The sequence below is a fragment of the Pan paniscus genome, chromosome 17 (genome assembly GCF_029289425.2).
Source record: "Pan paniscus chromosome 17, NHGRI_mPanPan1-v2.0_pri, whole genome shotgun sequence".
Taxonomy (NCBI): Eukaryota; Metazoa; Chordata; class Mammalia; order Primates; family Hominidae; genus Pan; species Pan paniscus.
This window is the reverse complement of record NC_073266.2, coordinates 92,841,387-92,913,475: the sequence shown is the minus strand read 5'-3', so window position 1 is coordinate 92,913,475 and position 72,089 is coordinate 92,841,387.

The following is a 72,089-nucleotide window of genomic DNA, read 5'->3' as shown; positions in this document are numbered from 1 at the left end:
CAGAGAGCCTCGCCTGATGGCTGCTGAGGCTCTCCAGGCATGGTGCAGTGAGTGGGAGTGAGACTCGCAGGGGCAGGGGCCCAGAGGAGAAAATGCACCATGGAGGCAACCGGGAAGAGCACTCAGGACGGCTGCCAGCTCCCTGCGGCTTACAGATGCCGCGTTCCAGGGCCTCCACAGGAGTTAAGCCACTGATGCCACAAGAAGACATTGGTCGAAGACATCATTTTATCAATTTTAAGACTACCCATGGCCAGGTGCCATGGCTCGCGCCTATAATCCCAGCACTTTGGGAGGCCCAGGTGGGTGGATCGCTCTCTACAAAAAAAATGCAAAATGTCGCCAGGCGTGGTGGTGTGCATCCGTGCTCCCAGCTATCAGCAGGCTGAGGTGGGAGGATTGCTTGAGCCTGGGAGGTTGAGGCTACAGTGAGCCATGACCTTGCCACTGCACTCCAGCCTGAGCGACAGAGCCAGACCCTGTCTCAAAAAAAAAAAAAAAAGACTATCCATGACCTCATATAGGAGAATTGTTTTCGTCATACAAAAGTTTGGTCTGGAGCACTGCTTTTGGCTATGTCTGCCCAGACAGACATTTGCAGTTGTAAATGTGTAGTAGTTCTAATTCTACCAATTATTTCGCCTATGGCTACAAGCACCATTCCCAGTGATATTTCCCCCAGTGGTGTGTGTGTGTCTGAGCTTCTCATGGGATGGACCATAAGGAATGAGAGTCCTGTTTCATGAGTGGTCAGAAGACAGGACATGTGATGTCACTGGCTGTCCAGAGAAATTCTTATCTACAAAACTGATGTCTGGAACCCATAGCCAAGAGTGGACAAAAAACGTACCAGGACTTCATGAAAGACAGCCACACACACGCAGGGCAAAGCATCACAAAACAGTCTCATCCACAACTTCAGTGAAACTAGGTGCCATTAGCTTATTGGCAGGGACTCGGAGATGCTGGTCCCCATGGAAGTGGGCTGGTTCTGTCTGAGTCTTTCAACAAGACCTTTCTATCAAAGGATTGGGGTCTGGAGAAGTTTGAGGGGGATAGGGACAGAGAGCAGGGGGAGAGAAGGGAGTGACAAGACCAAATGCCCCGCTTTTCAGGACATGTGAGTTTCCAGAACAGCTCCCCAGCTGCAGACACTCAATAAATCCTTCTCAGGCCATGTAGTTTATTTTCTATGAAGCCAAATTAACCTTCAGTGTGATTCAGCACGGGGACAAAGCCTTAGCAATATCGGCAAATAGCAAGAGAAAGATGCTCTGATCCTGAGTGGCGACTAACTGTATTTACACGCTTGAATGAAGAGCAGCATTGCATCGGCTTTTTGGTCTGAAGGTGTCCAGGACAAACAGTGCTCATGGCCATCTCTGTGTAAGCAGGTTCCCCTAGGAACAGGAGAGGACAGCTCCCTACCACTCCCAGTGTTTAGCCCAGTGAAGCTAAAACCACGCTCCCCACATGGAAAGTCTGTTATCTGAGAGGAAGCTTCCTTCCGGGACTCCAACATCTCTCTAAGACCTCTTCCAGATCTGCCTCGGTGAAGACCAAGGCCGTGGTGTGCACTGTAGATCCACCAACCAAGGCTAGCACCACCCGCCTGACAAGCCTTAGAAGAGCAGCCAGTGCCTGGGCTCTGGGAGCCGCCCTTGGATGTCATGACCGCGGGTCTCAACAACAGCGATGGGAACGCAGGGCGGTGGAGGTGACTGCACGGCACCACATGGCCAACAACCAGTGTCCGGTGGATTTCCCTGCATGGTATTGATTTCTGGAACTCTGGGTGCTCGGTCAGATGAAGATGGGAGGGGACCGATTGCTATTTCCCAGGTCCGAAGGGTGGCCAAGGGGAAGAGGAAGTGATCCTACTGGGCTTTTCGGGGACAGGACCGTGACATCAGGAAGCAGATTCTGGTAAAGGAAGAAAGAACTTCCCAATCATTAGACTGCCTGAGAAAGGAATGGGCTGACTTGTGAGGCAGCGTTCCCTGTTGTAAGAGGTATTTAAGCAAAGGTTCAGTGAATCGTCTGTACAGAAGGTCTGCCTCAGGCACACAGGCTTGAGCTGATGTTGGAGCCCCTCCCACACAGGGCATTGGCATGTCCTCTTTGAAGCCCCCACAGAACTGTTGTGAGTCTCCTGGAACTGCCATAACAGTGTTCCACCCACTGGGTGGCTTCAGCAGCAGAAATGGATTGGTTCGCAGTCCTGGAGACGGGGCTAAGTCTAAGATCAAGGTGGCTGCAGTGGTGCTGGTGATTGCTGGTAGTCGCTGGCACTCCTTGGCTCATACAAGCATCACTCAGATCTCTGCCTTCATTTTCCCCTGGCATTCTCTCCTCTATGTCTGTCTGCAAATTTCCCCTTTTTATAAGGACACCAGTCACATTAAATTAGGGCCCACCCTGATGACCTCATTTTAACTTGATTACCTCTGTAAAGATCATGTCTCCAAATAAAGCCACATTCTGAGGTAGTGGGGGTTAGGACATCAACATATATAAACTTGGGGGAGACGCAATTCAACTCACGACAGAAACCTTTCTGATCAGGGCTAAGTCACCGCATATTGTTGACCTGAGGTGTGTGGCTGTTTCAACAACCCAGGAAGACAAAACTGTTAAAACCTGAGGCGGCAGCAACATGAGGTAAACTTTTTCACAGGACTGCTGCCACCCATGAAATGAGAAAGGCCTTTGTTTCTAAGCACCTCACCCGAGTTCCAAGAATTAAAGATTCCCCTGCAGCTCACTGCATATGACACGTGTGGCAGCTGAGAAATACGCAGTCACTGTCAGCGCTTCCCAAACTCCCCAGGAGCCCCTGGGAGGTAGCGTTCCCCTCCATCCCCAGAGAACCTCCCTGTGCAGCTCACTGCCCATGTGCGTGGCCCACAGAGCCACACCCTGCATTCCCCATTCCCATGACGGCTTCACTGTCTGTCCTCCCACGCTGGGTCCTCCATCACACTCCTTCATGCTTCATGTGACAGCCACCACGAGACGACTCCTTGACATAGTGGGGCGTTTCTGCAAGTTTCCATTTAAGTTAAACAAGGCCAGCTTATCCGGGGTCTTGTTTTGACACTTGGTGGTGTGGGTCATACTGGATCCAAAAAAAAAGATACGCCCACGTCATAAGCACCTACACCTGAAAATGGGACCTTACCTGGAAATGGGGTCTTTGCAATCAAATTTAGATGAGGCCATACTGGACTGAGGTGGGCCCTATTGCAAGAAGACTTTGTGTCCTTCTAAGAAGAGGAGAGACACAGAAGCACACAGGAGAAGGCCACGTGATGACAGAGGCAAAGACTGGAACGATGCGTCCACAGGCCAAGGAACACCAAGGATGGCCAGCAGCCCCAGAGCTGGGAGGGAGGCCTGGGGTGGCTTCCCTAGAACCTTCAGAGAGAGGACGGCCCTGTCGACACCTAGCATTTGGACTTCTAGACTCCAGACCGTAAGAGAATGGACTTCTGTTGTTTTAAGCCATCTAGTGTGCGGGATTTTGTTATAGCAGCCCTGGGAAACTAACATATTTAGGATGAGGATATAGCAAGATGTTATTATAATAAGAATAGTTGAGGCCGGACACGGTGGTTCATGCCTGTCATCCCAGGACTTTGGGAAGCCAAGGCAGGTAGATCACTTGAGGTCAGGAGTTCAAGACCAGCCTGGCCAATGTAGTGAAACCCTGTCTCTACCAAAAATATAAAAAATTAGCTGGGTGTGGTGGCAGGCGCCTGTAACCCCAGATATTTGGGAGTCTGAGACAGGAGAATTGCTTGCATGCCACTGCACTCCAGCCTAGGTGACAGAGCTAGACTCTGTCTAAAAAAAAAAAAAAAAAAAAAAAAAAGAATAGTTACACTATTAATAATGAGAAAATGGCAATGTAAGGCTTCCTCTGTGTCCCGCATTTCCACCAACCCTTAGAACAGCCCCATAAAGGAAGTACCTCCGTTATTAACCCCATTTTACATACCGGAAAACAAAGAGACAGGCAGGTTAAAATGACTTGGTGAAGTTCATACCAGTAGACAGGGAGAGAACGGTGAATCAATTAAAGGCCTTTTGGATCCAAAAGCCCGGGCTGTGTTCCAGAGCATTTACCTCAGCACAAGATATGCATATATTTTGCAAATAACGAAGATTTATACCAAATTTATAGACAGAGATAGCATAGACTCTTTGCCAAAATTCATAGTGCTCCCCATTTTGGAATGATTTGCAAAATTATGATTTGGAGTTTGTCTTTGATTTCACCCAGAAATATTGACACACATGCTGTTATGGCAAGGCAAAACAGTCCTCATGCTTCGTTCTCCATGAATCCAGAAATTACATTAACTGCATTTGCTGTAATTCATCCAAAATTTAAAATAAATATGAAAAGCATTGCTTTTTTCTGAAGCTAGTCATCTCAATATAAATGCAATTTAGATATTTAAATATGTCATACTATATCTATACTCATACCTTGAGCCTTTATAGAAACCGTGTTTCTAGTGTACGTACTTCAGTATAAAAAAATCAGGTTTAAAAATATCATTTTAATAAACACATCAATTCTTATCCAGCAGAAAAGGAAAACATATTGTCTCCTCTTATCTTACACTGGCTAGAATATATAAATTCATATTACAAACAGCTTCATTTTTCTTGCTTCCTTCTTCCTTTTCTTCCATGCAAATATGCACTTTGGGGGGATTTGCTGTATTAATCAGAGTTTCTCGACTTAGCACTGTTGACGTTTGGGGCCAGATCATTCTGCATTGTGGAGGACTGTCCTGTGCATTGTAGCATGTTTAACAGAGTCCCCTCTACCCACCAGATGTCAGTGGTGAGCCCCACCCCAGCCTGCCCCCCAAAAAACATCTCCAGACATTGCCAAGGACTCTTTGGGAGGAAGGGACAAAAGTGCCCCTGGCTGGGAAATAGGTACATTTACTATAGTGGAAATAGGTATGTTTCCAAATTCTTTCTGGTGTTAAGTTGTAAGACTGAATATTGAGCTTGGAATGAAGCCATATTCAAATAAATAATAACTTGGTAAAGAAATTAAAAGAGTAAACAAGTAGTAAATTTTCAAGCAAATTCAACATTTCTCTCCCCAGGATTCAGCCATCTCAGGGCCTTTTTCTAGGGAGTGGGGCCCTCCCCCAGAGGTGGGGGCTTCAAATCCCCCAGCTTCTAAGCCCAGGAGGCAGCCTCAGAACCCATGTTAGGCCTTCTCTTCCCTCCACTCCCTCAAAGGCCATGGCCCCAGGCTAACCTGCAGGGAATGACTGAGGAATCGTGTCCTATCTGAACTGCTCTTGAGACCACCAAAATAACCAAACCTATGGTGGCAAAACAATTGCAGTCCTAAAACAACCCGATGAGGTCCCCACAGAAGTCTTTGTTAAGAACTTTCCCTGGCCCTGACTCTGTGCTGGCTGTGTTTTCCAAGAAGAATGGGCAAACGGGCCCTCCCACTGAGAAGTACTGGCCACATGAAAAATACCACAATGCATGGAACAGAGGTGCAGCTATTAGGGGTACGGCGACAGCCAAGACGACTGTGGCCTCCAGACTGCACACTGCACCTAACACACAGTAGGCGCTCTCTCTGTACTTGTGGAGTAAATGATAACTTAATCTTGCAATGCGGAAATAAAAGCAGCATTTAGAATGTCAGTGTGAAAATGCCATGCTGTTGTGACCTGATCCAACTGCACATGGTGGCTGTGGTCAGTGCTGGTGGCTCCCAGGGTGAGGACAATGCCAACAGTGTACCGAGGCGAGAGAAGGAAAAACAATGATGAGAAGAAGCAAGACCAAAATGATTGAGCAACACCTGAGAGATACGTAGAAGAGAGGACTCAGGGGGGCTAGACCACCATTTTCAAATATTCCAAGACCTACCAAATGTCTGGGGGGTAGGCTCAGTCCAGATGGTCCCAAGGGACAGAAGGAGGACAAATGCCACACCTGCAAGGCCACTCTCAGGCATCAGCAGCCCAGCCTTGCTTAATTATTTCACACGACCATTCCAAAGACGTATGACATCAGTCTTCTTTGAAACTGCAGAGATGGCAGGGACTTCCCGTTCACTCAGCGAGCCTCCCCGTGTTCAGATAAATAAATGTTGAAGTTATCACATGCTGCTTACTGAACACACGAGTTGCCAAATGAGGCTGGCTACTCACTGATTTTGTTAAGCTGTGAGTACTTGACTTCAATACAGAACATATTGCCTCTTGAAACACAGTACAGAAAGCCATTTTCATCATACTGGTACTATTCTGAATCAGCTACTCGAAGTTGCCTTTTGAAACTGCCTTTCGGAGGACACCCTGATGTATGAGCCCACGTGAGTTTTCTCATCCTCATTTTTGACCGTTGTTAATCCCTCAACAACACTGTTGTTTACTTTGGTATTCGACTTCCTATTTCAAATGCTGGGAGACATCTTTACAATTGCAACGTTTCCTGAACATACAAGTTTGTTATAGCAGCAGTCTTCTGGGTTCTTGATTTCTGCTGCGAATCCCAGAGAACTAATTAAGCCAGAGCCCTTTCCACTGAAAACCTTGCCCTGTCACTGTCTGCTGCCAGGGGAGCTAACTGGCAGCCATTACACTGCCTGGAATGGGGTAGGGGGGCAGGGGCAGGAGGCCAATTAGTTTACAGCAAGGTCCATGAAGAAGCAAGCTAATCATAATGAAAAAACTTTGGAGGCTGCTCCTCACGTGTTTTAATCTTTTGAGGAAGCTGGTGAATTACCTGTGTGTTTCTGGACTCTGCCAGTTCCACACCTGTGCTGTGTTCCACTCTGAGCTTGCGTATACTCCCTTGCTTCATTTTAAAGGTACTGTGTGAGTTCCCACAGCCTTGGGTACCCGCATGTATTGAAATCTGCTGGGCACTAATGTCTTGTTTGAATGATTTCTGCAATGACTGCTGTTCAACTAGGCAAATGCCCTTTGAAAGGGCAAAACCAATTCTCTCTTAGATCAACTGGGGGTGAGACATAACATGGAAAATTCCAGTATAGGTTAAAAAAAAAAAAAAGCTATTCCTGAATAAGTTCCATGCTGCCGTTTGAATTTATGCCCCTGGGGAAAAGTCGAAGAAATCAGAACACACAGCTCATTATTATTTGTGTAGATTATGCAAACTTTACCTTTTAGAAAAAAAATGACTAAGTTACAGAGGATCAGGGAAAGAATCTGGACTGTATTTAAGTGAGAGGGATTAGCTAGCAGGATGTTGATTTATAAACGGCAACAACCAATTCCTTATATTCTCCACTGCGGTCATGTCTCCCGCACGGTAATTCCCAGCGTTCCTTTTGAAAGCCCTTGGTACTCAGTTAGCCCCGAGGTATAATGTTTGATAATATAACCACTGCTTCTGTCACTGCGTTTTGTACAAACGCATTATATGTGGCCCAGAATGGTAAAGATTTATGTATGGGTATGGAAAATAGAAATAAGCATTGATTAAAAGCCCCAGATAGACCATCCAATACCGCCCAAAGAACATCAGTTATTTTGCATTTTGACGTGGCGATTGATAACTCATAAATGCAAGCAGGAATGACAAATGCGGATGGAAACTGGCTTTGACAAAAACGATAACAGTATCAGTCTCGAGGGGCGATGGAGGTATAAGCAGGAGCTGTTTAAAATATTTAATCATTTTATGAAGGCTGCAAGATGTTGTTTGACCCTGAAGGAGTGTGAATGTCACATGGATCAGAAATTGCCAAGTCTTTGAAGTGAAATTAAAAAATGGTGTTATTATAGATCTTTCTTGACATCCTATCACTTTTGTATAGGATTAAATATATGTATACAAAGCACCAGATAAAGGACTCCAGCAAAGGATGTCTTGGTTGAAGGGACAGGAAGTAAAGGCATCCTGGTCATGAATTTTTACTTCAAAACCCCAAAGCATTTCTTTCCTTTGCTTTTCTTTTCTTTTAAAGAGTTCTTAGTAAAAAGATGCCATTGGTTTTTAAATAGAGGGTAAACCATCCCTTACTTTTGTTACCTGGGGTCCAGCTGTTGGAATTTCTTATCTCCTTTTTCCCCAAGCATTCTACCTCTCTTGGGTATTGTGTTTATAGCATATGTTTCTATGTGGACAGTCATACCGAGCACTTATGGCTGTAAATAAACCTGGGTATATTTACATGCTGGGGTTTGCAGGGCCTCACGTGGCCCGTGGTGCATTGGTCATGGAGGCTCCCAGCTGCCGTGCTGCTCGGCACCCAGCAGCTCCTCCAGCAGCCCACGCCACGGTGTTCTCACAGGTGGCAAAGCGGCTCGTGAATTCCCAGGACTATTCCTCACGGTTCACTCCGGAGCAGCAGCAAGTGGACTGTCACGCTGCTCTTTGTCTTCCCTCTCTGGTGTTGCTTTTCCGGGCTTTCCCCCATCTTGAATTTTCCCCTGTTCCTATTTTGTTGTGTCTGTGGGATGTGGGTGTTGGAAGTGGGTTTTTTCAGAAGGACTGTTTTTTCTCCTTTCTAGGAATGTGTGGCTCCTTACAGGAGCTGGTGTTCTGTGATTCCGAGATATTCTTGTTTTACCCATTTTGAATCACTCTATAGAGTTCCTGGTGGCTGGAACTTACTTCATCCTGGCTGATGGATTCTGTTTTCTGGGATGGGAGCTGCACACGCAGACACACAGAGCAGAGGGAGGGCTTGGGCAGTTTCCTCTTTGGTGCAAGTGTCCATTTCCTCTGTATTCATGGGTTCCACCAACCCGTGTGCAGGGTGCAGGGGAAGTGAGCGTTTGCTGACTTCGTGGAGGGATCACTACCTGAGTGAGGCTTTCTGACCCCCCACTTCCCTGCAACACACACACACACTCACATGCAGACACACTCAGACACTCATCACCTCACACACACACCCTCACATACATGCACACTCACACTCACCAGACACACTTAGCCACTCATACACACACCACCTTGCCCATACACACACACATATAACCAAACACTCACACTCATGCAAACACAGCCACTCACACGCACTCATTACTTCACATATGCAAATTCACACACTCACATTCACACTCAAGCCATTCACACTCACCCACACTCAGCCATTCACACTCACTCACACTCCCTCACACTCAGCCATTCACACACTCACACAGCCACTCATGCACCCTCACACTCGCTCGTGAGAGTCTGAGTGACTCTCACACACACACTCACACATATGCACACACACTCATGCAGACATAGACACACACACATCACCTCACACACAAACACACACGTCCTCACACACACACAAAATCATGCAAACTCACACACACTTAACCACTCACACACACTCATCACCTCACACACAACCACTCACGCACCCTCACACTCACTCGGAGAGTCCCTTATGAGTGAGTGACTCGTGCACGCGCACCCACGCTTACTGGTGGTCACTGCTCTCCCACACTCAGGACACCATCAGGAAGAGGGTTGTCACCAGTGCTTTGGTCCCAGTCTCTCTGTGTTCATCTGTTTATTCTGCTTATGCCTGGAGGACATGAAGACAGAGCGTGGCCGTGGAATGCCCCTCCGACATGGCCTCCCATGAAGACACCACAGCCCCACGTTCCCTCTGCACCACCTGGACGGGGACCCACTGCGGCAAGACCACACAGGCAGTCCCCTCACGGCCAGCTGGTCCTGCGGCCATGGACACGTGTTTGTCTCCATGCCCAGTATCTCCTGGAAGACAGCATTCCAGACACCCGAGAACCTGGCCAGGACACCCTCTAGTCTCAGACAAACGCAAGAAATCACTCAGCTAATGCTACCCCCACCTTGGAGAACAGAAGGAGTCCTGCCGGGAGATGGGGCCCTCCAATGTAGACTAATTGTCCTCATCACCCAAGTTCTGGGCTGGTGCTGCTAGACTCCCTCTCTGTCCCCCACCTCTCCCACCTCTCAGCTCCTCCATCTGCTCACCTCCTCCACCCCAGCCACCGCCTGAAGCCAGCAGAAAGGTCTGAGCAGCTTCTCCCTCCAATCCTCCAGAAGGAGCCCACCCTACCAACACCATGATCTGGGACATCTGATCCCCAGAGCTGTCAGACAATGAATTCCTGTGCTACGACGCCAGGTGTGTGGCGCTTTGTGAACAGAGCCCTCACCTGTAGAACTCAGCGTAGCACAGGGAGGTGGTCCTGGACCATGCTGGTGGGCCTGATGCAATTGCATGTGTCATCACAAGAAGGAGGCAGAAGGGGCTTTGCCCGCAGGAGACAGAGCCAAGCAATGGAAGCAGAGAGAAGCCGACTCACAGAGAGGCTGTGCTGCTGGCTTGGACAACGGGGGCAGTGACCATGACCCACAGAACACAAGGAATGCAGCTCTTGGTGTTGGAAAGGAAAGGAATTGAATTCTTTCCTGGACCACCCAGAGGGAATCAGGTCCTGTCAGCCCTCGATTTCAACTCACTGATGCTGAGTTCAAACTAGTGGCTTCTAGAAATAGGAAAGAATACATTTCCATTGTTTTCAACCTTCAAGTTTGTGATCATTTGTTACAACAGCCACAAGAAACTAATGCGGCCACCATAGACTGGGTGTTTTTCCACGTATTTGGAACCAAACTAAGCATTTCGTAGATGTTATTACGTGTAGCCCTTGGGAGTAAATTATATTATCCCCATTTTACAGAAGAGTAAACTGAGGACAGGTGAAAAAATATTCCCCGCCCAAGGTCATGCCAGCAAGTGTGGAGCTTGGATTTGGCCTCAGAGCTATCTAAGGAGGACCTCCAAGCTCTCAGCCTTCCTCACTGTGACGAATCCCCTCTGTGTAGCTCCCAATGCACTCTTCACATCCTCCTCTGCTTCCTCTCCACCTGCCTCCAGATGCTGCCTCCAGCTCGTGTCACCTGCTGTTCCCCAGCTCAAAAGCTCCCAGAAGCTCCTCAGTTGCCACAGACCCCTCAGCCTGGCTTCCATGGCACCTAACAGCCTGAGCCACCCTAACCTTCCAACCTTGTCTCCCACAGTTTCCTTGGGGAGGTCTCTGTTTCCAGCGTGTTGTCTCACTTCCACTCCCCTCCCAGTGTTCAAGCCTTCAGAGGTGCACTCCCTCACTAGGACATCTTCTTACTTCCCTTCCACTTCTTAAGACAAATCTGATTCTAAGTTTTTCCAATTATTTGAGTGCGTACAAATATCTCCTTCCTCTGAATCCCCATTCTACTCAACACTTGGTTTAGTATACAATGATTCTTTATTGATTTTGTATGTGTTCGTTTTCTCTTCCCTAGCTGTACTGTAAATTTCTTCAGGATGCTAAAGAACACTAAAAAAGTCCCTATCCTCATAAAGCTTATAGTTCAGCTGCAGAGACAAAACTTCTTAACCTCAGAACAATCAACATCAAAGGATTTGATTTAATGAGGAAGCAGCAAGCTTCCACATGCCATATTGAGAACACAGGACAGGATGTCAAAAAAATTTGGTTCCAGCCCTGGTTTTGTGCCCTCAGGGAAGCCCCTCCAGCTCGCCAGCTCTCTTCCTCTTTATCTATAAAATCAGACACTTGAGCTACATACCCCCTAATGTCTCTCTCCACTCTAGCGTCCTATGAGCCAGAGCTGGCATTGGAATGTGCTCCTGATCCCAAGACACCTTTCCCCCTAGCCCAAGAATTCCGCCAGCAACTGAGTCACATTTCCCATGAGGGCCATGCTGTAGCTATTCATCATCCTAAAAGCCTGGGTCCTGTGCGATTCACATCCAGCGAAGGCCACCTTGCCACTGAAGTCTTCATTGGCATTGAAACCTTGAAAGCTGCCCCTGACTTCTGCTACCTTGGCAGGACAGAGTCAAACAGTGCCCTCTTATCCAAGGAGCTGGAAAATGGGAAACAAAGCCAGTGGACATGAGGCCAGACTCAGAGTCTGGCACAGGCATAAGAGGAAGTTCAAAGCCAAGAGAAAAGCCCATGACACTGTGGCTCTCCCACCAACCATCCACTCATGAACTCTAGATGTCACAGTTCGCTTCTGGAAAACTGTATGTGCAGAAGCTTAATACCAAATGAAGGTCATGAATCATGCGTTCCTGGAATGGTCCTTCAACTCGGCATCATCATGACAACAGAGACATGCTGGTAGAAATGGGCTGCAGCCCTTGGAGATGGGGGTGGCTCACTTGAAAAAGAAACGTTGTATTGCTTCTAAGCAAAAGGTACCCATCAGTGGTGCCATGCACCACAAACTGTGCTCAAATACCTCCCCCAAAGGCCATTGAATACCCATTCTCGCTGGGCCTACACACAGGAGCGGAGAAAAACAGGCATGAAAATTGCTCCCATTCTCACGTCAGGTCAAGTTAATGAGTGCTCATCAGCTCACGATGGTCTCCGAGTTACAGAGCTCTCTTCCTGCCCCCGTACACCCTGTCCAGAAGGATAATCCTGCTTGGGTTGAAAAAAAGTGGTGAGTAGGCTGTCCCAAGACCCTCCCTCCCTCACGCATGATAGTATCTTACACATGCTCTGCCAACAGGGTTCTGGAGCAGCTTGCTGACTATCCAAGTTTTAATGTGCTATTAATATTAGTGTTGTTATTATTTTCCATAGCAAAAGCATTTGCATGCAAGCCTTTTACTGTGGAATGAGAGATAGGAAATCAACATCACTAGCTAGAAAATGCAAGGTTGCAGCACCATCCAGTAGCACTTTCTGCAACGAGGGCAAGGCTCTATCATCTGTGCTGCCCAGTGTGGAAGCCACAAGCCAATGTGGCTTAAAATGTAGCTAGTGCAACCAAGAAGCTGCTTTTTAATTTGATTTAATTTACGTGTACTTAAATTTAAATTTTAAAAACTACACGTGGCTATTGGCTACCATGTTGAATAGTGCAGGCTGTGTTTCACTCCTTACTTCTGATTTCATTTTGTTATTCATTTAACATGCATTTATTGGGGGCTTGCAGTATTCTACTTTCATGCTAGATATTAGAGAATTAAACAAAGGAAAGGCTCTGGTGTCAAGAAAATCATCACAATGGAATGTAAGCACCCATTGGCAGCATATTATTAAAGAAACTAAGAGGATAGGACAACAAGAGAGATATGATTATTAGTGGAGCTCCTGGTCTTTTCCAGGAGCTGTATCAGGCGCTTCACAAGTGTTTATCTCACTTAATCCCCACAATAAGCAATGAAATAGGGCCTTTCATAGATGAAGAGATTGAAACTACAAAAGGGTAAGTAATATGGCCAAGATCTGAAGATATGAAATGGCAAAACCAAGGTTTGAACCCAAAATTACATAAGACAGATCTTCCAAGAGTAGAAGAAACTTGGTCTGATACTTAAAGGTTTGGGGTCAACCCAGGTAGGGAATTGGAGAGTAGCTTTGGAGGAGTAAAAGGCCAAGATAGAGGACAGGTGGAGAGTGAGGCAGAGCATTCCTAAAAGAGGAAACAGCGTGTGCAAAAGCAGAGTTCCACACAGGGGCATGAGGGGCCAGTGAGGCAGTGGCCAGATCCCAGGAATGAGTGCTCCACTAAGGAGCTGGAATTCTTCCCTGAAGGTCATGGGAACACCAAAGGCTTCTAAAGGCAAAATGAAGGTCCAGCGTTAGAAAGGAAACTTGCAGTCGTGGCAGAAGGACGAAGGGGAAGCAAGCATGTCTTCACATGGCAGCAGGAGAGAGAGACAGCAAAGAGGGAGGTGCCACACACTTTCAAACAACCATATCTTGGAATAACTCACTCACTATCATAAGAAGAGCAAGAAGGAAGTCCACCCCATGATTCAGTCACCTCCCCAGACCCCTCCCCCAACATTGCATATTACAATTTGGCAGGAGATTTGGGTGGGGACAGAGCAAAATAATATCAATAAATAATCTTTTAAATTATTTTACTTACTAATGGCTCAATTTTTTTTTTTTTAGATGGAGTCTCACTCTGTCCCCAGGCTGGAGTGCAGTGGTGTAACCTCGGCTCACTACAAGCTCTGCCTCCCGGGTTCACACCACTCTCCTGTCTCAGCCTTCCAAGTAGCTGGGACTACAGGCACCTGCCACCACACCCAGCTAATTTTTTGTATTTTTAGTAGAGACAGGGTTTCACCATGTTAGCCAGGATGGTCTTGATCTCCTGACCTCGTGATCCGCCCACCTCAGCCTCCCAAAGTGCTGGGAATACAGGCGTGAGCCACCGCACCTGGCCTAATGGCTCAAAGTTTTAATAAACTGATTTATTTTTATTAATTTGTTGATATTAGGCAACATGATTGAATATGCATCATTACCTTTAAAAATCTTGCTGTAAACCAGCATTTAACAAAGTGTGATTTGTCACTTAGAGCCCCCAGAACCCATTCAGTCAGTCCATGAGGTCAAAATGATTTCCCTAATCGTTTCCCTAATACCAGTTGTTATTTGCTCTTTTCACTATGTGGACCTTGCTCTGGTGGTGCGAAATCAACAGTGAACAAAACTGTGGGTATCTAGATACAATCATACTAGTAGTCATATTTTTCACTGTCATATCCACATTACAAAAAACAGCCAATTTCACTTCCTGGATGAAGCTGTAAGAATTATTATTCAATCTTGATCTTCAAATACATGTCTTTTTAATATTCTGAGTGATGAAATGGGAACTTCTGCCTCACAACAAAGGAAGATGTTGTCTCCAGGAAAAGCATTTGCATGACCGTTGGGTCTGGGAGCTGAACCAGCCACATTTTTCATGGAACACCATTTTTGCTCAAAAGAATGACTGACAGAAAAACTATGGTTATTCACATTTGGGTATTTGGCACACATTTTCTCAAAATGAACAAAGTGAGCCTGTAACTACAGGGAAAAATAACTGACAGCATTTGTTGCCAAGGATAAAATTCAATCTTTCGAGTGAAAATTAGAATTTTGAAAAACATTGTCTACCACCATGAGCTTGACAGCTTCCCAAAACTTAAAGACTTTTCTTATGAGATTGGGTGATACTAACAAATGTGATATTTTGATAGTATATAATAAAATGTTTCAACACTTGGAAGGTCTGCACAGTTTAGTGGGCAAATATTTTTGAAACAATGCAAAATGTTACAAAATTATACATGAATAAAAAATTTATTCAAAGTGCAAGAAAGACAAGTGGATTTTAATGTTAGAGAGTACAAAGGTTCATTGACATGAAGGTTCATTGATATGATACAAAGGTTCAGAATCCATGTTACTAGTAAGAACAACCATTTGTCAAGTTTTGGTGTAGTATCAAAGAAGAAGGTCTACAATTATCTGAAAGGCTACTCAGATATTTCTGCCTTTTCCAACTATGTAGTTGGATGAGCCAGATTTTCCTCATATACTTCAATGAAAACGACATATCACAACAGACTAAATGCAGAAGCAGATACAACAATTCAGATAGGTATTAATCCTTACATTAAGGAGATTTGCAAAAATGTAAAGAATGATACTCTTCTCTCTATATTTCTTTTGCTTTAGAAAATATAGCTATTTCATAAAAATATGTTATTTATGTTAACTTAAACAGCAATATGTTAAATGAATTCCTAAAATAATATTTCAAATGTTTTCAGTTTTAATTGCTAATGTGGTAAATACTAATAGGTATATCCCACAAAAATTAAAGCTCTTTAAGCTTCTCAATAAATATTAAGGGTATAAAGATATCCTGGGGTCAAAAAGTTTAAGAACCACTGATTTAAGCTGTAATGATATAGTTTAAGCAATGGTTAAAAATTCAGTTTATGCCTCTATTTTGTTGAATTTGTCATGATTGTTGAAAATGATAACTCATGAAATACAATATATATAACTAACATTTAGAACAGAATAGCCTTCATCCTTAAGGATAATGGTTGTGAATACATATTTCAAACCCTGCTCATTTTTAATTTTTTGGTCACATTTTTGTCAGATTAGACTTTTGTTTTGGAAGAAGAAACACTCCTATGAAGAGTAGAAACCTCAAAGTTAACTATTTCTGATTAGCTTATTCCTGCATTATTAGCGTTATCTATAATCTACAATTTCTTTGCAAGAATTTATTAAGCCATTTGTCTATTTTGTGACCATTATCTTGATGAAGACTAGAAAATATGATTTGTAAAGCCACCAACTGGGTGTGTGTGTTAGTCCATTCTCACACAGCTATGAGGAAATACTCAAGACTGGGTAATTTATAAAGGAAAGAGGTTTAATTGACTCATAGTTCCTCAGGTCTGGGTAGGCCTCAGGAAACATATAATCATGGCAGGAGGGGAAGCAAACACATCCTTCTTTACATGGCAGCAGCAAGGAGAAGCGCAGAGTGAAATGGGGGAGCCCCCTTATAAAACCATCAGATCTCATGAGAACACATTCACTATCATGAGAGCAGCATGGAAGTAACTGCCCCTATGATTCAATTACCTCCCACCAGGTCCCTCCCATGACATGTAGGGATTATGGGAAATATAATTCAAGATGAGATTTGGGTGGGGACATGGCCAAACCATATCATTCCACCCCGGCCCCTCCCAAATATCATGTCCTCACATTCCAAAACACAATCATGCTTTTCCAACAGTCCCCCAAATTCTTAGCTCATTCCAGCATTAGCCCAAAAGTCCAAATCCAAAGTCTCATCTGAGACAAGGCATGTCACTTCTGCCTATGAGCCTGTAAAACCAAAAGCAAGTTAGTTACTTCCTAGATACAATGGGGGTACAGACATTAGGTAAATGCAGCCTTTCCAAATGGGAGAAATTGGCAAAAACAGTACAATGGGGGTAGAGACTTTGGGTAAATACAGCCTTTCCAAATGGAAGAAATTGGTCAAAGCAAAGGGGTTACAGGCCCCATACAGATCCAAAATCCAGTGGGGCAGTCAAATCTTAAAGCTCCAAAATGATTGCCTTTGACTCCATGTCTCACATTCAGGTCATGCTGATGTAAGTGGTGGGTTCCCATGGTCTTGGGCAGCTCTGACCCTGTGGCTTTGCAGGGTACAGCCCCTGACCTGGCTGCATTGAGTTTCTATGGCTTTTCCAGGTGCATGATGCAAGCTGTCAGCAGATCTACGATTCTGGGGTCTGGAGGACAGTGGCCCTCTTCTCACAACTCCACTAGACAGTGCCCCAGTGGGGACTCTTTGTGGGGGCTCTGGCCCCACATTTCCCTTACACACTGTCCTTCCACAGGTTCTCCATGAGGGCTCCACCCCTGCAGCAAACTTCTGCCTGGACACCCAGGTGTTTTATTACATTCTCTGAAATATAGGCAGAGGTTCCCAAACCTCAATTCTTGACTTCTGTACACCTGCAGGCTCAACACCATGTGGAAGCTGCCAAGGCCTGGGGCTTGCACCTTCTGAAGCCACAACCTGAGCTGTATCTTGGCCCCTTTTAGCCATGGCTGGAGTGGCTAGGACATAGGGCACCAAGTCCCTAGGCTGCACACAACACAGGAAACCTGGGCCCAGCCCATGAAGCCATTTTTTACTCCTAGACCTCTGGGCCTGTGATGGGAGGAGCTTCCACAAAGGTCTCTGACATGCCCTGGAGACATCTTCCCCATTGTCTTGGCGAATAACATTCGCTGCCTTGTTACTTATGCAAATTCTTCAGCAGGCTTGAATTTCTCCCCAGAAAATTGGTTCTTCTTTTCTATTGCATCATTAGGCTACAAATTTTCTAAACTTTTATGCTTTTCTTCCTCTTGAATGCTTTCCCGCTTAGAAATTTCTTCCACAAAATACCCTAAATCATCTCTTTAAAGTTCAAAGTTCCACAGATCTCTAGGGCAGGGGCAAAATGCTGCCAGTCTGTTTGCTAAAGCACAAGAGTCACCTTTGCTCCAGTCCCCAGCAAGTTCCTCATCTCCATCTGAGACCACCTCAGCCTGGACTTCATTGTCCATATTACTATCAGCACTTTGGTCAAAGCCATTCAACAAATCTCTAGGAAGTTCCAAACTTTCCCACATCTTTCTGTCTTCTGAGCCCTCCAAGTCTCTAGGAAGTCTCAAACTTTCCCACATTTTCCTGTCTTCTTTTGAGACTGCTAAACTGTTCCAACCTCTTCCTGTTACCCAGTTCCAAAGTCGCTTCCACATTTTCAGGTATCTTTACAGCAGCATCCTACTCTCTGTGGTACCAATTTACTGTATTCGTTTGTTCTCATGCTGCTGTGAAGAAATATCCAAGACTAGGTAATTTATAAAAGAAAGAGGTTTAATTGACTCACAGTTCTGCAGGGCGGGCTGGGGAGGCCTCAGGAAACTTACAATCATGGTGGAAGAGGAAGCAAACACTTTCTTCTTCACATGGCAGCAGCAAGGAGAAGTGCAGAGTAGAGGGGTGGAAAAGCCCCTTATAAAACCATCAGATCTCGTGAGAACTCACTCACTATCACAAGAACAGCATGGAGGTAACCACCTTCATGATTCAATTACCACCCTCCAGAGGTAATCATTCCTCTTGCAATACCTGGGATTATGGGAACTACAATTCAAGATGAGATTTGGGTGGGGACACAACCAAACCATATCAGCATACATAAATGACAAAACTCTGAATGTCACTGGTCACCGCTGATGTGCCCTCTGCTTTGGAGAGTGCCACCTTGCCCTCACCTACCTCATGGGCCATATGAATCTGCTGGGACTTCCATTACAAAGTACCATGGACTGGGTGGCATGAACAACAGATAGGGATTTTTTCACAGTTCTGGAGTCTGGGAAGTCCAAAGTGCCAGCAGCTTCCGTGGCTGGTTAGGGCTCTCTTTCTCATTTGCAGATGGCCACCTTCTCTCTGTGTCCTCATGTGATGGAAAAAGAGATCATTGGCCTCTTTTTTTCTTATAAAGGCACTAATTCCATCCTAATAGCCCTACTTTTGTGATGAACATGTGCACTTGTGAATTCTTCACATGAGTTATTCAAATATCACGTTATTCACTTTAATCCTGTTCCCTTTCATTGGTTGCTCCAGATAGATGAGGAAGCTGGCCTAACCCTACTATGTACTTTAAAAGATAAACAACCAAGACCAGAAGGCATTGAGAAAGGGCCACACAGGCCTTGTCCACTTCTGCGTTTCTTGTGGGGCCCTTACAAGATGAAATGGTGCTAGCTGATCACAGGGCTGTCCACACACATGCCTCCCGTCTGAGCACTAGGGCTGGCTGGGCGTCTCACTGCCTGGTGAAAGCCTTGTTCACTCCTTACAAAGCTTCCCACAGCTTCTCTGAACCCTGCTCTTTCCGGAAGGATATCGCATTACTGGACAATCATCTATTTTCCCAAAAGGCACTTTAGAGCCCTGGGTGTGATGCCTGTTCATGTGATTTGATGTTTTTCTACCATTTTTGACTTGGGTGAACTACAAATAAAGAGCATGTAGAAGCACAGCACTGAATGTTCTGGAAAATTAAAGAGTTCACACATGGCCAGCGTTTGGAGTCTTAAATCATCCGAGTTTCAAGTGTTCCTTTTTCTTTTGGGGAGGAGGGTGTGCAAAGGGTTTGGGAGAGTGAACACCACGGATGGGTTATCTCATTTCATTTATCCTGACTCTTCGTCTATCAAACCATGCAATTAACAGTAGCACAAACGGAGCCTCCCTCAATCAAAACAAAGCATGAATCCATGTTAGAGGATTTACTGGCCAGGCTTTCTGGATGGAGCTTTCCAGATCTTTCTGAAGATAAAGTGGAGAGTCAATTTGTAGTGAGACATCAAGGTGTGGACTTCTGTCTCCTCCCGCTCCTCCCCCTGCCTCCGTTGCTTCCCCTCCCTCGCCCAGCGCATTCTTTTCAATACGCTTATAACGAAATCAGAGACAATGTGTAATTATACAGAAGAAAAATCTGTCAGAGGATAGCTGAAGTTGCTTAAATTGTGCTGATTTACAAAGATAAGAGAATCTTCCCCCCACTGAAAAAAAATACCTTTTTGCATGTGTAATGGCAAACAACCTCCTGCAAAGTCAACTCCTTTTCTGAAAGTCATTGCGAGTTTTATAATTTCTGAGTCATTAGATAACAGATAGAACTCCACACTGAGTGGTTTCAAATGTTTATGGTCTGCAATTCATTCTTAATGAGCTCCCTCCATGTCTTTATTCTTCTCCGCACCCTCCTGCTGGGAAGTGTCTTACTCTGCCTTGCCTTTTGTTAATGATTCCACAATCATTTCAGAGCCATTTCTCCTGCCTTATGTAATTCTGACACTGCGGAAGAGCCCAGCTCACTGCCTCACAGTTGGAAATGTAACCTTTAATGTATTAATTTCTCTTGCTCAAAACAATTTAACCTCTGTCTTGGTTTTGTGATTGCTAAGTGTTCCAATTAAATGCCTCTTTCATTTTTTGTCCTGGAGGGCTTGATCCTACCCAAATTATGTAGCACACACCCCACCTCGCCACGAGGAGTGTGCTGGGGCCCCTCACGTGCCCACCATCCATCCATTATCTCTCTCATGAGTGCCTGTCACATTTTCAAAACACCTCCTTCTCCAAAAAGATTAATTAAAGTAGTTTTAAATGAGGCAGCATTGTCTGTGGAGGAGAAACGAATCATCCTAGCCCAGAAGAGAGAGGCATCCAGGAGGAGAAAATATTCATCTCCTGCCCCCACTTCTGAACCAATCTGATCAACAGAGGATGGTGAGCGAATGGTCACTCTGCCACGACTGTGTCACGATGCAGGCCCTGCCAGCCCGAGTGAGGCGGGGAAATTAATCACAGCAACAAAAAGTCTCTGGACACTTGCCTTTTGAATTCTACCACCTGCTTCCAGGCAAAACAGGCCCAGTAAGAGGGAAGATTCGTTGAAGGATTCCCACACATGGACGTGGGGCACCCAAGTCCTTGACAGTCAGCACAGACACATAAAAGCAACTGGGAATAAAATCGAGGGACAGTGTACGACAACCTATTCACAGCCCAACACGCCGGAGGCTCACTGCTGCTCCTGCTGGGGGGCACCGCCGTGTGGTCAATGCCTGGGAGCAGGGAGCCCCCTCCTCTGAAAAGCCTCACTTCAAATTGCCTGTTGTCTTGGTACCAACAAGTCTATAGTCTCCTTCGCTTCTCTCAGAAGCTTAGAAAGGGTAACAATTTGGAGCTGGGGTCGGGGGCCTTATCAACCTCTGGTCCAACTCAGGAGTGTGCCTATAGGAACAGCTCAAATTCATTTTGATGAAAACTATTTGCAATTAAGCATTCTATGGTCTTTAGAAGAGCTTCTCCAAGGCAGTCCATGATTGGAGACAAATAACTCTAGGAGGGCCATGTAGCTAGGGCACGCCTACCTCAAATTTGCATTCAAACAGTTGTTTACATATCCATTAATGCCATCCCATCAGCATGCCTGTGGTCAGTCCAGTGGCAAACCAGGGGTATGGGTTGGTGGGGGACTGAGACAGTTGGGCAGATTTGCCTGTCTCCTTCCTGTGGGAGCCAACAAATGGATGGTTTTGGTAAAAAGAGAAATGCCATGTGTAGAAGGCGCTGTAACAACCACAGGTCAACTAACTCATCATTAGAAAAAATTTACACAAATCAGCAAGGCGTGGTGGCTCACGCCTGCAATCCCAGCACTTTGGGAGGCTGAGGCGGATGGATCTCCTGAGGTCAGGAGTTCGAGACCAGGCTAGCCAACATGGCAAAACCCCATCTCTACTAAAAATACAAAAAAAAAAAAACAAACAAAAAAACAAAACACAACAATTAGCTGGATGTGGTGGTGGGCACCTGTAATCCCAGCTACTTGGGAAGCTGAGGCAGGAGAATTGCTTGAATCTGTGAGGCGGAGGTTGCAGTGAGCCAAGATCACGCCTCTGCACCCCAGCCTGGGCAACAGAGTGAGACTCTGTCTCAAAAAAAAAAAATTTTTACCCATATTGTGTCTACACAGTCCAAGTTGTCCCTGCCTGTTTCAATAGTTATATCCTTCCATTGGGAGGGACACCAGGTGTCTCCTTACTTGCTAAGGAGAAAATAAATGGATACCTTGCCCCTCCCACTGCTAGGTAGGAAACTGTCACTGCCTCTGAAATTCTGAAAAGTGCCTGTGAGAAGCTCCCGTAAAGTTCTTTATTTATTTATTGAGAACTACATCAGACTCTGTCTGGGTTTAACACACCATTCAGAAAGAACAGGAAAAATCTTCAGGAAGGAACCTACTGCCTGATGAAAGATTAGTTCGCCGAAAGAATAATGCCCACATTTTTGGAGCAAATCAACATGCATGAAAGTATTGTTATTTGAAATAATCAGCATAGAAGCATCTTAAAAGAGTTTCAGAGTTTTCACAAGTCCAGACTTTCTTTGGACCAGTATCAGTGGGCTATGAATTATTCTTGAAAAATAATTGAAGGTAATCTAGACATAACTAATAGTTTACAGAAAATACAAGGGATAAAAGAACTTAAGAAACAACACAAGAGAAGCAATCAGGCAAAGTCAAGGATGTGGGAAATTCTGTAGGACAAATGGTTCATTTTTTCAAGATACAAATGTCAGGAAAGCAGAGGGAGGTAAATCTGTAGATTAGGACCCTTAAGAGACATAGACGTATCAACCAAATACAATGTACGGACCTTGTTTAGACCTGGATTTGGAAAAAAAAATTGAGATATACCTAAAACAACCTAAGAGAATATTAGCTGGATATTCAATGATTTTAAGAAGCCACTGTTAAGCTTGAGGTGTGATACTGGCATTGTGCTCATGTTTTGGGTTTTTTTTAAAGGCCCTTGATTTTAAAAAACACCTGAAATACTTATGAATATAATAGTACAATATCTGTGACTTGTTTTTAATAGCCCTTTGGGGGAGTGGCATAATTTGGACATTTGTCTCCTCCAAATCTCGTGGAACTTTGACCCTCAACGTTGGAAGTGGGGCCTAAAGGGGGATGTTGGGGTCACGGGGGTGCGTCCCTCATGAGTGGCTTAGTGCTGTTTTCCAGGGAATGAGTAAATTCTTGCTCTATTTTAGGAGCCTGGCACCTCCCTCCCTCCCTCTCTTCATTCTTCTTTTACCATGTGATGCCTGGTCCCCTTCGCCTTCTGCCATGAGGAGAAACAGCCTGAGGTCCCACTAGACATGGAAGCTATGCCATGCTTCTTGTACAGCCTGCAGAATCGTGAGCCAAATAAACCTGCTTTCTTTATAAATTACCCAGCCTCAGGGATTTCTTCACAGCAGTGCAAACAGACCATGACTGGGAGGGAGAGGCTGATCATCACTGGAGCTGGGTGGCAGGTAGCTGGGATTCACTGTACTGTTCTCTCTACTCTTGTACGTGTGTGTGTGTGTGTGCGCGTGTGTATACATATGTACGTGTGTGTATATATATATATATATTTTTTTTTCAGATAGAGTCTGTCTCTGTCGTCCAGGCTGGAGTGCAGTGATTCATTCTAGGCTCAGTGAAACCTCCGCCTCAATGGTTCAAGCGATTCTCATGCCTCAATCTCCCAAGTAGCTGGGGTTACAGGTGTGCACTACCATGCCCAGCTAATTTTTTGTATTTTTTTTTTTTTTTTGTAGTGGAGACAGGTTTTCACCATGTTGGCCAGGCTGGTCTCGAACTCCCGACCTCAAATGATCTGCCTGCCTCAGCTTCCCAAAGTGCTGGGATTACAGGCATGAGCCACCGCGCCCGGCCATCTTGCACATATTTAAATGTTCTATAAACATTTTTATAAATGGCTGAGAGTGGTCCCTCCTGAGCTTGAGCCTCTCTGTGGCCATCTCTGTCTTGCTGTGAAGAACCCAAAGCCCCTCTCTGAGTTGGACAGGTCAGCATCGCACAGAGGACTCATTATCCCACCATTAAGACTTTCCTTTTCCAGACGAGGAGCCCCAGGCATTGTCCCGGGACTCTCAGACGTAGATGAGTCAACGCACACGTGGCTCTTGTGGCCTGGGTCTCATCCTTCCAAGAAGGCTGGAAATGGATCCTACAGCCCCCTGCCTGGAGTCTCTTCAACAGACACATTTGCTGGGGTCATGAGGGGTCATAGGAAGTCCTGTAAAAAGAAATCACTGCAGCAGGTTGAGTTTTCACCCATCCTATCTAACACACTGCAGCACTTTTTCGGCTTGATTAAAAAACGCTTGTTTTCTTTATTACAAACCCATAGATGTTTATTGCAAAAAATTAATAAAAACACAAACAGGACAAAAGAGGAGAAAATAAAACTCACTGTAATTTCACCCCATATTTTTTTAAAAATGAGAACAATTATATACAGATTTCCCACTAAATAATTCTCAGGTTAAAAAAAAATTCCTTTATGTTTCTCAGAATTGGGTTAAAATGAGTTTGAAAATCTTAGCACCTCTCCTACTTGCAAAGGAATTTAAAAGGGAACTGGGACCATTTTGTTTTATTTATCTTTTTTTTAGAGTTCTCTTATTTTAAAAGCAAATGAAAATATATTTTGGGTTGCATGAGAATTTCTGAATGCTGGAATGAAGCAGATGCCTCTTCTCAAGGCTTCCATGACATGCCAGCCGGTGGTGCCATCCTAGGGGCCAGGTGGGGAGATTAGGAATGAAAATCAAGTCCTTATTTGTTATTTGTTTTATGGCTCTGAAGAAGCTTCCCGACCCGTCTCCATCTCAGTTTCCCAGTATCCCCTTTGCTGCGCATTGTAATGACTAATCACAGTAGCAAAATTGCAATGTGGCAGATACTGCATAAATGAAGACTGAATTATAAATCTTTTGTAATGATTACTTGGCTAAGAGCTGCCCTCTGAAAATCATAAGCAGTCTTTCTAGTAATCCCTACCAATGCCTTTCTCATATACACATGTTTTAGAAGCTACAACAATTGTGATTTTCCCAGTAGGCTGGAACGATCAGACCTGGTTCTGATTCTCTTATTTAGGCAATATTTTTGTCCCTTGTTAATATCCACTTTGCTGTATAAATAGTAATCAGTTTATTTTTTCTTTTCCTAGGGGAGGAGCAGAGATATTTGACCTTAAACCAAATTAAAGAAGAAACCTTTTCTTTCCTACGAATAAGTCTTCCAGGTAACAATTATTTGCCTTATGATTGAAACTCGGGGTTAGAGCCTAAATTAATGCTGTACTCAACCAGGTAATCTGGGAAAGACTGCTTTCTATTTGGCAACCCTTGACTTGCACTATTTTTTGTCTTTTCTCCAACAGGTTCACAATTAGAGACATTTACACTGTTACAAAACCTTCTTGACAATAATTTTAAAATGCTTGACAGTGGAAGACAGAGATGTGCTAGTGAGGAAGAGTCTGGGAGGGGAACACAGAAGAAAAGATCCTGTCGTGCATGAGCAAAAATGGCTTTTGGTGTTGAATATAAGTAGACATTGCACTGTTCACTTTGAACAATCACCTGATGCTTTGCATTTTGGCCTTTGGTATTGCGTTTCCTAGTGCCATTTTTATTGACATAAGGAAGCTGCAGCCCCGCCTGTGCTGGGGGGCGAGGTGACTGTAGCCCCCTACATGCATCCTAAGTCATCTCCCCTGGTGGTTACTACTCCTCCATGTCACGGCTGCATGCCCTGGGCAAGGAAATGAACTGTGGCAAACTCGTTGGTTGGGCTGCAATGTTATGCTCTTGCAGAGGATAACTGAAATGTATCTTCAGACCCAAAGGTAGAGGTTGGAGTGACCTGGGAATGAAGGCAAAACCTCCCTGAGTTCAGGTATTGAGAGTTTAGATCCTTCCTCACAGCCTGTGCCTCCCTCATCCCAACCTTGTTTAAAAGAAATACGACCCCCAACTAGATTCCAGACAACTGAATAGGATTTCCATCTTAGCATGGACAGAGCACTCAGGCCTGCAGATTCCTGAGCACCAAGGATGGGAAGGCAGGAAGCCTGGGGAGGACCAGAGGTGGCTGGGGCCAGGACTTGGTCTCCCCGCAGCCTTCCCAGCCTCAGGGCCTCATCGGACTCTCCTTCACTCAGTGCCCACCTTGGACGCTGGCTCCTTCCATTCAAAGGCAAACTGCAAACTCAGGCTGGGTGTGGTGGCTCATGCCTGTAATCCCAGCACTTTGCGAGGCTGAGGTAGGCAGATAACTTGAGGTCAGGAGTTGGAGACCAGCTTGGGCAACATGATGAAAGTCCATCTCTACTAAAAATACAAAAATTAGCTGGGTGTGGTGGTGCATGCCTGTGATCTCAGCTACTCGGGAGGCTGAGGCACGAGAATTGCTTGAGCCCGGGAGGCAGAGGTTGCAGTGAGCCAAGATCATGCCACTGCTCTCCAGCCTGAGCCACAAAGCAAGACTCCGTCACAAAACAAAACAAAAAATAAGAATGCAAACTCAGGGCAGCATCAGAGGCCAGCAGTGCAGACCACTAGCGCCCCTCAGCCTCTGCTCTCTGCTCTGCAGCGCCTCTCCTGCTTCCTTAAGAACCGGATGTCAGCGTCTCCCAGGGACACCTTGCCCTAGACTTGCTTTTAGGTCTTCATGATTGGCATGATTGATTCTGCTCTCTCTGAGGGTTGTTTATGTGTGGCAACGTGGAATAAAACTGGATGGGACCTTGTTTTCTCCTCTGTCTCAGATCATGTGAACACAAGCAACTCTACCTGTAAGTCTCAGAGGAAATCTTTGCTTTAGAATGTATGCACGAATCAGCCTTCTGCTCAAGTGAAACTTAAAAGGGTGGATCTCAAAGAAGATACATTAAAAAAGAGAGGAGACTGTTTATGTTGCTCTGCTGTTATTATTTTAAAAGCCCATGATGCATAACCTCTTTAAAATTGTGTTTATTTTATGTTCATATGTAATATTTATTTTGTTTGTGTTTATGTGAATATTTATATAGCTATAATAAAATTATATCAACTTATATTTTATTTTTACATAGTTCTCATCAATAGCCAGGGTCATATTATATCACTAAAACAACCAATATTCCAACGTTGTCCCTTCTGAATGACAGTTTTGCCCTGGAGAAATTCACACAGTCCTCTTGCCTATGCCCTGGTGTCACCAGAAAGGCCACCAGACACAGCCATTGAAACTGAGCCCCCTGGACAACTGCTGTGACCATTTCAGCCAAGTGGCTGCTCTTAGCCCATTCTGGGAAGCAGCACAGGACAGCCCTCCCCCAGCCCAGCTCTCCCGAATGTCTTGCAAAAGGCAAAGGGACAGCGGAGGTCATGTCACCATTCAGCAGCGCTTTGAGGTGGAGTCTGTCCTTGGGATCTTGAATGAACCAAAACAAATTTGGGGTCAACTCAGGGGCATTCTGGGGACACCCGCACAGTGGCTGCTGGGCCAGACACACCACGCCTGTGTCTCCTGGTCTGTGCTTAGCAGCCTGAGCGGATGCAAGAGAGCTGGAGAAAAGTTAGGGCCTAAATAATAAAGAATAATTAGAAATTCTTGCCTCATGTAGCCACAGTTTTAGCATCTAATAATTAGTGTTGCAAATGCAAATACTAGTCCCTGGGACTCCTTATGCATTTGAATCAATCTCTTAAAAACAATTGCTGCTCCAGATGAAAAACAATTTCTCAACAGCTGGAGAACATTTGCAGAAGGCAACTTTTAAAGAACAGAGCGAGGGAGAAAGACGGAGGTAGACACAAAAGTAATCATCAGCCTCCCTTGTCTAAAGAAGTCTGAAGTCTTCAGATGGTGTGTTATTAATTACTGTACCTACAGCTATGCTCTTGCTAAGCCACAGTTAGACTAGCAAGGTAAGGCAGAATAGCATTTTGTGTTGTCAGCACTGTTAATCAAAAATTACCCTGCCTTTCACTTTATTCAAAAACAGAGCTCTTTTTTTTTTTTAAGAGCATCTTGTTACTGAGTTTTAAGAATAAAAAAATTGGAGGTGAGGATATCAAGGAGGTGCTCTAGGAATACAACTATATCTTGAATATAATATTTAGCATGGGCAAGCAAGGAAGACCTTTTTTTATTGTGCTGAATTGAAGCATTCATTAGGCAGGATTCTGGAGGGGCATGAGTAAAGGCGAAGGGAACGGTGGGAGGGAGAGGGTGGAAGCACTAAGTCTTTCATTTGTGTATTTAGTTTGAAACTATGGATGTTTTGTGCCCAAAGCACACACATGAATTATAACCAAGTCCTGACATTTTAGATTAAATACCATTGGCTTATATTCTAATCTGTTTTATTTTGGCACAATCATTTAGATTCAAGTTTAATATGAAATATTGATTGGTAATTAGATCATCATAATGATGGTAATAATAGCTAGCACTTCATAGCACACACCATACACCAGACATTATTTTCCATGCTTTGACTCATTTAATCCTCATAAACCTGAAGAGGTGAATATTATTATTATACCCATTTTACAGATGAGGACACTGAAGTACCCACAGTTTACACGACCTGCTCAAGGTTACGGGGCTAGTAAATGGTCAGTGTTTTTCAACCTGGACTTGTGATGTAGTAATTGTGCTCTGCAATCAGTGAAAACAGGCTGCCAATGTTAAATTATCCTCAAATGTGCTGTGTTCCTGGCTGAAACAGTAACGATCGAGTGGAAGGCACACACCCCAGTGACATAACCCCTGGGGATGCAGACATGCTCAGAGCAGAGGGCAAGCTGGCAAGTGGCCACATTTACCTGTGACTAGCTAAGTGGACTTACAGATGGTGTGGCTTAGTTTTACCCTCACAGAATGAGCAGGCGGCTTACGAAAAGATTTGTACAAAGAGTCTGGGACTTGAAGATGGTACTAATAATGCCCAGACTAGCAACAAGAAAAGCAGCCATGGTCCCCCTCTGTTCGGCCAAATCAATAAACAAAAACAAAGCAAATCTAACTCATCCTCCGTTGTTAATGAAAGACCCCACCTTGAGCTCATCTTACACATGAAGATATTAGTTAATGATAGTAGGAAGTCATTAGAACTAACAAGACATTTTGCAACTAAGCATCCAGAACATGAATGCAAACCTCTATGAACTGAAAGCAAAAATATTTTTGTACAATTAGTAAATAAAATAATAGCTTAAAATATTTTATCACTCACATATGATCATTTAATTTCTCTGTCATGTATGTCTCACAACGCATTTAAATTATTAGCATGTATACCTACTTTACCAAAGAGTAAACATGCATAGAGAGAAGTGCTCAGAAATCTTTCACTGATAGGATTATGCAATCAAAAAAGTTTGGAATCAAGCACAGTGCTAGAGTTTAGTCTACCCCGTGGGGCTACTCTCAGGTAACCATGGTAACGCTAATCCGTGGCCAACTGTCTGGCAAAAGCTTAGCAACTCAACAGGGAGACAGGGAGGAGAAGGTGGACAGAGCCCGGCAGACCCGTGTCCACCCCGAGTGCACCCTGGCTCCTCACATCATCGCAGGGCTGGCCTTGAGCATCTGGAGGCATCAGGTCCTCAGGTGGGGTGGCTGTCACTCCACGTCGGTGGAATGCTTTGTAGCTAAAGAAATACGCATAATTATCACCATGAGTTGATCCTATTAACGTATCGAAAGCTAAATGAGGGACTAATAAATTGTCTGAGGTCACAGAATTTTCAACATGTAATCTTCAAAACCAAATTTACAAAGCAAGTTCTCATACTTTCAAAACTACCAAGAAAAAAAAATGGGTTCTTTTATGAGCAAATGAAATCCCAGAAATGTAACAGAATTTCATGTCAGAACATAATGATGTTCAGAAACTGAGAAGCATATATTTGGATAATATTCTATGTAGAGAAAATATGAAAAGAGAATTCAAGAAGAAACTTGAAATGGCCACACACATACAATATACGATATTCGCCCACATGTATTTTTCTTTCTAAAATGCGTGATTTTGCAAGGTTGATACTTTTCTTTCGCTTTATTCATAATGAGATGTGTAAAATAGCAGAATTTCCAAGTTACCACTGCAAAGACCTTGAATCATAATTTATGTCTCTCAAAAATTCGGTCAGGTGGATGTTTCCTACTAAGGATTTAAAGCTATTTCACTGGCTATGCATTTTGTATTTTATAAATCATTAACATGAACAAAGTAAGAACCAAAACAGAAATACCCATTTCATAAGTGTGAAGACAGTTAACCTTTAAACAGATGGGTAGTCCCAGACAGCCCTGGAAAATTAATAGAGCTTAAACCTAAGGTCTCAGAGCTGCAGAATACATCTTTGGAGACCATGTTTTTGAGATCATCATAAATCAACTTTTTCCTCATCAGTCCCTCCTGCCTACCCAGGCTCCTAGAACCGCCAGGTTATGAATATGTATATCAGGACACATCAACGGATCCACTGCTCCGGTCTCAAAGGTTCTGGTCGTGTGTTCCCTCCGCCGTCCATCCTCCCAGTTCACATGGTTGGAAAGCCTCACCGTGGTGGGCCTGCAGCCTGGCGCAGCGGTGGCACTGGGAGACGCCACTCCACATTCCGGCTCAGAGCCTGAGCACCCTTCACACCCGGCTCCCTTGAGGGGACGCATTTCCATTTTTTATTTGTAAACCTTTGCTTACTAAATCGGCGGTGTTATGGGGGATTGTTTTGTTGTCAAAGAGCTGTGTTTTTCCATGGCCAAGTCAGTTCAGATCTTAAAAGAGGCACAGCGAGCGATGGGCAAGGCTCCAAGCCGGGAGAACCGGAGGGATGAGGTTGTTGTCTCCCAGGAGATGGCTGCCTTAGCACTCACAAAAGACGTGGCTGGGCCGGCTGCAGAAAATTATACACACAAAAAGGAAGAAAATGACTAGCCAATGTTATCAACATTATCATGTTCAACTATTTAAGTAGGTGTTTGGAGGCATTTTTTAAGAATTGGGTGAAATTCTAAATGTGGCCACCAACCCTATAAGAATGTGGATGTAAAAGGAATTAAAGCCAAAAGTTTGATCTTACTGAGCTGCCAGCCTCAGCTAGGCCAGTACAGGGAGATTCTTTCATTGGCAACCGAGAAGACATTGGCCGTGGGAGAAATGCGGAATGGGATCAGGTCGTCCCTGGCCTGGAGACCTCCAGGGCCACTGCTCGGTGGGCAGTTGTAGAGTCAGCACACAGCTCTCTCTGGACAAACATTAAGCCAATCGTTGATGCTCATGTGTAGAGAAACTTCACATTCGTTCCCCCGACACGTTGAAGGGAAGAGAGGCACGATGGAATACGGTCTCGGTGTAGAGTTAACCTGGAGGTGAATAATCCCACCAAGGACAACAAACGGCACTTTGTTCTTTCTTTCAACACAAGCTCCACCCAAGAACATTTTGTCACTTCCACTGAACAGGAGCCCTGAAAAGTTCCTAATGAACATATTTGCAGCTACTTATGTTAGAAAAGTTAATTTAGCAGCGTTGTTGCAAATGTCAGGAAATTCAACAAGCCTGAGGAATTCAATACAGATATGAGCAGAATATGGATGGCAGAGACCCAGGGGCACAGGTCACGACAGTGCAGGTTGTCTACGCACAGAACACAGCCGGGACAGGGCTGCACCTGGCGGGACAGGCTCAGGCTTCCAAGCAGTGAGACCCACTTCTAGGGAGTGTTCAGCAGCACGTGACATAAAACTGTGGCCCTGTATCTTCTTTATTATTTTTATAGATACATCATTATTGAAGGGAGGCCATTCCATTCTTTATGGACTTGGGCATCCATCTGCCTCTCTCCTTCCTGTTCTGCGGACACTTCCCATCTTCCTGCAGCCCTGTTTGGAAAGAAAGGAGAACTGCGAGCTGTTTTATGAAGTGGGGAGGGTAGCCGGGTCTGCTCGCAGGTACAGGTACAGCCCTCCTGGAGGGGGAACAGTCCGTCGAGGGCCGCTTCCTGATGCCGGCACCGTGCTCGGAATGTGTGTTACATTCCCAGGAGTTCTGCATCATAAAAATCATAAAGAGTAACGTCCCATGTCTGGAAACAGAAACGATTCCTACGAGAATTTATGCGCTCAATGTAATTAATCTGTATGTCTGGGACATCTCATCACAGGCCTGTCTTCTTTGGCTAATTATTAAAGCCTGATTCAATGGATCTGCTCAATTATAGTCCCAGATAAACAGCCCTTCTCCCCGCCCACCCCCGGATTATTTTACTTAAGGGTTTAGCAAATTCACCTGACAAAGAGTTAGGTTTCAACATTGACCCTCATAATGTGATTGTTTTCTCTTTCTGTTTTGTTTTCTCCCTTCTTAAAGAGATAGTCGCCAGAGGCAATTCAACTTTCTGTAGCCACAAGATTCAACAAGGCCTCAGCTAATTGCCCTTCAGTACATCAGCGTTTCCCACCACGTGGGAGAAACTCGACCACGTTCATTATAGAAATCCATCTAACCAAGATAATTGTATTGTATGTAACAAGTGTTTTCAGGCTTACTCTGTTTCCCAAACCTTTTACAACAGAAATTTTCACTATCACCTCACTGGACAAAAAAGTACAAAATCTGAATATTTGTGTTTTAACTGCTAATAGATGCCACGTTGGCTTCTGACATGCCAGGGACAAGGACTATCGCTGATGGTCACGGGACCACCTGTGTGTTTGAGCTGAGTGTTAGAGTGTTTACAAGAAAAGGCCACTGTCAGGAGAACCTGGTGCCAGTTACACAGTTTATAAATTAACAAGAAATGGAGATTGATCTGAATGGGACTGATCTAGACTGTTTGGGAATTTTGTGCACTCAAAAAAGATCTAAAGATACTGCAGACACCATCCACCAGCGTCGCCTCACCCAGACTTTAAACAAAAGACCCAGCAGAGGTAGCAGATGGGCTTTCATCCTGCCCTAGCTTGAGCGTCCCAAAGACAAAGTGATGTCTTTAGTAATTACAACACTGTTGCTTAATGTTCATTTTCCTCTTATGATGCCATAAGGCCCAGCAGCACCTCCTTATAGCACCAAATGTTCACGCGTGGCTGCTCCTCAGACATGCATGGTGAGAAGACGCCGGGGCTACCTCAAGTTTCCAACCTCAGCGGAGCAGAAAAGACCAAGAACCTCACAGGACAATGTGGATCCCACAGCTTTATGATCTTGTTAAAGTAAGTGACCAACAAAACAGTCTTGAGACTGAAACTGGAAGACAGCCTCTTGCACTTTCTTTATGAGCACTCTTTGTCGCCTTAATTCCATCTCCTCTTCCCGCCTGCCTCGGCCCCACCTGCAGCCCCATGTTGGGTTAACCTGGCTCTGACCTCCACCGTTCTCTCATCTTCCCAGCAGCAGGCTGGACCCTGGTTGGTTTTCTTTTAGACATCATGACAGACGCTTTAGGTCACCCACTCATTAGCCATCCCTGTGCCCCTCGGCCCCCACCCTTTTTCCTTCCTAACGGAAGAATTTTGTCCTCTCTCCTGCCAGTGGCCCCATCCTTCAGGGGTAACATTCCCCATCCCAAAGGGGGATTGTAATTATCCAAAGCTGAGTGACTGGCGTAGGTCTGGACCTGCAGCATAATTCTGGCCAATAAGACCTGGAGGAGAAAGGAGAGTTTGGGGAAAGTTTTTCTCATTCTGAAAAAGGACACAAGACCCTTACTGGGATGTGCAATGGCTAGACGTCTGGCTGGCAGGATTCAGGGCAAAAAGAATCTGCCTCCAAGCTGGAGTCAGGCTGCATCCAGATGTCCTGTGACTTGCACCTGAATGAAGCAGACACTCAACCCTCCAGCTGTCTGGGGCCTCCAGTCCTCACTGTTTATGCACCAGCAACCCTGCTGGGGACTGTCCCATCAGAGAGGGCAACTAGAGCACCCTCAGCCCCCAAGCCATTCCTAGGCCTGGCCCGGCCCCAGGGCATGGCCAGAGGAGTTCAGTCTGGAAAGCACATATTCCCTCTAGTTCAATGTCCTGATGCCCGTCCGTGCTGGCAAGTGACCCTCTAAAATCACCCGAATCGATGATCAGGGGTGAAGGGGAATAGCTCTAAACACAACTGGGGAAAGACATTGGTTCAGTTATGTGACCTCAAAAGGAATATTCAATAATAAAGTTTTCAATTCCATTACTGAGTCACTGAATAATATGGTTACCATTAAACAAAATTTTATTGTCTGCATGTTTGTTCCGTAAAATACATATATATTTTATCTAATCCAAATTGCATCCGACTGCTATAATTTGTGAGAGGTGTTGAAGTGCTTTTCTCGCCATTATTTTTAATGTGCTTTCCTAGATAATGAACTCAGGCTTAGAATCACAGAAAGTAGAGATTGAAGGGTGCTCCCAGGTCAGCGGACACCAGGCTGCCAGACTCAGGATGGGAGGGCACCCCCCAGGGGACAGGCCGCAGAAGCAGGATGCCAGGAAGGGGGCAGGGAGAAGACTTTAATTGGCCATTTCTGGTTTGATAGCTCCAAGTTGCGGGTGCATCTCCTAGAGAAAGCTGTATTTTGCAACACCTTCTCCACAAAATGAAGATCTTTATTGTTATTCTCAGATACAGTCTTCTTTTTATTTGGGGGTGAAGGACAGGAAGGATAAAACCCAAGTGCTCTAGCTCAGTCATCTGTGCACGGGTAAGTCACTACAAATTACAGTAAAATGACGAAAAGGCATCCCTCTCCCCTGTGTAACAAGTCACACCCATGCTTCAAAACCCATTGTTCTTTTTTTTTTTTTGAGAAAATAGAGCCTTTTATTTCATTTCTTAATTAAATAAATATTTAAAATACAATACATAACCTTACATGGGTGCAAATAGTAGGTAACACGTATTTTCTTGGAAGGTCTTGAGAAAAGAGCATGAGCTCAGAGGAGGACAAATAGCACAAAAGGATAAAGCTGTGCACACTCCACACACTTCACAACTGGATGGAGCAACACGTCCGGAACATGTAGACCCACAGCCCACTTAATGCCACCTCTGTGGCAAGGATGCTTAGTACCACCTCTGTGGCCATCCATGAAGACTCCGGTGCCTTCAGAGCAAGGCCCTCCCTGCCACCAGTGCAGTGAGTGGGCAGTGGGAGAGGACACGGGGTCACAGGGAAAGGTGCACATGAGTGCTCATACACACACTCGAGCACATAACACACGAGTGCATGCAAGGACATTACACACGTGAGTACACATGCAAGACTGCACACACGACACAACACACACAAGTGAATATACACAAGTGCACACACAATTACACAACACATGCACACACACAAGTAAACAACATACATGTACAGAAATGAGTGCACACATATGGGTACACACATGAGCACACAGCACACACAGGTACACATGTGCAAGTGCATACATGAACACACAACACACATGCACACACAAGTATACGTGAGTACACGTGTGAGTGCACACACAATTACACAATGCACACAGTCGACATTCCAGTGGTGGGGTCCACTTTTGTCTCACCTCCTCACCTGGGAGTCACACATCTTAGGAGCTGGCGGGAATCCCAGGGCAGAATCCATCGCCTGGAGATGTGGCAGAGCCTCCTGGAACCACGGGAGAGGGAAATGTGGGAATGTGGCCTGAGGTCAATGGCATCAGGGAGGCGAGTGGGAGAAGGAGAAGCTCCAAGGAGATTGTTGTGACAGGGACGTCCCTCACAGGAGCCCCTGCCCAGCATCTGCACCGTTGGCATGACCGCGGGAGCCTGGGGCTGCTGGGCCCGTGGTCATGAAGGGTGCCAGCTGTGGGCAGACCCTCTGCAGGGTGCCGGCAGGGTGAGAGGCCGTGTTAGCAGCCACTCCTTGAAGAGGCTGAAACAGGATGTCACCCTGGCCACACTGTACACCCCATAACCTCCAGGACATGGGATGGTGAGGCTCCTGGGGCCCGAAAGGCAGGGTGGTCTCTGCTCCCCTGGCCTGGGGCTGTGGTAATTTTGGCGTCAGGAGCATCTGTGGTGAATAATGACACAAATGTCACCTCAGCAGGAGGGAGTGAGAGAGGCAATGACTGTGAGTATCAGGTGGCCCCCAAGAAATTTTTCTGGAATCTTCTACCACAGTGGGTCTCAAGCATTTGGGTCTCAGCAGTCTTTTACATCTAACTATGGAGCTTCAGTTTGTCTGGTTATAACTACTGATAGGCCAGGCGCAGTGACTCACACCTGTAATTCCAGCACTTTGGGAGGCTGAGGTGAGCAGATCACAAGGTCAGAAGTTCAAGACCAGCCTGGCCAATATGGTGAAATGCCATCTCTACTAAAAATACAAAAAAATTAGTCAGGCATGGTGGCGCATGCCTGTAATCCCAGCTACTCAGGAGGCTGAGGCAGCAGAATTGCTTGAAGCCAGGAGGTGGAGGTTGCAGTGAGCCAAGATAGCACCACTGCACTCCAGCCTGGGCGAGACAGCAAGACTCCATCTCAAAAAAATAAATAAATAAAACTGAGAAATGTATTAATTCATTGAAAATTAACAATAGAAGACTCATTACACATTACCTTGTTTTTAATTCAAAATAACTGTTTTTCCAAAATAAAAACAAACAGAAGAGTGGCATTGCTTCAGCTTTGTGCAGGTCTTTTTAAAGCCTGGCTTCAGAGAAGACAGCGGATCATCAGTCTCTCCTTCCGCATTTGGCCTGTTGTCATAGCACACATCATGTTACCTCTAGAATTCATTTGTGAGAGAAAGGGAGAAGAACATCTCAATTTCATTATTAAAACAATTTAATAATAATATTGTTATTAAAGCAATTTAATAACAACAATATTATTATTAAAACAAAGTGCCTGTAATCTCAGCACTTTGGTAGGCCCAGGAGGGCAGATCACCTGAGGTCAGGAGTTCGAGACCAGCCTGACCAACATGGTGAAACCCCGTCTCTAGTAAAAATACAAAAATTAGCCAGGTATGGTGGTGCATGACTGTAATCCCAGCTACTCGGGAGGCTGAGGCAGGAGAATCACTTGAACCCAGGAGGCAGAGGCTGTAGTGAGCCGAGATCGTGCCACTGCACTCCAGCCTGGGTGACAGAGCGAGACTCCATCTCAAAAAACAAAATAAATAAAATAAAAAATAAAACAATTTTGATCTTACAGATCCCCTAAATATCCCCTGGGGACCCCCAGAGACCCTGCTCTACCCTGTCCAGTAGAATCGGGTTATTGCTAATCGGTTAACCTGTGTGATCAGGAAAATGTTACATGGGTGACATTTGCACAAGTTCTGTGTTGACCTTTGAGCTGGGTTTGGAACAGTTAATGAAGAGGGATCTTGGAGGTAGTGGTGTAGAGATCCTGTTTTCCTGATCCCAAGAGGTGAGATCCCAAATGCCCTCCAACAGCCATGGCGAAGAGCTGTCACTGTCTCCTTGAGGCACAGCAGCGTCCCCCGCGGCACCCACTTGCACAGTCTCAGGTGGGGTGGGAACTAGTATTTACTGAGCACTTACTAACCATCAATTGTTTCAAATATGTATTTAATCCCTCAAACAGCTTTAAGGTAGAATCTAAATAAAGGAACTAAGAGTTAGAAAGACCAAGTGCATAAGAAGAGTGCTGGCAGCCATGTTTTCAGGGTGGCAAGGGATTGCGCCCGTTCTCTCCAATACGTGCTGCATGTCAGCTGTCTGCCAGAAGCTCCTCTGGGCTGGGATTCAGCAGAGACGTGGTCCTCACCCTGTGTCTTGAGAGAGCTCACGTTCAGATGACGGCCGTGGAACCAGGGAAGAGAATTGGTTAAATGAGGTCACTAGACAGCGTGTGGGGCAGACGGCACTGGACGCTGGGAGGAGACTGCCGCGGTCCTGTCTTCAAGGAGCCCTGGGAGGTGGACATCCATCCCCATCCCAGACAGGGTTACACAGCCAAGAGGAACAGAAGTGCCTCCCCCAGCTGGCTGGCCCACTCCCAGGCCCCCACACAGCACATCAGGAAGGCACACTAGGGTCCGAGTGGCTCCCCAACCCCTGTTACTACATTTCATCTCCAAGGAAAAGTCAGCACCATTCCCTAGGATGTGAAGCTTGATAAAAATAAATGCCCACACCAGCTTTCCTGGGAGACAGGAAGAACACTGAGCCCCTTCTTTGCAGAGCACCCTCTGGCGTTCCACCCTACAAGAAGTCCTGAACTTGTGCAAACCACGGGAGAAAAGCGTGGCCCAACGTTGAACAGAGAAGTGTCCTTGGGGATCCCTGCTGCCTTTTTGCACGTCTCATCTAAGGGCAGACAACCAGGGTGGGGAGGTTCCTGAACACAAGACCACGCCATTGTCCTGGTGAGGAGGGGCCTGCACTGTCTCCCAGCACCTGCTCAACAGAAGCAAACCACAGAGCTGGCGCAGCCATTGGATGGAGCCATTCAGATGCAAGCATCATGAAGGTAGAGGACCCGTCTCTAGAGTCAGACACGCCCAGCGCTTCCTCCAGCCTCTGCACCTTCTTAGAATTTCAACCTCTCAGCATCTCAGGTTCATCTACCATGAAGCAGGAAAAATAAAGCTACTCCCCAGTTGTTGGGAAGAGCCAAAGAAATGATTTTCATGAAACACTACCTAAATACTGTGATGGTAACCAGCTGTTGGCTTCAACCGACAGCTCATTCTGTCAGACTCTCTGGTGACTTCCGCCTGGACAGCCCAAGTAGTCCACGTGTTGGTAAAAAGACACAGATGACACCAAAATACATTTTCTGCCACACTTTAAAAAATACCCTTTGAGTTTGGGTCTAGTACATAATTGTGCAAAATTTCTTCATTCCTGTAACTTGGGCTTGATTTAGAAACACACACTTGCCTTCTGTTTGTCCTGTAAGTACATGGCCCGGCACACACATGTGCCAATATTCTAAAATAAAGAAAGCTTTCATGGCCCAGGGCCGTCAGATATTAAGGAAACTATATAACTTCCCTCTGATTTCTTTTTTTCTTCTTTCCTTTCCTTTTTTTTTTTTTTGACGTCACAAGAGTGATATTTGTCAGGAGCTAGGTAGAGAATAATGACACTGTATAAAAGAAATAGCCTGGGTGACCTGTTCCTTCCTCGAGATGTGGATGGGTGCTTTTGAATTACAGAAAAACCTCTGCTTTTTGAACTACTGAGTAAAAAGGGAAAAAATAACCACAACCCAGAGCTTTTACATTTCACATATGCTTTGTGGGTATGCAGGGCAGGTGCCGTGAATGAGCGCAGGATTTGGTATAAATCTTTTCCTATTTTGTGTTTCAGAAGGTATGCAATAGAAAACCCATTCTAACAATAAATGCTAGTCACCTGAGGTCTATAGCTTGTTTTGTAGCTAAGAAAATAAAGCCTCCGCTCACCCTTGGCCAACTAAGTTACACTTTACGCTATTATTAATGCATTGCAAGGCTTTTTTCCATATCAATTTGAAATTATACATCTGGGAAATCCCAGTACAACAGCAGTCAACGCTTTGTTTCTCTGTGTGGCCCCCTGCAATTACTAGAATGTGCAGCTATAATTTAGCTCAGGTAAAATTCAATCAGTCACCCCAAGCACAATGAAATCTCCATCTGCAGAAAAAAGAAAGAGGAGGAGGAGGAAGAGAAGGGAAGGGAAAGAGGGGGAGAAGGAGAGAAAGAAGAAGATGAAGAAGTAGAAGGGGAAAAACCAGGAGGCAGAGGAGAAATAAAAGGAAAAACGGACGAGGGTTTTCCTGCAAATGGCCCAGGGAGCCATAGGAGTTTCTACAACAAATTGATTAGAATATTTAAATTCTGATTGTAATAGGAAATACAGCTGAAGAGAAGCAGTGCTAAGCATTGGAATTAACATGAAACAGATTTTAATCTGTTTTACAGCCTTCTTGGGTTCATTATAAAATATAATATTCTTTGCATTAAAAATAGAAAGAGAAGAAAGAAGGGAGATTTTGTTGATGTGCTGAATTTCACAGGGAGGCGCCTGGAGATGGTGAGTAGGCCAACCTGAAAAGCACTGTCCCATGGAAAAAATATCTATTGAGACAAGTCAGCATGTCATTTGCCTAACTGGAAAGTGGAATCCCACCGTTACAGAGCCTAGGTTCTTTAAAGAAAAAGTCTCAGATGGCTCAACTCATTTTTTTATTTCATTCTTTTATCTCATAACTTTTATAAGTTATATAGGAAAGACTGTGATTGTTAATCAAATATTTCTAGACTTTTGTTCCATAATTGTTTCATAGACGTCACTTAGCCAAGAGCAGATAATTTAGCAATAATTCACTTAGAGGTCAAGCATCTTCCTTCTACCACTGATAGGCTGGTCCTCGTGTTATACACATTTTCAAGGCAATAATTTGATTTACTATAATATTTTACCAATATGTTTGTTTGCTTCTAGTCACGTGACCTTGTAAATTCACACCTTGATCTCTTCATTCTGCTCTAAATCCCCCAGTATAAATAAAATGTCTTTAAACTTTTCATTTTGAGATTCCCTTGCAGTTGTAAGAAATAATATAAAGGGATCCCATCTACCCTTTACTGGTTCCTCTGTGGCAACATCTTTCAAAACTACAGTACAACAACACCCCAGGATGTTGACCCAGAGACAGGCAAGATACCGAACAATACAGCCACACAGGATCGACCCTCTCTCCTTCTCATCATTCCTCCTGCTGCCACTCCATCTTTAGCCTCTGCAAACCACTAATCTGTTCTCTATTTCAATAATTTGTCATTTCAATGATGTTATACAAATGCACTCTTTTCCACACAGCATAAATCCCTGAAGATCTATCCAAGGTATTACACACATTGATAATCCACTCCTTCCTATTAGCAGAGTAGAGTTCCACAGCATGGGTGTACCAGAATTTGCCTAACCATTCACTGATGAAGGACATCTAGGTTGTTTCTAGCTTAGGCCTATTACAAATAAAACTGCTGTCTGGGCATGGTGACTCACACCTGTAATCCCAGCACTTTAGGAGGGCAAGGCAGGTGAATCACTTGAGGTCAGGAGTTTGAGGCCAGCCTGGCCAACATGGTGAAACCCCATCTCTACTAAAAAAAAATACAAAAATACAAAAATTAGCCAGGCGTAGTGGCGTGCACCTGTAATCCCTGCTACTGGAGAGGCTGAGGCATGAGTATTGCTTGAACCTGAGAAGCAGAGGTTGCAGTCAGCTGAGATCACACCACCGTACTCCAGCCTGGGTGACAGTGGGAAACTCTGTCTCAAAAAAAAAAATAAATAAATAAATAAAAATAAACAATAAAACTTTTGTATATAGCCATACATAGGTTTTTTTGTGGGCATATGATTTTATTTATCTGGAAAAAATGCCTGGGAGTGAAATTATTGGGTCATATGGTAGTTGCAGGGTTAGTGTTTTAAGAAACTGTCAAACTGTTTTACAAAATGACTATACCATTTTACATTTCACAAGAGAAGTTTGAGTGACCCAGTTTCTCCTCATTTTCACCAGGCCTTGGTGTTGTCATTATTTTTTATTTTAGCCATTCTGATAGATGTATAATATCTCATTGCAATTTTAATTTGCATTCCCCTAATGGCTAATGATATTGAGCATATTTTTATGTGCTTATTTGCCATCTGTATGTCCTTTTAGATGAAATGTCTCTCTACGTCTTATGTGAATTTTCTAATTGGATTGTTTGCTCTTTTACTGTTAGATTTTGAAAACTTCTTATATATTCTAGATACTAATCATTTTCAGATATGTAGTTTGCAAATACATTCCCAATTTCTGTAAATTATCTTGTCATCCTCCTGACAAGGTCTATCATGGAGCAGAAGTTTTTTATTTATTTTATTTTATTTTATTTTTTGAGTTGGAGTCTCGCTCTGTCGCCCCAGCTGGAGTGCAGTGGCACAATCTCGGCTCACTGCAAGCTCCGCCTCCCGGGTTCATGCCATTCTCCTGCCTCAGCCTCCCAAGTAGCTGGGACTACAGGTGCCCACCACCACACCTGGCTAATTTTTTGTATTTTTAGTGGAGATGGGGTTTCACCGTGTTAGCCACGATGGTCTCGATCTCCTGACCTCGTGATCCACCCACCTCGACCTCCCAAAGTGCTGGGATTACAGGGGTGAGCCACCGCACCCAGCCAGAAGTTTTTTATTTTTATGAAATCCAGTTTATCAAATTTTTCTTTTGTGGCTCATGCTTTTGGTCTAGAATCTAAGAACTCTTTAGATGGCCCTAGGTTAGAAAATTTTCTCTATGTTTTCTCTAAAACTTTAACAGTTTTACATTTTACCATCCTGTATCCATTTCGCATTAATTTTTGTATAGGATATGAGGTTCAGGTTGCAGGGTTTGTTTTTGTTTTGTTTTGGACATAGGAATGTCAAATTACTCCAGCACCATTAGATATATATAAAATAAAAGGCTGTCTTTCTTCCATTAAATTGCTTTTGCACCTTTTTCAAAAGTAAGTTGTCTGTATTTGTGTGAGGTATATATCTGGGTTATCTATTCTTTTGCACTGATCTACACAGCTAGCCTTCTACCAACGCCATGCAGTCTTGATTACTGCAGTTACATAATAAGTCTGAAATTCAATAGACTGCTCCCATTTTAACCTCCTTTTTGAAAATTATTTTAGCTACTTTAGTTCCCTTGCATTTCAATATAATTTTACAATAACCTTGTATATGTCTACAAAAAACCTTGCTGGAATTTTGAAAGGAATTGTGTTAAACCTTTATGTCTATTAATATTTAGGGAGAAACGATATATTCAAAATGCTGAATCTGCCAATTCATGATCTTTGTATGACCCTTCATTTATTTAAATATTTTTTGATTCTTTCATCACTATTTTGCGTATGCATCCTATATATGTTTTGTTAGATTTACACTTCAGTATTTCATTTTTGGGGGTGGTTGGAAATGGTAGTTGTATTTTTAATGTCAGTTTCAATGTGTTCATTGCCAGTATGTAGAAGTTTTTATATGTTTATCTTGCATATTGCCACCTTGCTTAACTCATCTATTAGTTCTAGGAGTTTTTTGAAAGATTCCTTGGGATTGTCTATACAGACCACCATGTTATCTAATAGGGAGAATTGTACGTTCTCATTCTGATCTATACACCTTTTATTTTATTTTCTTGCCTTATTACACTGGCTCAAATTTCCAGCACAATGTCGAATAAGAGTAATGAGAACAGACATCTTTGCTTTTTTTCCAATCTTAGGGAAAAAGCATTCAGTATTTCACTACTAAATACAATGTTAGCTGGAGGATTTGTGCAGACGCCCTTTGTCAAGTTGAAAAGTTGCCATCTATTTCTGTTTCTCTGAGGTTTGTTTTTTTTTTAACTTGAATGGATGTTGAATTTTGTTAAGTGATTTTTCTGTATTGATTGATATGAGTATGTGATTTCTTTAGCCTGTTAAAATAATTAATTATGTTAATTGATTTTTGAATATTGAGCCAGTTTATATCCCTGAAATAAACCCTATTTGGTCAGGGTGTATAATTTTCCATACATTGATGAATTTTATTTGCTAGTTTTTTTGTAAAGAATTCTCACATCTATATTCATGAAGGACACTGGCTTATAGTTTTCTTTTTTTGTACTGTCTAGTGTTGTCATCAAAGTAATACTCACTTCATAAAATATTAGAAAATGTTCCCCTTCTCTTTCGTTTTCTATAATAGATTGTGTAAATGTGACAATAATTCTTTAAGCATTTGGTGGAAATCTCCAGTGAAACCATTTGGGCTTGGAGATTTAATTTATGACAAATTTTAAACTATGAATTAAATTTCCTTAATAGATATAGAGCTATTCCTTGTATTCATTTTTATATTAGATGTGTTGTGACAGTTTCTGTTTTTCAAAGAATTAGTTCATTTCATCTAAGTTGCCATTTTTATGGATGTATAATTGTTCCCAGAATTCCCTTATCATTTTGAAATGCCTGTGAGGTTTGTAAGACCCTATTTTCATTCCTAGTATCAGTAACTTTTGTTTTTTCTTTTTTTTTTCTTTGCCAGCCTTGCTAGAGGTTTGTCAATTTGATTGATCTATTAAAAAAAACAGCTTTTTGTTTCATTGATATTTCTGTATTGTTTTTCTGTTTTCAATTTTATTGACTTCTGCTCTTATTTCCTTCCTGCTGCTTGCTTTGCATTTATTTTACCTTTTTTCTAGATTCTTGAGGTGGGAGCTTATATTATTGATTTGATACTTTTCTTATCATACTCATATACCCACTACTGCTTTCCTTTGATTAATGTTTGTATGATGTATCTTTTTCTATCCTTTCAATTTTGCTATATTGTTATATTTAAAGTAAGTTTCTTGTTTAACGTTTATAGTTATGTCGTGCTTTCTAATTTATTCTGCCAATCTCTGTCTTTTAATTGATGTATTTAGACAATTTACATTTAATGTAATCATTGATATGTTAGGTCTCATGAATGACTTTTTTTTCCTGCTTGTTCTTGCTGTTTTTTTGTTTCTCTCTGTTCTTTTTCATGCCTTCCTGTGGATTAATTGAACATTTTTTAGAATTTGATTTATTTATCTGTAATCCTTCTTAGTGTAACACTGTCTATTGGTTTCATCATTTTACCAGTTCAAATCAAATATAAAAACCTTACCTCCTTTTACATTCCTTACTTCCCCTCATTATAATTATCTTTAATATATCCTTTTCATATATTTAGAACTTTATCAGAAAGTGATTTAATTCTTGTTTCAACCATTAAACATGATTTAGAAAAGTCAAGAGGAGGAAAAATTCTATTATATTTACCAATATTTTTGCTTACCTTGTTCTTCTTTGTTTTATGATGGTCCAAGATTCCCTTTTATTATTTCCTTCCTCTTAAGAGAACTCCTTTAGCCATTCTTTTTGAGTAGGTCTGCTGGAGACAAATTATTTTAGTTTTCATTCATCTGACACTGTTTAGATTTCCTGTTTATTTCTAAAGAATATTTTCACTGAATATATGATTCTGGGTTGACAGTTCTTTCCTTTCAGCACTTGAAAAACATTCCATGGATTCTCATAAAAAAAAAAATCCAAAGTCATCAAAATTGTTTCTTTCCTCTAGGTAAGGTCCACTTCTTTTTTGTTGCTTTCAATATTTTTTTATCTTTAGTTTTTAGAAATTTGATGATGCTATGTCTTGGTGTAAATTTATTTAGGTTTATTCTGCTTGAGGTTCATACAGCTTCTGGAATTTGTAGGTTTATGTCTTTTCTTTCTTTTTTGTCATCTTTTACTAGAGAAGAGAAGTTATTGTAAAGTTTTTTGTTTTGTTAGGTTGCTCTTCTCCTGGTCCTATAGCAAGAGGGCTTTCTCTCTGTGCCAACTGGCATTTCTGGGTTGTCAGCTTTTTCAGCTCCGTGTCTAGTATATATGAGGCAAAAAGAAAACCCATAGAATGTACCATTGTGTCATTCCTTGGGTCCCAACATCTCTGGGCATCTACTTTCTTCTCTCTGTTATTCAGAGTCTCCTTATATTTGTTTCCTACGTAATGACTAGGGACCTTAGTTTACTTAGTGGGAGGAAAAGGGTGTCTACTCTGCCTCGAAATGAAAACAGCCACCAAAACATACATAAATCTATGTTTGAAAAGTCTAGCCAATCTCAAGTATAATGTGCACATCTATGTCCCCCCTTCCTTAAACAGGAAGGAAAAAAGCCACATGGAGATGAGTGTATCTAGAGAAGGTTTACCATCCAGAAACACCCAGAAGCAATTAACAGTCCAGGTTCCCATGCAGCAACATGTCCGAATCACCCACCAGTACAAGGAGTGGAAGCCATTCTCATTTCAGGAGCTGAGATTGAGCTCTCCCAGCCACAAATAGGGGCTGCTGAAAACTCATTTATGTAGAGAGCATCATATGTGCAAGGGTGGGAACAAGTGGGGAAAGCACCTGGACCAAACATCAAGAATAAAGAGAAAATCTTACACATTACTAGAAAGAAAGATTACATGCAATTAGAGTGATGGCAGATTTCAAATCAGATATAAAAGATGCCAGCACACGATGAAGTAATATCATTGGAATGTTAAAGAAAATACACTATCAATTTACAATTCTGTATCCAGACACAGGATCACTTGATAATAAAGATAGAATAAAGAAATTTCCAGGCTTATGAAAACTGAGAATTTACTAACTAAGAACCCTCCCTTGGAGGGAAGAAAAAACTACCAAAAATATGTGCTTAGCAAGAAGGAAAGTAAACCCAGAAGGAAAGGGGAGAGTATAGTATAACGGCAAGCCAAGAAATCAGTAAAAGAAAAAAAAAGTTGATAAATCTAACTGCTAATTTTTAAATAAATTTTTAAAAAGAAGAAACTAGTGAAAAGACTAAAGTTTGTGGACTTTTAAAATGCTGAAGCAGAAGTTCTAAATCAGTGCTATTCCCAATCCGATTGGGACATGTGTAAAAAGTAATGAGGTCGATCCTCCCCCTTGGAGAGTTTGGGAAGTACTGCTCTCCAAGCAGCAAGAGGGGGAGGCTGAGGGGGAGGGGTTCACGGCAAAGTCAAAGTGCACTAAGATCCTTGTCTTTTACTGAAGGAAGTTAGAGATCAAGAATAAATTTAGATTTAATTAGAAATTTGTCCATCTGCTTCGAGGTATTAGACAAGTGTTTGCCAGGTTTTTTAAGCCATTTAAGGCTGTTTGAACAATTAGCATTACTAACAAAATAAACTCATGCCCAATGGATGATAGTATATTTTGCCATTAAAAGTCATCAAAGCAAGTTTCTCAAATCCTGAATGTCTTGCAATTATCTTCTAATGTATTTTGCATATTTTTAGACAGAACGAACTTCCCATTTACAAAGTGAATAGCTCTAGAAAGAGTCTGCTGATGTTTCTGGCAGATTTGAATAGTGATCCCATCCAGGGAGAGTCGATTAGGCCAGTATGAGGTATCTGGAAGCCTTTTTATGAACAGAAATGTCTTCTTGCCAAACTTCTTTCTAACGCAGCATGGCCACTTAAGTATTGTAAACATTCTGTTGAATTTTCAATCTAATATTTTGCAGCTTACAAATGTGCCTAACTTAATCATTTTTTAGGTTGGAAAAAAAAGTAAATTCCTACATACCTCACCACTTTATCACTGCATTAATAATAAGCAAAGGTTTTAGAGGAAAGGGAGGGCTCAGGTAAGCTTTGTGGGATGGATGTGCAGGCATGGCTGGTTGCTGTTGTTATTTTATAACATTTTTCCTTGTGTTTCAAAGTAATGTTTTATATATACATATATATTCATTTATTCATTATATAAAATTTGGGAAAAATTTTATTCACATCTTTTTTTAATTGACAAATAGAGTTTTTATACGTTTATGGTGAGCATCATTGTTAAAGCAATTAAGTGAAACTTGCCATAACACCACCACAGTATCTGGAATTTTCCTTCCGGCCTTTCTTCCATGTGTAAATATGACCACACTGGTACCACCAGCATTTACGTGTGTCACACACAGTGCAAAGTGCTTCATGGATGTGATATTGTCTCAAATATTTTGCTCTTGAGGAAATGAAAACGCACTGGGTGAGTGTCTTGTCAAAGTCACACAGCCAAAAGGAGGAAGCTCCAGGATTCAAAGGAGAGTCGGCCTCCAAAGCCACAGCTTTCCTGACTAACACTGCTGTCGTCCTCTCTCCCGCCCTGAAAGGTGAATTATTATCACACCAATGTTTCTGATAATTCCCTGAGGCTCAGAAGTGCTGGGGAGATTGCCATGTAACAGACATGGCTGGCATGGGAACCCAGGTCCACGGATGCCACGGCGGCTGTCTTCACCTTTTCCCGCTGTCACCTCCATCCTGCTGAGACAGCCTCAGGACCAACGCCCAGAGCTCAGAACAGGCGGAGGAGGAGAGGGGGATTTCAGGTCAGGAAGGCAGACGAGGCCACATGGCGGGGGTCTCCTGGCCCGCGGCCCTAAGGGGAAGAACGTACAGAAGAGCAGAAGAAAAAGGAAGATGCGGTGGGAAGAGGTGACAAGTGGGATTCTTCCAGATTTAATAATTTTGTCAGCTGTTTTCTCACACCTAGTTTGGCAGCAATACAGTTTTTAGCAACTTGCTATTGTCAGTCTTTCAAAGGAGTAAACCTAAATTTAGTGGAAGCAATGCTTATTTTCCACACGTATATATAACGCATTTACAACATATTTCATTGAATCAGTATAATAAAAAAGGAGAAACCAGACTAAATACAGCTGGGAGCAAACGCCAGCCAGTCTGGGTCAGGCTGGACTAGCCGTGGGTGCAGGGCAGGCCCCAGGCACATGCCCTGTCCTCCTCTCAAAGAAGCCACAGTGAATGTGTATGCCCGGCTCACTGTAGGCCAGGCTCACTCTACGCCTGGCTCACGTGTCCTTGGTGGTAGCATGTCGAGGTGAGTGACCCGACTGTGCCTTCATGCATGGAGAAGGGAGTCTGGGAGTTGGACTGAGGACGAGCCTGGCACCGACAGCCTTGAAGCGCTTCCTGGGGACTCCAGGCCACTCCCACGGGGTACACTCAGGGGACCCTTGCCAGTGCCCCCCAGGCAGCCACCCTCCTCACACTGCCAGACTAGGCCCCTCCCAGTTCCCAGCAGTCACCTCAAGGCCCTGCCCCAAATTCCCACCCCAGGAAGCTTGGCAGGCCACCCGTCCCCCGCAGTGGCCACCAGGACCCTCTTTCAGGAACCAGCAAACCTGGTCTTCTCCACCTCACTCCTAGCCTTGTCTCTGTCCACCTGTCCGGAAGCCTCCTCCCCTCTGGCTCAGCTGGGTTTTTCCCACTGCCCTCAGGCTTGACAGGGGATGATGTCCTTTCTGTCCCCTCCATTCCTAACCAGCACTGAGCTCTGAACCACGCCCTGGGTGGGTCAGCTCCGCAGGCAGCCACTGTGCCCCCAACTGCAACCCTCCCTCTGCAGCGAGGAGAGAGCTGTGACCTTGCAGGTGACCTTCCAGCACCCACTCTGCAGCTCTGAGACCCCAGTCCTTGCTGGGCTCTGTGGGGGGGACACCTCGGCCTAGCATTGTCCCCGGACTCATTGGCCCTCTCTGTGCGATGCTCCTCCCCAGAGTGTTGCAGCTTGGGTTCTCTTGTCTCCTTCTGGTCTTTACTCCAATGTCATCCTCTCAGCAAGGTTCTTCTGCAACCCTGTCTGGCCTTGACACCCACACACAGCCTGCCTGCCGCCTTGCTGGCTTCCCTGGTCCCCTGTATGCCCTGTGCACCTCGGTTAATTCCTGTCTCTCCAGGATGGACTAGAAACTCCACCAGGTCAAGGATCTGGGACTGATTTGTTCACGTTTGTGTATGCAGCCCCTAGAAAGTGCAGGTCCACCATAGGCACTTCACACATCAGGTGAGGGGTGAATGAACTTGGTTTTCGGGTACTGCCGCCACGGAAGAATCCGGGACTCACCTTAGTTTCAATGGGCTTAGAGCAAGAAGCCGTCTACCTACTTGACTTGGCCCTCGCTGAGCGCTGTTTATACAGCACATAAACACAGCCTTTTCGTTTTAAACTTTGGGAACGCACCTGAACAAATTTGTTTGTGGTTGTAGGACATAATGTAAATGTTAACAACCCTGTAAAACTGCAGCTGACAGAAAGCAGGATGTGGAAGAAAAGGTTGGAGTGTTAATATCCTCATCTTACAAATGAGGGAGTCGAGCTGAGGGAGCAAGAAATCGAAGTTTAAGGGCGTTTTCTTTAAATCACAAAGGCAACCATAAGAAAAACTAAAAATAATAATAGCAGGCCAAGCGCAGTGGCTCACACCTGTAATCTCAGCACTTTGGGAGGCAGAGGAAGGTGGATCACCTGAGGTCAGGAGTTTGAGACCAGCCTGACCAATATGGTAAAACCCCATCTCTACTAAAAATACAAAAATTAGCCAGGCATGGTGGCGGACACATGGAATCCCAACTGCTAGGGAGGCTGGGGCATGAGAATTGCTTGAACATGGCAGGTGGAGGTTGCAGTGAGCCAAGATTGTGCCACTGCACTCCAGCGTGGGTGACAGAGTGAGACTCCCTCTCCAAATAAATAAATAAATCATAGCAATGCCAGGCACTGTGAATTGGCCAAGAGGAGGAAGTTGGTGGGGCACATTCAGTCCTCACGTTTCACATGGGAATGCACACCCACCTGGGCGCCATCCACGCTGCTGTATTAAGGAGATGTGCAATGGTGATGGCTGGAGCGAGAGCACCGCTCTTTCCTCCCTTCTAAGGTTGGTGGGTAACTCAGGGCAGGAAGGGCTGTTTCTCCAAGAGTTCCTTCTGGAGCCAGGACCCTTCCCCGCCCTGCCCAGTCATTCCCACCCTGCTGCCCTCTGTTGGGTGCACCTGACTGCCCCTCCAGCCCATCTGATGTGGGGGAAGGGGAAGGACAAGCAGTTTCTTTTCAAGGATATGACCCAGAAATTTCACATTTTTGCTTCTCACATCCTGGTGGCCAGATCCAATCACAGGGCCACATCGAGCTGCGCCTGAAACCTGCTGGGGGAGGAACAGAATTCATGCAGTGAGTGAATAGATATTCTACAAAGCTATAAACAACAACAAAAACACAAAAGTGGAGTATTAAGATTTACATTGGTCTGTCAGTCAGGACAGGCTAAGTTTTCTTGTTAATAAATAATCAAAAAACCTCACTGGCTTAAAAGTTTTTTTTTTAAGATTTTGTCCTTGTTCGGGCTGCATGCTCAACTTGGGGCTCTGCTCACATTGTCCTGAGTCAGGGCCGTAGACCTGGGCATTGTAGCAAGGGAAAATAAATAACAGGAAATAATGGTTAGAGGTCAAATTGTGTCCTTCAGAAGATATCTTGAAGAACTAACTCCCAGTGCAGCAGAGCACGACCTTATTTGGAAATGGGGTTGTCGCAGATACCTAATGAAGATGAGGTTGTACTGGACGTGGGTGGGTCCTACATCTGATACGACCAGTGCCCTTATTAGTAGAGAAGCCACAGAGACACAGACACACAGGGAGAACATGCAAAGACAGAGGCGGGGTGGAGTGATATGTCCACCAACCGAAGGGCCGAGGACTGCCGGAAGCCACAGCAGCTGCAAGAGGTGGAAGGGATCCTCCCCTAGAGGCTTTAGAGGGAGCATGGGCCGGCTGACACCTTGACTCCAGAGTTAAAGCCTCCAGAACTGTGAGACAATACGTGTCTGCTGTGTTAAGACACTCAGTTTGTGGTACTTCATTATGGCAGCCACCGGAAACTAATCAAATCCTGCAGTCACTCTTAAAGGCTTTTACCTGGGAGTAACTCGCAATAATTCCTCACACATTCTATTGGCCAAAGCAAGTCACAGCCATGCCTAATGCAGGGAGGAAATTAGCAAGGTAGCAGATCTCCAAAAGCTGGTTTTGTGTTTTTGCTTCGTTATTCTGTGTCTCTTTGTCTGTGAACCTCCATCACCAAATAACTCAGCCATTAGCCCTGCCAAGTGCCCAAGATGAGTTTTGGGGCCTTCTATGTTAATATTATTAGGAGAGCTTCTTTAAGAGAAATATAATATTGTTCAAAACAAATCAGACAGCCACATGAAGACACTGCTCCCAGGGCCTCTGAAGGGACCATGCAAATGAGACACAGAAACCTTCTCTGGCCATGCCGGGCTCCCAGCTGTCTCCCGGGTTGGGGTCCCCAGACCATCTCTACCTGAATGCTCAGCCCCTGCAGCCCAAGAATAAAGCCCTGCCACCCTCCGAATTATGACCAGTGTCCTTATAGTAGAGAAGACACAGAGACACGGACACACAGGGAGAACGCCATGCAAAGACAGAGGCGGGGTGGAGTGGTATGTCCACCAACCGAAGGGCCGAGGACTGCCGGAAGCCACAGCAGCTGCAAGAGGTGGGAGGAATCCTCCCCTAGAGGCTTCAGAGGGAGCATGGACCAGCATGTTCCCTATGCCAAACTCATATCATGCATTCATGGTGGAATAAATGTTCACAGTGCACCTGAAGCAGGCTCCAGCCCGCACAGCACTGGAGAGCCACCATGTCTTCTCCTAAGGAGACCTGGACAGGTGCACGGGATCTGCTAGACGTCCAGGCTGTGTCTCTCACCATGCTCGCAAGTCTTCTAGAGGCATTTGGTGCCTAAACTCAGGCTTAAAGGGTGAGGAGGAATTAACTAAGTGAAGTAATGGGAAAGAATTCCATGAAAACAGAAAGAATAGGAAGTAAATTAAATAAATGGTAGCCACTGTCATAAGAATGAAGGCACATGGAGCAAATCAACATCGCACTCCACAGGCACACATGCACTCACACAGGCTCACAGACACACCACTCCTGTCCCCAGTGTGATAGAGGGCTCTCCTGGAGTTCACATCTCTCCTCTCCTGAACCTGCAGCAGAGCTGTGTGCAGCCCTTCTGGTGAGCCAGAAGGATCCCAGCGCCCCAGAATGTGGCCTTTGCTGTTATTAGGAGCCATTGAGGTTTGGGGACAGTGCCTCAGACAATGGCCACCCTTCAACTGCATTCAGACAAGTGTGGAGTCAGGGAAGAAAGGTAAACATATTGGAAGAGGTTTGTTATCTACCTCTCAACCTAAAAATCTCAGCTAAATTGTCACTTCTTCAGGGAAACCTCACAGAGTTCCCTATTGTTGGTTCCCATGACAGCAATGATTGCCTCTCTCCTTGGTAAATTTGTCACTCAGATTGTTACCCATATATCCATGCAATTATTTAATTATAATGAATGGAAGGATGGCTAAATGGATGGATGAGTGGATGGATGGATGAATACCTTTATAACGCACTAGTCCAACACCCAACTCAAAAATGAAATACTCCAGCAGAATTAGAGGAGACGTGATATCTCTATCAATCACTAAAGGGCTCTGATGCAGCACCTACCGGCTCTTTGAAAAATGACTCGCAGTTCCTCATACTGAACTAACTTGGTGCACTTCAGAAAAGTCCCTAAAAGACCCTGTTCCACTTATAGAACATCACATCGAAGAACACAGCGTAGTCTGTAGCTGATTTGTGGAGCTGATACCACTTGGACTTGTTTGTAGAGAGTTCTGGCAGGGAGTGGGACTTAAATTATCCATAAAAACCTGCTATCTTCACACCAAGCCAGTAAGTCTCCACACTCACGGAGAGTCATATAGCCGAATCGGTCTCGGTTCCAATAATAGATATGAGCATTTTGTTTGAACTTAAGCCAAATAATGAGAAATTCTCCCATTCTCATTACATAGGCATGGGACAGGTCAGAGGGCAACCGGAGTGTATCAATAACGGCATTACAGGCACAGAAGTGGCACATCTGTGCCCTGCGCCATCGTCACCCCACGCCCCGAGTGAAATGCACGCCGAACGCGGCAGACCACGTTTTCACTGCACTTCAGCTGCCGTCCGCTGGAACTATCACTTCCCTATAATTGGGCTCACACTCTGCGATTGGCGATTTCTTCAGAGACCTCCAATTCAATTAAGTCTTAAAGCTCAATGCAGAGCTAGACCATGAATATAAGATGTCACATTAATATGAAATTTTTTTCCAGTCAAAATAGAAGGATGACTTCAAAGCCACAGTCCACACAGGCGCTGGTGATACCAGCTGGCATTTGCCATACAATTTGCTCTGTGGCTCCTACAGTCTTCATGGTGGAAGCACTTGGGGCCAGGGCTGGGTAGAGGTCATTAATTCTCTCCCCAGCACGGCTAAGGGCTCCACTCCAGAGACCACGGCACCCTGTGTCACAGGGGTGAGACCATTGTTCCTGCCACTTCCGTGCCCTCAATTCTAGTTTCAACCTGATTGCCCCACATCTACGCAGGGTTTTGAGATGGGCCATCGCTAGTCTGTTCTCTGGCGTGGCTTTCAAGGCCTTCCCTGGAGAGGGCTCTCAGACCGACCAATGTGGCTCATGAACTTGCCATGGCTAGCCACATTCTGCCCCATCTACAAATTCGTCACCGGCTCCTGAGACACTGTACCCAACTCTGGGACCTATACTCCAGGCCAGGAGGCTCCCTCGTGTGTGGAAGAGAGAGTCACACTTAGTGCATAATTCCTTCCTTAGGCGCGTCACATGACACGCAGGGCGGCTAGGAAGGAATCACTCTCAGTCCAGGATCGGCAAAGACACGTGGGAGCAGGTGACTCAGACATTCAGCCTGCTGGGGAACACTTTTTTCCAGAAGTTTTGGATATGAACCTAGAATGTGCAGCTGGAGAACCAAAGAGGTCAAGGCTTCTAGTCAAGGACATCACGTGCTCAGGGGTCAGGAGCGTGGGTCTGGAATCAGCATCGGAAGTGACCTGACCATGCCACATCCTGGCTGTGAGACCCCAGAGAAGTCACTTTCCCCGGCTAGAATAACCGAGGGCCTCTGCTTTGTCCTCATCTGTAGTGAGCTGTACAGTATTACTTGGCTCCCAAGGCTCTTTAGGGAATTAAATGAGTTCATGCCTCTTGGTGGCTGAGCACAGTGCGGGGCATGCAGGAGGCTGTCTGTAGACGTGGTGATGTATGACTTGCTTATCAGCCCATTCATGAGAAACCAGGACTGCTGAGGACCAGCCTCCTACTCCAAAACTGTTCTCAGCTGGGCGCAGGAAGGTGTCCGTGTGAGCAGGTAGAAGGCATCTCTGGCCTGCTAAGGAAATAAGGAAGTCACAAGAATCGCTTGGAGCCTATTTTAGGTGATTCAAGAAATTGCTAAGGGGCTGCCTCCTCAGGGTAACCAAATAGCTGGAAGATGTGAGCTGGAAGATTTATTTCCCTCCATAAACCCTACAGAGTCTTCTATTCTCTACTAATATTAATCAAATTATTGCAAAAACATATTTCAGAAAACGAAGTCTGCTTGCGGGCCTACCAGAGGCTGATAAAATCGGGTATCAGGTGCTTCAACATACACGGAGAGGGTTGATCTCATGTGAAGTGTTCTTACCACCAGAAAAAAAGAGAGAGTGAGAAAGAGGAAGGAAAGTTCCAGGGAACCCGGGGCTGTGGGTATGTCAGTTACCGAGACTGGTGATGGTGTCACGGGGGTTCGAATATGTCCAGACTTACCAAGCACACATTAAATACGTGCAGTTGTTTTCCTGTTTCATTTATGCCTCAATAAAGCTTTTAAAAAGGAATACATAAATAAAATCCTGCCTTAAAAAGTTTGTAAACTTGTTGGATATGCCCAGTGTCCCCCTGGCCCTGGCTTGGAGGCTTCCTCTGGCCTTGCTGGGCAGACATAAGAGAGGTGAGAAGGGGGAGGAAGGGGAGGAGGCCCTTTTTCCCACCGAATATAGGTAAGGCCTGACCCCTAAAAGTGAGGAGAAACAGCCTCTTGTCTTCCATCTTAAATTTGTTTGTTTGTTTTATTTCAAGAACTCCAAGGACCAGACCTTCTGTTTCTAGGCCACAGAGCAGGGTGGGAAGAAATGTTATCATCAGAAAGTAAGACATCTGCTAGTGTGCAGGGACATTCTGGAGGTCTCGGTCTCCAAGCACCACCCTCTGTGGGTCTGGGTGGCATGGTGGCATGTCCACCTTTACCCCCAGATCTCACTTCCTCACATCTATGACAAATACAACAAAAATATCATATCAGACCGAAACAAAAATCAGAAGGTAAGGGCGTCAATTTGCAAAAGTCGATTACTTTTCTTTCTTTCCTTCTTTTTTTAAAGATAGAATCTAAAAATTGAATTACACCAAGCAAATAATATAAAAGACCTTAAACTGGAATTAAGCCAAACTCAGTTTGAAGCCCTGAAGTCTTTATGTAAAGTTAAGCGAAGGTACAAAAGCCAACAGCCTTTCTCTCTCTCTACAGAGGCTGTAGGGGAGAGTGATGGAGGAATCGTTCTATTTAAGGTGAAGATCCCAAGCCCAAGCACATGTTGGACACTCACTTATTGCTTGAAGACTTGCAGGCACAGGGACAGGCAAATGAACAACACTCCATTTATGTGTGAAAACTCATGTCACCAAGAAATCAGTTGAAATGGGAGGTAGGGCCAATATCAACTTGCCCTTTGGTCCTGGGCTTTCAGAACACAGTGATATGGGTGACAGTGGCCATGCTTGCATCACTCAAAAACACGTACACAGGACCTACCATGGGCCAGACACACGGTGTGTGAATAATCATGGCCCCTGCCTGCATGGACGTCACAAACTGTGGGGTGGGAGACACTGATTACACATACTTACAAAAACAGAAGAAATACCAAAACACTAATAATTAATACTAGTATCTGTGGATTACTAATCATCTGCTGAATGAGTCTTCACAGCCAAAGTGAAGCGCTACGTGTGGGTGACCTCCGCTTTGGGTTGAATCACCCTGAATTGTGTAGATGTCTTATTCCATTTGGTGCTGCTATATAACAGAGTACCAAAGAGTAGATAATTTGAAATCAACTGAAATTTATTTCTCGCCCCTCTGGCAGCTGGGGGGTCCAAGATCAAGGTGCTGGCAGGTTTGGTTGGCTGATGAGGGCTGCCCCCAACTTCCAAGATGGTGCCATGAATGCTGTATCCTCCAGAGGGGAGGGACACTGTGCCCTCCTGTGGCAGGAGAGCAAAAGAGAGGAAACCTACTCCTGCATGCCCTCTTTACAGCAGCGTTTATCCATTCATCCAAACTAAACACCTCTCATTAGGCCCTACCTCGTAACACTGTTTCATTAGGGATTAAGTTTCCAACACATGAACTTTGGAAGACACATTTAAACCCGAGCAGTAGGTAATTTGGGGCATTGTGAATGTGATGCTTTAGTGAGCTGGCAAACAGTCAGACTGCTGCCTATTTGTGATACTTTCATTTTTAGATATTTTTGTCTTTTTTAAATTTTGTTTTTATTAACACATAATTGTTCATATATTTATGGGGTACAGTGTGGTGTTTCAATATATGTATACACTGTGTAAAACTCAAATACGTGTATTTAATATATCCATCGCTTGTACATTTATCATTTCTTTGTGGTGAGAACATTCAAAATCCTTTCCCTTAGCTATTTTGAAATATATAACACAATATTATTAACCATAGTCATCCTACTGTACAATAGAGCGACAGAACTTATTCCTGCCATCCTACTATAGCTTTGTACTCTTTGACCAATCTCTCCCCAACCCTCTCTTCCTCCTCACCTCCCCAGACCCTGGTGACCATTATTCTACTCTCTACTTCTTTATTATTATTCTTATTATTTGGAGATGGAATCTCACTCTGTCATCCAGGCTGGAGTGCATTGACACGATCTTAGCTCACTCCAACCTCTGCCTCCCGGGTTCAAGCAATTCTCGTGTCTCAGCCTCCCAAGTAGCTAGGACTACTGGCAAAAGCCACCACGTCCGGCTAATTTTTTTTTATTTTTAGTAGAGACGGAGTTTCGCCATGTTCGAAATCTATTCTCTACTTCTATGAAACTGACTTCTTTAGATTCCACATATGAGTGAGATCATGTAGTGTTTGTCTTTCTGTACCTGACCAATTTCAATGACCTCCAGGCTCATCCATGTTAGAAATGAGAGGATTCATTCTTTTTATGAGTGAATAGTATTCCATTGTGTATATATATTTCAGAAACTATATGGTATAGTGTTCCGTGTTTACATAACTCAAAGAAAGGACAAAATTCCATAAGATTAACACTCTACCCAGCAGTTGTCCAGCGTGTGTGTGTTTGTGTCTGTGTGTGTGTCTGTGTGTGTGTGTGTTTGTGTGTATTTGTGTTTGTGTGTATGGTTCTGCGTGTGTGTTTGTGTGTTTGTGTTGGGGTTGAGTGTGGGTAGAAAAGAACCTGTTTGTGGTGAGAGGCTTCATTTTCAAATACTATCCTACAAATACTGCCTGAAGTACAGAAATAAAGAAATGGAACTCACTGATCTACATTAGCTTGAAGATTTCTAATCAAAACACCGAAAAGGAGGAATTATAGGCCACTGTCTGATTTCACAACAAAAGATGCAGCTGTTCCATGATCACTGCAGGGAGATAGAGAAGTGTAGGATTGCCTATATCTTACCAGCAAGGTGTATACTATATTTGGATTCCAGGAAGAAAAATGGAAGAATTATGCAGACATATACTGGTAGGTGGCCAGGTTTAGGAAAACATGCAGCTGCTTCTGAGTGCCCTTATTGCCCATAAAATAACATTTCACATGGTCAGCAGCTCAAATTTATGTGGACCCTAAGGAGTAAATTTCCAGTGGCATGAATGGAGACTCACTTACACAATTATCATTATTGTTAATAGAAATTGTGTGTTAACAGCTCACTCTGTGCCCCTTGTTGAGAATAAATCATGTGTGTGTGTGTGTGTGTGTGTACCCTAATATCTCTAACTGCTCCATCTCTGACAATAGAAAAAAACTGATACATGCAAACCTACTTCTATTTCTCAAGTCGTATTTCTATAAGTTTTTTCCCCACCGATACTTTTTAAATCAATCTTTTAAAAGAAAAGGAGGAAAAGTACTGAAAAGCTAAGGTCAAGCTATAACCTTATTCATATTATAATTATTATATAACACTACAGTGTAGAGAAGAGGACTCCATAGCTGTCTTCTTCAAATGAGAGTGTGAGGTTTTCTGACACCAGCTGACAGTGTGTTTACTTTCTAAATCTTGGAAGAACATGCAGCAGAAGAATCTTATAGAAATGTTACGATGACGAATGCTTGAGTAGTCTTGCTAAGATTGCATAATTGAGGTAGAAGGAAATACAAATTACCAGCAAGGTAAATAATACATTCTATAAGTGCTTTGAGAGTATGAATTCTAAAGGAAATTAACAGTATATGAAATGAGAACTTCAGATTGGTTGGAGCACCTATTACCAGACCTCCAAACTCTGCACCTGAAAAGCATGAAACAATTGCTTTGATGAGACACGTTGAGATTTTGATGAGTCCTCAAAATCAACATCAATATAATGATTAAGCACAAAGGCTACTAGAGACTTCTAGAGTAGAGAATGGCAGATGAATAAATGAATGAAATGCTCAAGAGAACTGTAAATGGGAGGACCACAGCAGGTGCCCTGCTTAGGGTCAGATTTAAAATTAGGGTCATGATTAGATAGGGGGAAAAAAAATCTATGGATTTGCCAGGAAAAGGTCCATAAACTTTAAATGACTGGCTGGAAGAAAAAAAGGAACTAGAGACTTGGGCAAAGGGACCTGAGATAAGACAGTAGCCACGAAAGAGAAAATGGAATTCTCCTTCAACAGAGCAGGCAGCATTGAAGGCAGCTTCTCCCAGGTGCCTGCATGAGTTTCTGGAAGGAACAGAGGGAACCGCGGCCTGAGCAGCAGGTGGTGGGGCTGGCCTTGCGTGCACAGGTATGAGAGGTGCTCTTGGTGGCTTCCAGGAGGTGCTGAGTACCATTTGCTCACCGAAAGCTGATGGGGAAAGAAGGAGGGAGCAGCTTCCTGCTAAAGACGGTGGATTAAGCCCACATGTTCACATTGGCTCCCTGCTGAAACCACTCTAATGTGAGAGGAGAGCAATGAAAAAACAAGAGGGGGGACCATAAACCCATGAGGACAAAGAGAAGGGGAGAGATGTCAGCAGCAAAATGTGGGAAGCTATAAAGCAGATGGAACAACAGCAATCGTCTTAGCAGACCCAAAAGCGCTGAAGTGAGCCAGGAGTGTGGAACAGCCCAGAGGAGGCTGATGTGTGGCCACAGCCTCCCACCAAAGCTCAGGAGCTGGCAGCTCCTGCAACCCCTGGAGGTGGGGGTGAAAAGAGATCTGAAATAAGGACAATTACTTGAAAGTCTGTTGAAGAAACAAGTACATATTTTTATGTGCAAAGGGAAAAAGAAAGACTAAATACTCACTTCCATAGGCATAAAAAAAGGCTTCCATCTTACCCAGATGCTAAATATAACTACCCAACAACAGGAAATACAGGGGACAATGTCACATGTCAGAGGACACTAGGGGGCTGCCATCAGCAAAGCCCAGACAGCACTGAACTCTAGGACAGACTACCCAGCTTCCTCATCAAACACATCGCAAAGAAAACAAAGAGGTGCAGGGGGAGAAGACAATTTAGAGATTAAAAGATATTTAAGGGACATATTAATCAACTGCAATGTATGGATTTTATTTGAATGCAGATTACAGAATCAATCAGATCAACAGTAAAAATTATTTATGAAGCAATAAAGGTAACTGGACTTCCAGGGGTGGGGTTTGGAGGCAGCATGTGGGAGCTGGCATCTCAGGCAGAACTGTCGGGTAGGGCAGCTGGTGGGGCAGGTGCCTGGAGAAGGCTGGTGCAGACAGCAGGAGCTGCCAGGGCAGAGGCCATGAGGCTGGACCACATCAGGCAAACCCGAGAAACAGAAGGAGGCTGACATTGCTGAGAAGACAGAGTGGGAGGTGGAGGAGCAAGAGAAAAGGCAAAGGTCCAAGTCACACGGGCCTGGAAGGCCTTTGTGAGGGCTTTGGACTGGCGGCCGATGTGGTCTGATTTAGGTTTGTAAAGAACTAATCTAACTGCTGTGTTGGGAGTGGACCAGATGAGGGCGGGGTGGAACAGGGAGAAGAGAGGGAAGGAGAAGACTTCTAGGCTATTCTGCCAGTGGAAACTACCAGCTTTCTTTATTGACTGGACATGGTCGAGAGATAAAGAGAGGTTCCAAGGACACCACCAAGGTTTTCACTGTGGGTGTAGCATGTGTGGTGGTGGTGGGGTGGCGGCAATCAGATATTCAGTTTTAGACAAATTACGGTTGAAACGCTCAGTAGGTAGCTATTATGAGTTGAATTATATTCCCCAAAAGATATGATGAAGTCCTAACCCCCATGCCTGTGCGTATGACCACATTTGGAAGTAGGGGGTCTTGGCAGATGTAATCAGGTTGAGAATAGGTCTTCAGGGTGGGTCCAAATTCAATATGGCCTGCCGTAGATATCAAAGGAGAAAATGTGTGGCAGGGACACACAGGGAGAATGCCACAGGGAGACAGGCAGAGGCCGGAGGACACAGCTGCAGACCAAGGAATGCCAAGTGTTGCCAGGAGCCACCAGAAGCTGGAAAGGCAGAAGTATCCCCCCTAGATCCTGCAGAGGGAGCACGGGCCTACCAACACCTTGACCTTGGACTGCTGGCCTCCAGTGCTGGGTGAGAGTCCATTGCTGTTGTTTAAGCCACCAGCTCGTGGTACTCTTTTGGGGCAGCTCTGGGAAACCAGACACCATCTGCGTGGGTTTGCTACTTAGGTAGCGGGGCATAAGAGGCTGGAGTCAGGAGCAAGGTCTGCACTGAGACATAAACCTGGGAATTTTTAGCACAAGGACGATATATAAAGCCAAACACAGAATGAGAGCGCCAAGGGAATGGGGTGTAGGACAAGATGGAAAAGCCTTAGAACACCTTGGGGCTGAGTGGCAGGGAGAAAGGAGGAACCAGCAAGGACACCAAGAAAAGCAAAGGAAGGCAAGAGGCGGGTGTCTTGGAAGCCAAGTGCAGAAAATGTATCAAGGAAATGGAAACAATTAAGTTTGCCAAATCCTTTCAAGTTGAATCAGTAACAGGAATGTAGAAATATAAACCAAACAACACACACACCAGGAAAATAAAAAATTGCACAAGAAGGGAAATTCAATCCTAGTACCCTATATGGTTCAGCTCTAAATGATATATTTTCAAAGTCTGGTAGTGTAAAAGTGGACTATTGATCAAACCAAAAAGGTACCATGTAGGTCAATTGGGAGAATACTGGCAAGAGATATACAAATGAGGTGGAGAGAGGAGAGAGAGGCAGGTGTAAGGTGGCAATGTTTCTCTACATAGTAGAAAGTCATGTAATATCTAGACCTTGAAATAAAATAATTGTCATTAGGATGAGGAAACTGGAGGGGTAATTGAGGGACAGCCTTTTTCCCCCATAATAAGCCTTATGGAACTATTTACCTTTTAAAATTATGTATATGGATATGGTTTGGCTGTGTTCCCTCCCAAATCTCATCTTGAATTCCCACATGTTGTGAGAGGGACCTGGTGGGAGGTAACTGAATCATGGGGGCAGGTCTATCCCATTCTGTTTTTGTGATTGTGAATAATTCTCATGAGACCTGATGGTTTTATAAGGAGGAGTTTTCTTGCACAAGCTCTCTTTGCCCACTGCCATCCATGTATGACGTGACTTGCTCCTCCTTGACTTCTGCCAAAATTGTGAGGTCTCCCCAGCCATGTGGAACTGTGAGTCCATTAAGCCTTTTTCTGGTATAAATTACCCAGTCTCAGGTATGTCTTATCAGCAGTGTGAAAACAGACTAATACAGTATTAAGAAGACAGCTGGGTATCCAAGTGGACTTAAAAACTGGCAAATACTCCTCCATACTTTAGCACAGCAGCCTGAAATTGTCCTGGAATGTTCAATGTCTAAATTGCAGTGGAAGTAATTCATGTTTGATTTGCTTTAAACAGTATTTTTTCATAACAAAATTTCATAATGTAACTTACAGTGCTTGCCCTAGATTTCAGATAATCTCAGGATTTCTAGAAAAGGGAACGTGCCACCTGTAATATTCCATAACATGATCTGGGAACATTTCTGTTTGCACTGATTCAGGAGTTGTGCTAGTTCTTTTCCTTGAATGTGCATGACACTTTTCTTTCAAAGTATTCAAAGCACTTTGCAGATTCCATTTCATTAATTGTCACAACATCCTGAGCTGCCATCCAGGCTTACAAATGGGGAAGAGAGAAAGTGAGGCAAGGAGAATTGACATCACTGGACCCAAAAGATGGCTAGAAGGCTCAGCTTCTTTTATAGCAGTGAGGTTTCAGGGACAAGAATAAAATTCAACTTATCTACTTTTTTTTTTACCAGTCTGGACCATCACTTTCTTATGTCAATCTTGAACAAAAACAGGTGAACAGCTTTCATAAGAATGTTGGAAAGACTAATTTTACCTAAGCTGACAAAAATATACTTTTGAAGTAAGTTGCTCGAACTGCGGTTCTATGAATTATTTATCTAAGAAATGTTAACAAGTCCAGGAAAAAAAAGGAAGTGCTTGATAATAAAAAAATTGGGAGATAGCCAAAACCATCTTGAAAGAAGAAGAATAACAAAGTTGGGGGGACTCTCACTTCTGGATTTCAAAGCTTATGACAGAGCTACAGTCATCAAAACAGTGTAGTACTGGCATAAGGACACATCTGTGGGCCAATGGAATTTAGTAGAGAGCTCAAAAATAAACTCTCATATATGTGGCCAAGTCATTTTTTTTTTTGAGATGGAGTCTTGTTCTGTCACCTAGGTGGACTGCAGTGGCATGATCTTGGCTCTCTGCAACCTCCGCCTCCTGGGTTCAAGCCATTTTCCTGCCTCAGCCTCCCGAGTAGCTGGGATTACAGGTGCACCACCACACCCAGCTAATTCTTGCATTGTTAGTAGAGACGGAGTTTTGTCATGTTGGCCAGGCTGATCTCAAGCTCATGACCTGAAGTGATCCACCTGCCTCAGCCTCCCAAAGTGCTGAATTACAGGTGTGAGCCACCATGCCCGGCCACCAAATCATTTTTGACAAAGGTGCCAAGACCATCCAATGAGGAAAGGACAGTCTCTTCAACTAATGGCACTGGGACCAGTAGATATCCACATGCAAATTAATAAATTGAACCCTTATCTCACACCATATATAAAAATTTACTCAAAATGAATCACAAAACTAAACATAAGAACTTAACGAAAAACTCTTAGGATAACGCATACAGGAAAAGTTTAATGGCATTGGGTTTAGCAATGATTGTTTTGATATTATGCCAAATGCACAGGTAACAAAAGAAAAACTAGATAAATTTGACTTCATCATAATTAAGAACTTTTGTGCATCAGTGAACACTATCAAGTGAGTAAAAAGGCAATCCACAGAATGGGAGAAAATATTTGCAAATTATATCTGATAAGGAATTAATATACAGAGTATATTAGGAACTCCTACAGTGCAACAACAAAAAACAACTCAATTCAAAAATGGGCAAAGAACATGAATAGACTTTCTTTAAAGAAGATATACAAATGGGCAATAAACATGAAAAGACTCTCAACATCACCAGTCATCAGGGAAATGCAAATCAAAACCACAATAAGACACCACTTCACACCCATTAGGATGGCTATTATCAAAAGTAGTGGAAAATAACAAGTATTTATGAGGATGTGAAGACACTGGGATCTTTGCTTATGGGAATAAAAAATGGTACAACCACTGTGGAAAACAGTTTGATGGGTCCTCAGAAAGTTAAACATAGAATGGCCATATAATCTAGCAATTCCACTTCTAGGTATATTCCAAAAAGAGTTGAAAGAAAGGATCACACAGATACTTGGACATCAATGTTCACAGCTGCATGAATTATTCAAAATAACCAAAAGGTGGAAACAATCCATCAGTGGATTAATGGATAAACAAAGGTGGTGTGTGCACACAATGGAATATCATTCAGCCTTAAAAAGGAAGGGAATTCTGACACACACAACAGCACAGATGAACCCTGAGGGCATTACGCTAAGTGAAATAGGCCAGTCACAAAAAGACAAATACTGTAGGATTCCATTACATTAGTCCCTAGGGTCATCACATTCATAGAGATAGAAGGTAGAATGGTGGTTGCCGGGGCTAGGGGGTGGGACAAATGAGGAAGTGTTGTTTAATGAGCAGAGAGTTTCTGTTTGGGAAGATGAAAAATTCTGTGTGGTAGCAATAGTGTGAATGTGCTTAACAGTACCGAACTGCATACTTAAAAATTGTTCAATGATACATTTTATGTTACGTGTATTTTATCTCAAAATGAACAAATATGTTGTGCAATGCTATAGACCATGTCAGTCTTGGAAAGTCACAATGTGTATTGAATCTTGTCATAAAGAACTCCATTTAGCCGTATTTAGCCCAGTGTTTCTCAAAGACACTTGAGCAGGGAACCATTATTGGTCTGTTTATTTCTGCACGTGGGCAGTGGTCGGAGGGATTCCAGTTTCAGAAGAGGATCTCAGGAGATTTTACAGCACAGAGGGTTGAAGTCACTGCTAATCTGATGCACGCAGTCAAATTAAAGAGTTTATTAGGGCAGTATTTTTTGAAGCAGAACAAAACATTTGCATGTAAAGATGGTTCTGAAGATCCCAAGAGAAGAAAGAAAGGGGGATTGGTTTTGGAGGAAAAACAGAGAGGTCCCTCCTCTCCTAAAGAAGTCACCATTCCTGTATTTTTTTTTTCCTGGCTGACAAAACATGGAGAAAAATCTATGCCATGAAGTATAAAGCAGAAGTCATGCCCAGCACTTCTTACAGTGGCAAAGAAGTGGCAATGCAAAAACGTGTTTGGGGTGGCTGGAGATGGCAATCGGTGTGACTTACAGCCAGATGATCTCAGGAGGGGCAGCACGCACAAGCCCCTAACACACTCAGGAGTTCAGATTCCCAAGGGTTCCATCATCTCAAAGTGGCTTCCCCGCCGATTCGGAACCCGTAGTTGATCTGTTTCTGGGAAGGGTGTGAACTCGGGGCCTCAAACCTCCTGCCCCCCAGGCTTTGGAGTGATCACTCCTTCCTCACTGTGAGCCCCATTCTGGCGAAATGCACAAATGATCCTAATGCAATCGCAATGCCATATGTTGTTTTCAGTCAGTGGTGGGAATTCCTGAAAAAGCAAAATTAAAAATGGGGGAAGGGACCCTTTCGGTTGTGCAGCACAACTCTACAGCTGTGGCTGCAAGCTGAGACAACAACCGGATACTGCACCCCAGGCCGGGCCAGGCAGCAGCTTGGAGCCCTTCTCGGAAGGCTGAGGAATGAATGGCACACACCTGTGCGCAGGTCTCTGTTCCACAGAGAAGGCCCCTGGGATTTGCAGTCTCAGTAAAGCCTGCAGGCCGATGGGCCCTCTGCACTTCCTGTTTTGTTACTTTGCATCTTTCATCTCTAATGGACCCCAATACGTTGACCTTCCCTACCTGCCCCACGTGTGTCTACCCTGGACCCTCACGACACCTGGCAGGACATGGCGATTGGCGCTTATAAGCGGCTCTTCAATAGCTGTCCAATTAATGAGCACTGAGGGCACATACTTGGCGGCCACTTCTGAGTTATACCTAATTGTGCTTACAGCTGGGGAGGAAAACAAACAAACAAACAAAAAAACAAAAAATCACCTGCTCTTCCCTCTCTTCCCCTCCCTCTCTCCTCCCTTCCTGGGTGCATTGCCTTGCAAGGGCCCGTCTTTGTCATCAAACATGGGGTGCACCCAGCTTACCCCACTCACAGCACTCTCCAAATAGGTGCCTTTTCAATGGCAAAATCCAATGGAAACAAATTCAGTCCAAGGGTCAATTATGGGCTTATTTTCATATTTATGGATGGAATACTTTTCCTCAAAAGACGCTAATGATAGCCTAACGTACAGGCTAATCAAAACACCAGCCACTGAATGGGAAGAAGCCAAAGGAAGCTCCTGCTCTGCTATTCTTCCCACGCGGAATGGTTACATCTCGCACAGTTTCCCACCTCAATCTCTTTCCAAATGAACACTTTCTAAAATGTCTCGACAAAAGTCAGCATCTCCACAAAGAAAACAAAAACAAAAACAAAAACGTATTATTTCCCATTCTCCACCGGCAGAAATGACAACCTTGAACAAATAACGTCTTTTGGTGTGGGCCTGTTAGCCATCTGTCTTGGGGAACTCCGGCGGCGCAGTCCCTGCGGGTCACCTCTGCCGTACTCTTTCAGGGGTATTTAACACCATCTGGGGCTTTGCTCACCTTCGCTCAGGTGCACTCTTTGTGCCAGGTGAATCTGGGGTGATGAGCTCGAAGGTGGCGTTTGCATCTAAGCCACAGGTTCCATTTAGCCCCGCCTACACCGTCAAGGCCACCACGGAAACGTGCATGTGGTGCAACTTCATCATGTCATTCACCAAATTTGTTTTAACTGATCTCAGATTTCACGATCGTCTTACATTTATTTATCTAAAATGTACTTACGTTGTAATTATAAATGCTCCATGAAACAATTACCAGTACGAAAGATGTATGTGTAAGTTTGATATTATCGGGTGGGCGTGGTGGCTCGTGCCTGTAATCCCAGAGGAGGCCGAGGTGGGTGGATCACGCAAGGTCGGGAGTTTGAGACCAGCCTGTCCAACATGAGGAAACCCCGTCTCTACTAAAAATACAAAAATTAGCCAGATGCGGTGGTGCATGCCTGTAACCCCAGCTACTTGGAAGGCTGAGGCAGGAGAATCGCTTGAACCCAGGAGGCGGAGGTTGCAGTGAGCCAAGATCGTGCCACTGCACTCCAGCCTGGGTGACAGAGACTCTGTCTCAAAAAAAAAAAAAAAAAAAAAAAAAGATATGATCAAGTCACATACTAAAAGAATTGCATAATATTTTTGGACAAATATGAACTGATTAACTGTGTTGCTGGGGCCTATTTTAAAAATGTGCTACCCTCCCCTCATCTTCAAATCACTGTGGCCCACGGATCCTTTATCATGCGGAGGTTCTGTCCTCTCAGCCGTGGAAGTGACACTGTTAAGTGACTTTTTTCCTAATTCTGATTTTTAAGCCTTAAATACAGCCCACGTGCAGCTCTCTTTTTTGCTCCCTGACCTGACCTGTGCCCCTTCTCACCATTTAATAACTAAAATTTTAGATGCAATATGTTTATCTACAAATTATCAGTGATGTCAACACAGGTCAGCTTTATTTTTGCAAATAAGTACAGCTCCCATTTATTGAGCACATACCCCAGGCCAGAGTCTGCACTAAGCACTTTATGTAGATTATCTCATTTAATCCTCACATCAGCTCCTTGAGGAACGACATGCTATTGTCAGCCTCAAATGTCAGATGAGGAAACTGAGTCTCAAAGAGGTTACAGAATGGCCACGTGTCTAATCACACAGGTAAGTCAGATTCAGCACAGGATTGACCTGGCTCCAAGGTTAGCACTCTTAAGTGTCACCAAAGCTGCCTTCCGTCCTGATGCACGCACAGACGTGTGCTCAGCACATTTGGGCCGAGCCCTCCACATGGCCCAGGGATGGAGAAGCATCTTCCCTCCACCAGGACCTCTCAGTCAACTGAGGAGGAGAGACACAGCCTGCTGGGAGAGCTGCTCAAGGTATTTATAAGATTCCAAAACAGACGACCAGGTGGGTGTGCCTGTGATGTCGCCCCGTCTGGCCAAGGGTCAGCTCACGTGTGAAGAGCCTATCACGGGCAGACAGAGCAAAGTGGGTGTGCAGGCTCACCAAGGGCACCCACGGTCCAGGGCTCCCCCTGAAACCATCATCTATGAAACAATCAACATTGAACAAGTTCATTTCGTTTTTTGCTTTGTGCTAACTGCCAGAGAATCAGCAGTATAGCAGTGATCTGGTTACCCTACTTGGCCGAGGTGAAGGGATGCTACAAGTGTGATCAAGGCCCTCCAACAACAGGCTTTGAGTTCATCAAAGGAAACCATCATTCATAGGCCCGATGTGATCAGGTGAGCTCTTAAAAGAGACTGGAAGCCACAGAGATGTTCTGCTGGCCTTGAAGAAGCAAACGGTCGTGTGGTGGAGGGGCCCCAAGGCAGGCAGCAAAAACAACGGGGGCAGCCTCTTGTTTTTGAGGGTGTCAGTTCCACCACACAAACAATCGGATTCAGCCAACCTCAGAGCTTGAGCCCCTGGAAAGATCGCAGCAAGGACCACCGCCTTGATTTCAGCCCTGCGAGCCCCTGAACAGAGAACCCTAGACTTCCTAACCACAGAACCTGAGATTAACAGGTCACCGTTTACTGGAGTAAGTTTGGGATTAATTTGTTACGTAGCAATGGAAAAGAAATACGTAAGGTCATCAAGAAAAATAAAGAAGCAATAGAAAAGGGGGAGGGGGTCTGTGAACAAAGAAACGCTACGCAGTTCAAGCTCACACCGATGCCACTGAGGTGACACTACCCAGCCTGCAGCAGCTCGCAGCACCCCTCCCCAGAAGTGAGAGGAGTGTCATTTGGGGTATGAAGCTCATTTCATGAAATATTGATATTAAAGCTGATTTTGCAATGAATTCAATCTAGACTCATTTTAATGAAAAGAATTGTAACCAAAATATGTGACAATCATCTCCCTTAGGAAACCTTTCCTAGAGCTTGAAAGCTCCTGGTGTCCTGGCCTCTCGTGTGATCCCCACTACAGCCCCCATGACTCTATGTTTAGTCAATTTGCAGAATTTAACCTGTAACTGTAGTCTTCATGTTGTTTTCTAATATTTAAGAAAATACCAAACATCTAGCAGCAAATGTTGGTTCAATGAATGAACGTATGCATGGATGAGATTTCAGGAGGAAAACTATGTCTTTGCTTCTAGGTACCTGGAAATTGAACACAAAAAATGAGTTCACTGGAAGATGCAGGAGGCCAGAGAACGTGTCTGTCATCATCACCGTAAATGATATTGGGCTCCTAGCCCACCACCTGCCACATGTGGGACCCTCATTTTGTGAGCCTGTGTTCACCAACCAACCTCATTGACTGAGGCTGGTGGAGCTAAAAGAAAGAAGGGTGAACTAAGTCAAGATTTAAGTTAAGACAAGCAAAGACTCAAACAGCTGAAAACATGGAAGTGCACATAGCTGGTGATGATGAAGGCAGGGTGAAGTAGATGTTTAGTCCTAAAGTAGATACCAAATTGAATAACTAAATGATACACAGTCTGGAACATGAACTGAACATCACCAAAATACCAAACACAAAACAATCACAACAGTCCCAGAATATGACCTGATGTTTCCTTGATTATCCAGATTAGGGGGCCTACTGAAATCCTTTTGATTTCAACATGGCAGAATGAAGACTGAAGCCTGCTGGATCTGCCACCTGTTGGATCTGCCTTCTAAACTCAAGAGGGAGTCATGGACTTGCTCTCCACATCCTCATTCCAACCCAAGGAGAGGAGCTAGGATTCGGGTCAGGGCCACACATAATAACGTGGTTTCAGTGAGACTTTTGATGAATGGAGGAAACAGCCCCTAGTTCTCTGGTTCTCTGAGGAGTACCTGTCCCAGGGAGCCTAAGAAGGAATCTGTTTGGGTTCCTGGTGAAAGGTATAGGGTTTTCACCTGCTTCCTCAAGGCCAAAGGAATCCTCTTGACCCTTGTACACTCTAATCTAGCTGCCCTGGCCAGCCCAGTGAGGCCCGTGATTAGAACAGTATGGTAAGAAAAACTGTTCAATGGCCAAGTAACCTCTCTGCACATCTTTTTCAGAAATCTGTGCTTTGAGTGGGTGAAGGACATAGCAATTCTGGATTCCAGCCAGATATCTATTTGTTTCTACCTTGGACAGTCAATCCAAACCTTTCACGACTTGCTTTCCTCTTGTCTAGACCCTTACTTTCTCTTGCCATGGAGCTGAAAATTGGTGGTAATGGAAGACACCCCAATATAATTGAACCCCGTGAGGCAACTAATATGTTATTATTCCAACTCAAACGTATGATTGATCTCAGGTATCCACCAGTGCATTTGCTGATGTATCAACTTAAAAGAGACATTTGAAAATGCCTTTCTTCATATTTTTGTGAGCAAGAGATGAGAGAGGAGAGCTGTCTAATAAGGTGTGTTTGTACTTGATCGAGCAAGTCTAATGACAATGCAGTTTATTAGGCCCCTTCCACATATTGAGCATGGAGGGAGGAACATCCCATGTGCTTTTATAATTTTGATGCACAAAGAAACTGAGGTTCACGCAATAGTCCAGCCTTCAGCCTCTGAATCCCAGGTTGTCTCCACAGCAGCGTGATGCCAAAACAGCACAGATTAACGATGGATCACCATCCACTGCGGGGCAGCTATCTAGTGCCTGGTGCAAGCTCACCATGTCCTTTAACGATGGATCACCATCCACTGCGGGGCAGCTATCTAGTGCCTGGTGCAAGCTCACCATGTCCTTTAACGATGGATCACCGTCCACTGGGAGGCAGCTATCTAGTGACTGGTGCAAGCTCACCATGTCCTTTAACGATGGATCACCGTCCACTGGGGGGCAGCTATCTAGTGCCTGGTGCAAGCTCACCATGTCCTTTAACGATGGATCACCATCCACTGCGGGGCAGCTATCTAGTGCCTGGTGCAAGCTCACCATGCCCTTTTCCATACTTCTGTGCAAAACTTAGGTAAGGATATTGGTGTCATTACAAACGATACCAAGCTGGGAGCAATCTCCAGCATTTTCAAATAAAACAAACCGAATCTAAATGTAAAGCTTGAGAACTGAGGTCCCAAAACTCAACAACACAAGTGTGTGATTCTCCCGATGGGGTTCAACACCAGCACACGCATCCGAAACTTAAACACCTCTAGCTGAGAACCCGCCATGTGTCAACAGTGTGACGCGGATGCCCATTAGCTGATTTGAAGGGCAGGATGGTCATTTCTTACCCTCTCTTTCTGTCCTGTTAGGACCATCATCTGGAAGTCAAGGTTGACCCCAAAGTGGGAGGAGACCAGACCCAGCTGCTCACTGCAATTCAAAGTATTGCCTCTCTCCCAAACCCTGTCACTGAACAGAAATGAACGTGGGCAGAGGGTTTACCACTGCATACAGAAATGACTGCCACAGCAGTGTTTTAAGGAACAAGACAGGATATCTCCCTTTAGCAGTGCAGGCATCAAATATCAAGCTTGAAACTGCATTTGTGTGATAAGACTTGAGAGAAGGTGGAATGGCACGGTGTGAAATGATCTGATAGCACGAAAAATTGTTGTTAGGAGGTGTTGGCACTTGAAAAACAACACATCTTGTTCCTGTTGGCTTCAGCCCACGCTTACTCCAAGGATATTCTGCCGTGGTCCTATTTGGAAATCTTCAGTATTGAGCGGATAGTGAGAGAAAATGCACCCTAACAGCTGCCCTTTCCTTACAGACAGACACAGCATTCTGTTAAGCGGCTTGCACAGACACAGAAACTATTTGCTATACATTTTCCTTTCTTAAATTTCATTTTATTTTTAGCTGACAGATAATTGTGTATATTTTCAGTGTACGATGTGATGTTTCATTACGTGTATACATTGTGGAATGATCAAATCAGGCTAATCAACCTCTCCATCACCTATTTTTTAATGTGGTATATGTACACAATGAAATACTATTCAGCCTCCAAGAAGCAGGATATCCTGCCATTTGTAACA